Source organism: Alnus glutinosa, chromosome 7, assembly GCF_958979055.1.
Source record: "Alnus glutinosa chromosome 7, dhAlnGlut1.1, whole genome shotgun sequence".
Lineage (NCBI taxonomy): Eukaryota > Viridiplantae > Streptophyta > Magnoliopsida > Fagales > Betulaceae > Alnus > Alnus glutinosa.
Window position 1 is genome coordinate 3,317,577 of NC_084892.1, and position 60,948 is coordinate 3,378,524.

The following is a 60,948-nucleotide window of genomic DNA, read 5'->3' on the forward strand; positions in this document are numbered from 1 at the left end:
GTACCAGTAGTCGGCGACCCAAGGGTCGCCGACAACGCCACGAGCAGCGGCCAAAAGGCCGCTGCACCTCCAGTAATCGGCGACCTTTGGGTCGCCGTTTCGGCCGCTGCTACTCCAGCAATCGGCGACCCATCAGGGTCGCCGACAGCGCTAAAGGCCGCTGCTTCTCCAGAAGTCAGCGACCCATGGGTCGCCGACAGTGCTCCAGGCAGCGGACTTATGGCCGCTGCTTCTCCAGCAAACAGCAACCCATATGGGTCGCCGGACTCATCACAGCGGCGGCCTATCTTGGCCGCCGCATCAGGAGTGAAGGGTGGCGGCGGTAGGCTTGGCAGCAGCAAGGGTGGTGGCTAGGGTTTCTAGGGTTTCAACCCAAAAAGAACATGACGGGGCCGGGTCGGGTCGGGTTATTATTTGGGTAGGGTTTAAAACCCAACCCTACATCAAGTGGGCTGACCCGCAATCCAGAACCCAACCTGACATTAAGTGGGCTGACCCAATCCAGAATTGGGCCTGTTCAATAAAAAAAAAAAAGGGACTTTATGGGGTTTAGAGCTTGGGTTCACTTAGTGTAAAAGGGCCTAAAGCCACATTCTAAACCATTAGGCTATAAGCTTATTGTGTCCTCTTAATATCTTTTTATTAGGGTTGAGGTTTAAATTATTGTGTATTGAAATAATTATTTTATTGTATATTTACCTAAATTGATTGATGCCTAGACCTAAGGGATAATTAGCAAAACCTAATATGTTAGTGTGGGTTTATGGCGCTATCTAAGAATGCAATGTCGGGGAAAGTTCTGGCAAGGAAAGTCTTGGGATTTAAGTGTGTCCGGTGTGACCCCCCTCACTTTCCTGAGAGCTCATCTGCTTGCACCTTGGAGAATGCTATTTACCTCATTTACGTGTTGGTTTGTCTTATTCCTAGGGTCATTTGTGGGCATCTATAAAGTCATTAGATGTTAATGAAGTCGCAATTATTATGATAATTTTGGAGAGCCACAGCGTCCAAAATTTTGAATAATAATTGCATCAAGACCATACATATGAACTTCATATAGCAATATTAACATCGTGTTGTAATTAATTCATAAATTTAATTACTTATCCCCACAGGGAAGGTTTTTATTTTTATGACTTAATTAGAATAAGATAACAAATTTAATATTAGAAGAAAAATTTCTCTTAGGCCCACAGGTACGGAGGATTTTACTTACTAATATTCAAATTTGGATTAGTCTTATTAATAAAGAGTAAATTTCATGCGTGATGCAACCTTTGCCCACAGGTAGGTTGAAATTTACTATTTAAATTAGCATTGGCTGATTTAAATTAAAGTCACTTCATAGCAATTAAGTAGTTTTGTTTTTCCTTGGTTCTTGCAGCTATACCTGCTGGATTATTTGACGGTACTTTTCATGTTCCGAAACTCAATGGCAATAATTTTGCTGAATGGAAAGAGAACTTACTCTTTACATTAGGGTGTTTGGAATTAGACATGGCACTCCGGACGGATGAACCACCCGCTTTAACGGATACCAGTACTGCACTAGAGATGGCTAAACATGAAAGGTGGGAGCGATCCAATCGCCTCAGCTTAATGTTTATGCAGTCTCACATTGCCAAAGGCATTAGGGGTTCTATCCCCGAATGTTCTAAGGCTAAGGATTTTTTGAAAGCCGTTGAAGCACAGTTTGTGAGTTCAACTAAAGCCATGGCCAGCACTCTAATGAAGAGACTATCAAGTCAAGCCTTCGACAGTTCCAAAGGTGTGCGTGAGCACATCATGGAAATGAGGGATATAACAGCTCAATTAAAGTCCCTTGAGGTTGAGATTTCCGAATCCTTCTTGGTCCATTTGGTTCTCAACTCTCTTCCTCCTCAGTATGGTCCCTTTAAGATTTCATACAACACACATAAGGATAACTGGTCAATTAATGAACTCTTGACCATGTGTGTTCAAGAGGAAGAGAGATTGAAACACGAGAAACCAGAAAGTGTTCACTTGGTTGCTCATGCTAAAGCAAAGACTAAGAAAGGCAAGGCTGCCCACCACTCCAAGAAAGGAAACAAGGTGTCATTCAAAGGCAATAAGGATGCTTGTTTCTTTTGCAAGAAGGAGGGGCACATGAAGAAAGAATGCCAGAAATACATTAAATGGCTGGAAAAGAAAGGTAATCTCATCTCTTTTGTATGTCATGAATCTTTTTTTGTTGAGGCTCCTTGCAATACATGGTGGATTGATTCTGGTTCTACAATCCACATTGTGAATACATTGCAGGGATTTCTCAAAACAAGGAAGCCGATAAGAAGTGAGCAACGTGTTTACTCAGGAAATAAATTGTTCTCACCGGTCGTAGCAGTTGGGACTTATAGACTTATTTTGAAAACTGGATATGTACTAGACCTTGAGAATGTTTTTTATATTCCATCATTTTCTAGAAATTTAATTTCTATTTCAAAACTTGATGTATTTGGATACGGTTTTTGGTTTATTAACTCAATTTTCAGTATTTTTAGAAATAATAATTTTGTTGGTGGTGGAATAAAAATTGATGGTCTATACAAACTTTCTTTAGATCCCAACTTTGAGAACAATTATTTATCGTTGCATACTGATATTGGCATAAAGAGAAGCCTTGTAGATGAAAACTCCGCTTGGCTATGGCACAGGAGATTGGGACATATCTCCATCGAGAGAATCAAAAGATTAGTAAGTGATGGAGTTTTACAAACTCTTGACTTTACTAATTTTGGTACTTGTGTGGATTGCATAAAGGGAAAGCAAACCAACAAGACCACTAAAGGTGCCAGAAGGAGTTCTGAGATTCTAGAAATCATACACACAGACATCTGTGGACCTTTTTCTACTCCCTGCCTCAATGGTCAAAGATATTTCATATCTTTTATTGATGACCATACGCGATATATGTATCTCTACTTCCTAACTGACAAGGCTGAAGCGCTCAATGCCTTCAAAACCTATAAGGTGGAAGTGGAGAAGCAAAAGGAAAAGAAAATCAAGATCGTAAGATCTGATAGAGGCGGAGAGTACTACGGCAGGTACACAGAAAAGGGACAAATGATCGGTCCATTTGCGCAATTCCTTCAAGAAGAAGGTATTGTTGCTCAATACACAATGCCTGGCACACCACAACAAAATGGTGTAGCAGAAAGAAGGAATCGCACACTTATGGACATGGTCAGAAGCATGCTTAGTAATTCTGAATTACCTTTGTTTTTGTGGAGTGAAGCCTTAAAGACTGCCGTGTATTTATTAAACCGAGTTCCATCCATGGCTGTCCCCAAGACACCTTTTGAATTATGGAAGGGATGGAAACCAAGTTTAAATCACATACACATATGGGGTTGTCCTGCTGAAGTAAGGATTTACAATCCGAACATGAAGAAACTTGACCCAAGGACAACCAGCGGTTATTTTATTGGCTATGCAGAAAACTCAAAGGGATTCAGGTTTTACTGTCCTTCTCACAGTACTAGGATTGTTGAGTCTATAAATGCAAAGTTTCTAGAGGATGCTGAACCTAGTGGGAGTGCTCATCCACAAAGGATAGAATTAGTGGAAGCACGAGAGTTGGCCAAATCTCCTCCTCACAGAGGAAGATTGATTGTATTCAGGGAAAATCAGATTGATTATCCTGAGCTACAATCAGTTCTAGAACAACCGGCTCATGAAGAACAGGGAGATCAATTTGATCCTCCTGAGCCACAACCAGTTCTAGAACAACCAACTCATACAGAACAGGTTCAGAATGAATCTACTCTCCCATTGCAAAATGCAGAGGAAGTAGAATTAAGAAAGTCCTCTAGAATAAGGAGACCAGCAATCTCTACAGATTATGTTGTATACCTCCAAGAGTCTGACTTTGATGTTGGACCTAAGGATGATCCAAGTATGTTTTCACAAGCCATGAGTGGGGATAACTCCACACTATGGTACGATGCCATGAAGGAAGAGATGGAATCCATGGCTAAAAACCAAGTCTGGGATCTCGTTGACTTACCAAAGGGAGCTAAAGCCATAGGCTGCAAATGGGTTTACAAAACCAAAAGGGATGCTTCTGGTAATGTTGAACGATATAAGGCTAGACTTGTGGCCAAGGGTTTCACTCAAAAGGAAGGCATTGATTATCACGAAACCTTCTCTCCAGTATCAAAGAAGGATTCATTTAGGATAATCATGGCATTAGTAGCTCATTTTGACTTAGAGTTACACCAGATGGATGTGAAAACAGCATTTCTGAATGGGGATCTTGATGAAGAGGTTTATATGAAACAGCCCGAAGGCTTCGATGATGATAGCAAGAGAGCTTGCAAGTTGAAGAAATCTATATATGGACTAAAACAGACCTCCCGTCAATGGTATATTAAGTTTCACAAGGTTATTACCTCATTTGGATTTATTGAGAACCTTGTTGATCAATGCATATACCTTAAGGTCAGTGGGAGTAAAGTGATATTTCTAGTCCTGTATGTAGATGATATTTTACTTGCAAGCAATGATTTAGGTTTGCTACATGAAACTAAGCAGTTACTCTCTCAAAGCTTTGAAATGAAGGATTTGGGTGAAGCCTCTTATGTCATTGGCATAGAGATTCACAGAGACAGACAACATAAAATATTAAGACTGTCTCAGAGGGCCTACATTGAAAAGGTTTTAGAGAGATTCAAGATGAGTGACTGTAAGTCTAGTGTGGCACCTATTTCTAAAAGAGAAAGATTCAGTAAAGACCAGTGTCCCAAAAATGAGTTGGAACAACAGCAGATGAAAAGTATCCCATATGCATCTGCAGTGGGAAGCCTGATGTATGCTCAAGTCTGCACCAGACCTGATATTGCATTAGCAGTTGGAATACTGGGACGGTACCAAAGTAATCCGAGATTAGAGCATTGGAAAGCTGCCAAGAGGGTCATGAGATACTTGCAAGGAACCAAGGGTTACAGTTTGACTTTCAAACAAGCTGATAGTTTGGAGGTCTTTGGGTATACAGATTCAGACTTTGCTGGATGTGTAGATAGCAGAAAGTCTACTTCAGGATATATCTTTCTTCTAGCTAGAGGGGCTATATCTTGGAAAAGCAGCAAGCAAACTATAGTTGCTACATCTACCATGGAGGCAGAGTTCATTGCATGCTATGAAGCCACTACACAGGCACTGTGGTTGAGAAACTTCATTGGTGGACTAAAGGTTGTCGATTCAATAGCAAGACCCATTAAGATCTTTTGCGATAATTCTGCTGCAGTCTTCTTCTCTAAGAATAACAAAAGTGGAAGCAGAAGTAAGCACATCGACATCAAGTATCTTAGTGTTAGGGATAACATTAAGAGACGTGAAGTTTCTATTGAGCATATTAGTACAAAATCAATGGTTGCGGACCCCATGACAAAAGGTTTACCGGTAAAACAGTTTAAAGGTCATGTGGACCATATGGGACTTGTTGATTCACTTTGTACTCTTTTTTGATCTATAGACATAAAGTTAATGTAATAAAGTTTATTGTGCACATTTGTTATTTTTATCCATGAGGATAAATAAAGTTGGACCCGAATGACTTATAGGAAGTTCATTCATAAAGCTTGATTATCCATAAGGTACTCATGTAAGGAGTGGTTTACATTGTGATACATGGAAGGGACGACCTACTTTTATAATGATTTTACCGCCATGATTCGTGTGAAACATTTCTTAACTGAGTTGGAGGATTCCATAAAAGATTGGCCAAAACTAAAGAACCTAATACCATATGGTCATGTGTTATAAAGTCCAAGTGGGAGAATGTAATATATATTATTCCTTTTTGGTTGTGGCCTTTATATCACATTTACGGTGTTTAATATGTTTATTATTTTAATAATAAACATATACGGTATTATGGATATTTCTATTAATTTAGATTACCGTAAATATGGAATCGGTATTATGGTTATTTCTATTAATTTAGATTACCGTAAATATGGAATCGGTTAATTGATTTTAAAATCAATTAACGATATTGTTTCCTTGATGGAATCGGTGTTTACCATTTTGAGGGTCCCTAACCTAGCCTATAAATAAAGTGCCTGTGTACACCATCAGTACAGCCATCAAGCAATAGGCATAGGTTAGAAGACACTCATATTTTGTTCCTAGAAGTTCTGAAGAAGTGCTTGAGCAACAATGGCCGGAGGTATGCCTAAAAACTCTTCTACGTTTTTTTATTATTTCCGCTGCGCATGTTAGGTTAAAATAATTTCATGTCTAAATTATTTTTAACAGCCCAAGCTCGACTCGTATACATGCCTACCTGCCAGTGTGATTCAAACTTTATCGGCAAGTCAAGGAATAGACCAATTATTTTTTTGTTGATTCTTTTTTCCTTTTTTCTATTCAAATAGGGAAAAGTAGGGAAAGAGAATTACACAGTAGGGTTCTTGCCCCACCTGATGCAAATAGAAAAAATAAAAGGAGAAAATGTGAGTGGATGATTTGATGACTGATCGTGAGGGCAATGGCAAAGGGTTTATTGTTACGTTAACTACTTGGGATACTAAAATTAAACAGAAATACTAAATATTACGTGCACCTCCCTCTCGCTTTCATTTTGTTGGACTGATGTGACATGCAGTACCATCAATTCTTATTTGAAAATAAATAAATTTTTAAAGGCTTATGAGCACTGTCACATCAATCCAGAAAAATGTATTAGTAAATTCTTCATTTCTACAATTAAAAATTTATTTTGTTTAGGGTTGGCAATTCGGGTAAACGAGTCGGGTTCGAGTCAACCCGACTGATCCGATTACATAAACAGGTATAACATGAACCTGACCCGATTATTAATCAGGTTGAAACATATGACCCGAACACGACCCAATTGTAAATCGTGTTACCCGACACGAACCCGATTGACATGTTTATTTCCTCTTCCGAAGAAGAAGTTTCGTCCGAATAAGGATTGTCTTAGTTTGAAGCTGAATTTGTGTTCGTCTTTGTCTTCGTCTTGATGACCCGACAGAAACCCATGCCAAAATGACCACAAAACCCAGATCCAAGCCTGCCTCATTGCAGTCATCGGCCGCGAGATCGTCGGCGGCGACGAAGCACGGATTCGTCCATTTTCGAGGGTTTGTAAGGATCGTCAGCCAAATCACTTTTGTAAGGATCGTCGGCCGCGAGATCGTCGACGACGACAAAGCAAGGATTCGTCCATTTTCAGTGTGAAGGAGGTGTGAATATTGAAAAGAAAACTTAGAAAAGTGATATGGGTTGCCGGGCATGTGGGTGCTACTAGGGTTTGTAAGTTTGTTTCGATTTTTTTTTTTTTTTTAAAGAAACAGGTTATTATTGTGTTAGCGGGTCCAGACACATTTATAACCGGGTCATAATCGGGTTGACCAGATTATGACCCGAACCCGATTACCATAAACTCAAACCCTGTATTTTCGTGTCGTGTTCATGCCGAGTTCGCGGGTCGTGTCAAAAATTGCCAACACTAATTTTGTTGTATATACCGGTGCATATGGTGCCACATTATTTAAAATTTTAAATGATGTGTTAACCTATATACTATTAGATTCGTGAAATTTAATTTGAATCATGAAATGACTCTTTATTTCAGTTTGAAGGAAAATTCTTTATTTTTACATTCCTATAAAATTGTCATGTGTACTTTGGGTATGTGAGAAGTGGATTCTTTTTTAATAGCATTTAAAGAGTTGGAATAAATTCTATTAAAAATGTATATGTTTCTAACATGCTATTAAAAATTTAACCAATCCAATTTGGAGAAAACTCCACCAGTAAAATAGGAGCTTTTTTCTAGCATAATATATATGGAGGCAAAACCATTTCCAAAAAGGTCTCGTAGTTACTAGTTAGGCTCAATTAAATGAACTATTTCGATCGATTTTGTTTTCGAGAGAAGTCCAAAGAATTATTACATCATTCGACTACATATGGTCAAGGACTCTTTCAATTCCCACTTCACAAACCACCGACACAAGTTACAAGTACTATGAAACTAACATGAGAAACAACAAGAAAAACAACAAAACAACAACTAAAGGAGAAAACCAACTGTCAAACCCTCCATATTCTTCATCTGGATCATCTTCCCACTCCAGGGCTGCCTCTTTAGTGTACTTCCTTCCCGGAGCACCGATTGCATCATTTCCTCCTTCAGCTGATCTGATATGAGATAAAATGTGAGGAAAAACCTTCTTATCAGACTCTTCTCCAATCAAAAGGTCCGAATGCCCAAAACCCTCCACAACAACTCTCTCATGTCTAAAACCAGGCTGGTGTAACGTCATGTACTTGTTAGCAAGAAAAGAAGTCTTTGGAGTCACAAGGAGACTCCGTCCTCCGGAAATATAAAGCGTAGGGAGCGCCATTCTCTCAGGATGGATCAAATATGTGTTGTTGCCGTTGCTGTCTACAATGAAGCCGGCTTTGCATATTTTCCTGAGGTGGGGGAATGCTGCCATGGGAAGCCTTGTCAAACTCTCTTTGTTTAACCAGTAGTGTATTTTGGGGCTTACATTTGCATGCCAGAATGTGCTTCCAAATATACCAGAAAAAACCTCACACTCGTTGCAGGTGCATCTCTCATGCCGTGGTATCAAGCAGGCAATAAATTTCAAGAGCCGATGACGGAAACTGCACTTTGATGTGTCCAACAGAGGCAGGATTTTGTTCTTGCCTAGTATAACCATGGAAAGCTGCACGTCGAATTGAAACATGCACCTTCTTGAGCTCAAGGAGAAAGAGATCTTGAGAAATTGTGCTAAATTACATTATGTATTCATTAGACCTAGAGGTTTTGTTAAAATATCAATTTAAATAATTGAATTCATCATTACTTATTAGCTTAATTACTTACGGAGTCAGGAATAATTAAATTCATCATTTCCTTCCTTGTTCGTATGTTAGTAATTGCTTTGTAATTGTCATTCTTTATTATTATTGGCTGAGCATGTTTAGACAAAGGGACAGAAAAAATAATATCAACACAACTAAGCAAGCATCCAAAATATTAGCAATTTTGACATTATCATCATTCTTTGACATCCCCACCTCCTGTCTTTCTGAACTCAATACGGATTGCTTCTCTGAACGGTCCCAACATAGTGTAGCAACTTTATGTCGATCAAGTTCTGTATATATATATATATATAGAGAGAGAGAGAGAGAGAGAGAGAGATTACCGGGACCAGAGGAAGCCACATTTTGAACATTGATGAAGCGTTAAGCTTGAAGAACATTGAAGAATTGGTGCAAGACATGGAAGCTATATGGGTTGCAGATACATGGCCCCCCATGAGAGCTATATGTACGGCTAAGCCTCCAACACAATGTGCAACTACATGTATTACTGTATGCTGGCCATGCAATTCAAGGATCTTATTTATTGCTGCAAAAGAAAAATTAAGTGAGAACTGAATAGACATCGGATCAAGAAACTAAGAATTGATAAAATGAAGCATGTATGAATTTGCATTCTTTTACCAGCTGGGACATCAAATCTTCCAATATCTTCAATCGTGAATTCTTTTGAAGGATTCAAAGGATGCAACCTTGGTTGCAGTAGCCATGTTTCATGGCCTTCTTCCAGTAAAGTTCTGACTAAATCATTTGGTTCTGTTGGCAACCAGTAACTCTCAGTAGAATGACCATTAAGAAGGAGAACTGGATTTAGTTGTTTTGGTCCTTCAAGCCTCGATGGATTTTGGGTGCATTTCCATTGTCTGCAACTGATAAAACATCCATCTTCTGCATGACATACAAAGGACACGAGATTAGAAACTCGAGTAGAAAAGGAAATAGAAAGAATATTTGAAGGGGAGAAGTTTTTGGAATGTAAAACTCCCTCAAGACTGCTCTTGGAATTGGAGGAAACTACTTCGTATCCGAAATCTTGCTCGAGGCTTTCTTAAGTTTGAAGTGGGAGATGGGCATGGTATTCATTTATGGCATGATGACTGGCATCCCTGTGGTCCTCTCCTTGAGAGCATCGGCTTCAAAGTTATTTATGACTCTCAGAGTAGCATTGATGGCAAGGTAGCTTCTGTTTTAAAGAATGGAGAATGGCATTGGAAACCTGCCCGGTCTGAAGAGTTAGTCACTATTCAGAGTAGGTTGCCGGAAATTAATTTAGGAGATTCTGATAATCCGGTTTGGACTGTGGCTCGTAAAAGAATTTATGTGAGTTTAGAAACTTGGAATGCTTTGAGGAAGAAGAAACCGGAGGTTATTTGGTGGTCTCTCATTTGGTTCCCTTATGCAATCCCTAAGCAAACTTTCTTGTTATGGTTGGCTGTGAGAAACCGCCTTACTACTGGAGATAGGCTTTTGGTTTGGGGATACAAAGGGGACACTCAGTGTGGTTTCTGTAGACATGGGTTGGAAAGCTGGGACCATTTGTTCTTTCGATGTAGCTTTAGTTCCAGAATCTGGAAAAATTGTATGTGGAGATGTAATATTGAAAATCCTGATATTGACTGGCTGAATGTGATGGGTACAGGCTGTAGGCAGTGGAAAACTAAGAGAATGTGGAGTGCTCTTTGCAGATTAGTCCTACAATTTGCTGTTTATCATCTGTGGAGAGCAAGAAATGAAATTAAGCACAATGGATGTCCCAAAACTGAAGAGCAGGTGCTTCGATCGATCTATTGGGATGTTCGTTCCCGATTTTCTGGAAATGGTAATTCTCAAAGACTAGGGAGAGTGTTAATCTCTGTTTAAACTGGAACATATCATTTTCTGTTCTGGTTTAGTTCTTCTTGCAGTCTTGCTGTTCTATTTTGTTTTGGTGGGTGTGAGCTTTGGTTTGCTTTGGTTTTGTCCTCTGTTTTGGTTGGACAGGTTCTGGTTGTAATGTTTGGTTGTTGGTAATAAAAGTCCTCACTTATTCATCAAAAAAAAAAAAAAGACAAAAGAAAAAGAAAAAAAAGAAATAGAAAGAACAAAGAAATATGTGCTAGCTCCATATATGTCACATTTTGGTCATTAAGTCAGATCACAAGTTGAGTGCATGTATAACTTGATGGTGTTGGGTATTCCTTCTTCCAGTCATCTTCTCTATTTTAAGCTAAGTGCATTTACCAAGTTTTGAATTAATTATATACTGGTATAATTTCAATGAATATGCCGTATCTCAATGTAGTTTTCGTTTCTGATGTTTATAAGCATCGACTCTAGCTCTCAAGACTGCATTGAATGCAATCACACTAATTCCAAGCAGATTCGATTTTGACACTCTTAAACAAAGGATTTAATTAGATTCTCGATACCTGTTTTTATTTCATGGAGGGTGCTGCTTGGATAAGGACCATAAGGTTTAACATACGAATTGGATAGGGTGAAGTCCTTGTGACTCCCTCGAGGAATCTGTAAAAGATACGTGCTTAGGAGAGTGTGTAATAGAAGACGTATGAACCTCCCTCTCTTGTTTCCTTCAAGACTTAAGATGCTCTTCAAAAGCTGTACCATAGATATACAAAGCTCGCCTTTTAAATTCACCATGCCTTCCCTTGAATTGTTCTCAACAACTTTTTTAAATGTCACATGCAGTGTTGTTGTCTCCCTCCAAGCATATAATCCAAAGAGATAAGGATTCATTATCTTCCTTCCCTCAAGAATATATCTGCATGAAATTGAAATTTCTTAGTTCCGTAATATCATAAAAGAAATTGATGAGGAAATTTATCTTAAACCTTCTCATGATACCTTGAACCAGAGGAAGCTGCAAGGAGAAGATGATAATGCATACACTGTGTGTAAGGAGTTTTGCATTCTACTTCACACAAATTTATTTTCCCATCTATAACATGTAATTTATCCTTCTCAATGGCTCTAAATTCCACATATCCACCAACTTTGCCTCTTAAAAGAGGATGACATTCTCTGATACCCCATTTCCACTCACCCGAGCTCTTCTGATCTTGAGAGTTTATCTTCACTTTTAGATAAGCTGTGCATGGCATACCCCCTACATAACCCTCCATGGTTTCATTAAAAGTGACCATTGATGTCCAGTCAGTCTTCATATTCTTATCAATGATGGAATGTGGGTCTTGATGAACAATTTTAACAGGAATTTCAATACCGTTATTGCTCTTGTACTTGAGAACATCCCTCACAAGGTGTCTACTTACGTACTCGGCCACAGTGGCAATAGTAAGAGATGGGTTTATGCCAACAGAACAAGGGATTAAAGAAGCATCACAGACATAGAGGCCGGCGTGAACAGTGGCGGTACCTTCTGCGTCAAAAACCTGACCACTCGGATTACAAACACCACATAAACGATCGGACGATGCATTGCACCCACCTAAAAGATGAACTGATGTGCTTCGGTACCTTGACATGAAGAGTATTCCTCCTAATTTCTTAGTGAGCTTCTGAAAGGCATTAATTTTCCTTGGGAGTAAAGGATCGTGAGGTGGACTAAAGCAGATTCTATTCATGTCCTTATCAAATGTTATTTTCCCATCACTGTCATCATATCCCATTGCATTAAGAATCATTGCTTGGCTTGCTTTAAAACCTGTAATGTGTTTTACCTTGTCAATTATCCCATGAAAGAACCAGGATCCAGTTGGCCAACCGTAAGTTGTGATCCCTTTGAACATCAGGTAAGGATAAGCCGTTGGAAGTACAGCACTCTGAGCCAACAGAAAAAGGGTAAATTATTGTTGGATGGATCCTTAATGACACATTTTTTATCCTTAATTAATGTACTCAAATGTATGTCTATCTATGCATGCAAATTTAGGTTTTAGATCAATAAAGAAGTTCAAGACCTGGATTGTGAATCCTAATGAAGATGTATAAGATGAAGAGATGGATGGCCCTGGCCGTTCTTGAAAAGGTATGTTTGAGAGTTGCTTTCGGTTTAATCCGTAAGCAGTCAAGGGTGCTGGGCTTCCAGCAAGATAAGCCACAGTATTCCCATTACAGCTGAATCCAGACCCAAGTGCATCTGAAAGTTTCAATCCTCTCATTTTTGACTGGAAAAGTATCTCAGTTGTGCCCAAAACTCCCGCTATGAAAACAAAGAAAGATGTTTCGAACTTGTTAGACTGTGTTTTTTTTTAGAACAAAAAGTTCTAACGTGTACATACAATTTGCATGCTACTGCTTCGTACCTGAGAGGACTACAAAATCAGCAGTTATAAAGTCAATCTCATTCAAGTAAACATGCCATCTTCTTCTCTTTCTGCCAATTATGCTTTTTTCTTGGCAAATTTCAAATGGGTTTTTAACCACATATTGAACTTGACATTCTGTTATAACATGACATCCAGTCTGCATCACAAAGAAACTCTGATTATAACAGAAAAAAGTAGGATCTAGTTAATATGAATAAGAAACTGTTTGGACAACCGGTGGGTGGTAGCAGCCACCAATGGGGACAATTTATTTTATTTTTTGCCTAGAAAAAGAAATTAAAAAAAAAATGAATTTTTGAGAAAATAATTTTAACACTCAGGGTATTTAAAAATTTTGGGTAAAATATGTTCATTTTCAATTAAAATAATTTGGTTATTTCTATATTATCATGAAAGAATATGAACATTCATTCTATTCCATCTTCTTCTATTTCCAATAATCATTCATATTCCTAGATAACATCATTCCAATGTACCAAACATAGCCTTACTATTCCCTATGGCATTTGAAAATAAAAAATAATAACCAAAAATGGACCCCATACAGAATATTACTGCAACTCCCAATTTTTAAGTGACGGAATAGGATCAATTTCTGGTTTTAACAGAATGACACTGTTCTTATAATCATTAACAAAAACTTGGTTTTGACCTTTCAGTCACAAAATCCGAAAATGAGCATATAAAAATAAATTAGATGATAGAAAATATGCCTGGATTGCCGAAAGTATATAGTTTTTGTCAGTAGAGCTTTTGGCATTATAAGGGCATCCAGCAAGACAGTTCCCACAGGCTAAGCAGGGATCAATATTTCTTTGAGGCTCTTCAAGACCAAAATTCATGCTTAGCTGCAATGAAGAAGTCTCAAAACTTTTTTCAGTCTGTCCATCGGCTAATATTTCTCCCAAGACTTTGGAAACAGGAAACTTGACAGGAACACTCTGTATTCTCAGCATAACTGAGGCAGAAGCTTCACAATTATCCCAATCTCTTTCCCATTCCTTTGGCCACTTCGGATTCCTTCTCGCGCGAACTGGGGTTGGCAGCATTACTCCTGCATTCACAAGTGAACCTCCACCAAGCCCACATGCCACTGCTGCTAGAGAATCATTTTGTTCATATACCTATATTTTCATCAAACAGATTCATATATATATATTATCTTTGACAACGGATTAATTAATTCATGATATTTTTCTTCATGTTTATGTTTAAGAGAAAGTGACCTGGAATAAAGCATCTTTTGGGCCAAAGCTGACACCTAAGTTCTGGTTCTCCATCCTCACAGCAGACATGATCTTCAAGCTGTCAGTTGGAAAATCCTGAGCTTCCCATCTCCGGCCTTTCTCAATCAAACATACCTTTATTCCCGCCATTGACATCCGACAAGCAGCAACAGAACCACCATATCCAGACCCCACGACAACAGCATCATAACCACCTTCTTCTCCATCTCCAAGCAGCCTTCTCATTAACTCTGCTTGTTTCTTCATGATTTTCTTTGAAATAATCCCAACCAAGTTCTTGTGTATGGTCAATTATAGTATCCCATTACAAAGAGTGCAACGGTACAAGTTAAAAAGAACAGTATACTGCATGGGAGAATTTCAGTTTCAGATTCCAGAATATTTATAGCTGAATATATAGGCTAGCTGTCGTCGCGGAACTTACAGGAGATTCTATTTTAATTTGTCTCTTATAAGTATGCTTTGTTAAGGGAGTGGCTATAACTTCATTTCTTTTCTTCAATGACAGGCCATCCCATCACACATTTTTAAATATAAAAAGGACCAATGCTTGAAGATGAGACAAATAACCTCCTAGTTTTATAACTTTTATGCTCACTGAAAACATAACTCTAATGTTCCATTGCTGATTTGCATAAATTCCAAAAGCAGCCGCCATGTTTTCCGAGCGATATAGAATCACACGAATCGTTACAAAATTTTTTTTATTAAAAAAAAAAGAAAAAAAAGAAGAAGAAGAAGAAGAAGGATGTTGATTCCATAGTTCATGTCCAGCAATGCAAATCACCTTGTTATATGCTCCATTTACAACAGATACCTACAAAGTCTCCATTAACAAATGCATAAATCCAAAAGGCAACAGATGTACTTTGTCCATCAACATAGAATCGTCCACGCAAACATAATCTTGGCTTCCCTTGAAATAAACCAACGCATGCATATCGCATCATCCCAGTTTTCCTCTCGGATTTTTTAATTCGGTCTATAAAAATATCATGTATAATTTAGCATGTGTGAAGTACATGATTTTTTAATTAGCATGTGATAAACACACATGCTTAAAGAACACATAACGGTTTATTGGCTGAATTAAAGGAAATTCTTCCAACCCAATAAAAAATTTATGTCCCTTTCTTTCCCAATCTTGTTCTTTCCTATCCAAAATAGGAAACCATAACAAGAAAAACAATCCACCACTACTAGTTTCATGTCTAGCTAATAACACGGTCGATCAGTTATGTTAGCACGTAACACCTTGTTAATTTCCAAACATAGCCTAACGTAATATGTTTAGACTTCAAACCCAGGTAATTGATTTGATCCATTATATTGGTCGGCGGGCATATACATGAGACAAGGGCTAGGATCTCTCCACAGAAACCAAGCTTCATTGCAGTATAAAACAAGCATGGACACATTAAAATAATTCAACATATATAACCTAAATTTTGTTTCATTTGAAATAGAATATAATAGTCATTCACAATCTAGCGATTTCAACTGACTTCTTGAGGGCTTCCTGTAGACTTCTCATGATTCTCGGCTCACCAGGAGGTGATCGATCTTTTAAGCGTCCATTTCTTGTAGCTCGGAAAATGGGACCAGAACCAGCAGTTGCTGGAAAAACCAAGCAATCTATGTACACGAGTACCTCAGTCTTCCCATCATCATCGATTGTAATAAAACCCAGTCTTGCTCCACCAGCTACTTTGTCTACCTGCTTGATTAAAATGCAAATTGCCCCCATTGAGGCCAAATAGGAGAGTTATTCGACTGGCCCTATCTTACATGTTCAGACTTCACACGTTATTCTAGTTACAACCGGATTGAGATCCTTGTTATTAGGTTGCCCGAATAACAAAAAATCCGAACCGTTTAAGAGAGAGGAGTTGCAGTACCTACTTATCCCGGACAAGTGAGTCTCACATCTTAGAGCCTATTTGGGATTGTATTGGGAAATAGAGTTTTTAAAGACAGCAATAACTTTTTAGAAAAATCAATCTATTTTTGCATTTTTTAGAGAAAAAAAAGTCAAATAAGTATTTTTTTTTTAGTCTTTTACCAAACAGACCAACTTCTTGTTTGGGTTTTTTATGTACTAAAAATACTTTTTAAGCTCTTTAACGCAATCCCAAATAAGCTCTTATTCTGCTTGAAGTAGAGTTCCTTCTCTTAGGTGGCCAAATTTCACAAAGACCGCCCAATTGCTATAGATATGAAAGCATGATGAATAACTGTTGAGTCTAATATATATCATAGGTCAATTTGGATTTATAGTTTCAAAAGGTGCAATTTGAAAACACGATTTTAAAAAACAAAATTAAGCGTCTGATTAAAATTGCAATATAATCTTTAAAAATGTGCATTTTTTAAAACACATCTCCTTACCTGTGATTTAAAAACGCTGATTTTTCTACACCTTCAAATCGCCTTTAAACAAAGAAAAAAAAAAAGACTCCCAAACTGTTGGGGGTTTTTCCAAATTTTATATAGGCACAGAATGTTTCGGAGATTAATCAACAGAATTTAATCACATAATTCAGCGTTGATCAAGATGCACATGTACATTGGCCATTAATGGCCAAGGGCCTATCGCTTTAATTTCATGTGTGTGAAAGGAAAGACATAGGCAACCGACCTTTAGAGGTTCAGGAAGTGGCAGATTAGCTCCTTGGGAAAGACTATTAGCCCACTGAAAAATTAAAATTAAATAACAAATCCTTAATATATTCGTTAAAAAAAAAACTGTTGAAAAAATTATAACTTGGATTATTCTAATTATGAATGAGCCCGTCTCAGAGCGCAAAAGGCAAAGAAATTGAGTGTGTGAGAGCATACCTGAAAGAGCAAGGTCTCGAATCTCTGAAGATCGGTATTCGGAGGCAATTTCATGGTCCCCAAGGAGACTCCGTCATCAGCTGGTACAATGCCGTCACTTTTCGGCGAAGACTTTGCCACTGAAATCAGATTCCGTTGGCCGGATAATTGTCCGATCTTGGTAAGCAGGCGGTTGTTGTCTTTGTTCCAACCGCCGGTGAGTACTGGTGACCGGGAAACAACGGCCGGAGGGGAAGGGGAGGAGAGTTGCACGTGCCAGTTGACACGTGCTGGATGGAGAAGTAGCCTCGCAGCATAGGCCATGGCTTGAGAGAGAGAGAAGAGAGAGAGAGAGTTGCAGTGTGTTAAGACTACTGAAGATAGCTTTTCGTGTTGGTTTGGATAAGAAGCTGAAAAAGTGTGGCGGTTCATCAGGTTTCAAATATCTTCGTGCCACATCAGCAATTTGTTAATGACTATTCATGACTCTTGAGACTACCGTATTTTTATTCTATAATTATTTTATAATATTAATATAATAGTTTTAATTAATTTTTATTAATAATTGATTTAAAGGTCGGTTATAACAATCTTATCAATATTATAAAATAATTTTGAGATAAAAATATAATTTGTAAACTGTAGCTTCAACTAGTTATTAGTGAGACCAATTTGTCAATTTCAACGCTATACTTCAACCTTCGCCACATGAACTTCTTCGGCGGGTAACTTTTGTCATGGGTGAAAAACGTTGCTACTAACTCCAACCTTTCAATTTAATTATTACATTTTAAAAATTTGCGGATTCAAAATTGAAAATTTTAATTTTGAATAATATAGTGACTCTATACATAAAACTAATAATATTGCTACCAAATATGATATGAAAAACATTGAAGCGAACACTTCAATTCAAGTATTTGGTTTTTATAATAATATGATCCATTAACGGCTCGTGACCGAATTGCTGTCCAATTACCTCCTAAATTTCACCCACCGAGGAGGGCATCAAAATCCTTTCTAGTTGATTTTCAACTGAAAATGAGTCGATCCTTTATACGGTTATATCCAATAGCATTTTCATAATTTTACATCTCCAGTCCGATCCTAGTTCGGTAGTTCCCGAGCATGTTCTTAAAAGGTTGTTGGTGGTGTCTGCCACGATTGGACCCAATTTATTTCTTCAAAATACGATCAACAGGGAACAGGCACTACGCTTCAAACAATTATCATTAATAAAGAAACAATTTGAATAGAAGTCAGAGACAAAAAGAGAGTGTATTCAACATATGGACAAAAAAGGCTCCGGCAGTGTGAGATAAACACGATAATTTATCTAGTTTTTTCTCTGTAATTGATGCTTTCACAAGATTAACCTGCTCTTCTACGTAGCTTTGGATTTGTACAGGTAATAAAATGGAGAATCAACACAATCTCGTACAACACCAAAACAGCAGAATCAACTCTTGAAATCTGAAATTTGTAGTGTATTGAGTTGTCCCTGCCACTCCTAAAAACCACCGCACTTGACAAGTATTTTTGTTCTGTTTCCTAAGAAGCACCTTGGGATGATTGATTTTGCTCTGCTTTTGGAATTCTTTCATTAAGATGAGGAACAGGATTCGAGCTTAGGAAGAAGACTTCTCCAAGCATCTGCTATACCATTTGCGAGACGCGCCTGTCCTTTCGCGAATTCATGGAAAGCAACCCCCATATCTAAAGTTTTTTGTTCCTGAAAACACACTATCTCTTCGTTCATCAATCGCACAATCGTCTCAAATGTTTGTGTTGCTTCGTCGCTCTCTTCCTTCAACTGCATCACCAAACCAGTTTAGTCAAATAACAAAAACCCTAAAGATGTAAACTGGAGAATGCCCATGTAAGCCGACTTGCCTCATTATATTCCATCTCAGCTTCTCCCACCCTATCTGAGCGTATTAGTGAGAGCTTGTTACTGTAAAGTAAAATACAACTAATTAGGAAGGCCACTTAAATACAGACACACAAGCAAAGCAAACTAGAATGTGCACAAAACCATACAGATTAATCTCTTTCAACTTTATTGTTTCAGCCAGTTCACAGTGCCGCCTAAAGGCATTGGCCCTCTCTGCTATAGTCGCCTGTTTCAAGAAACAGAACAAAGAGAATTAGCTTGACAGATGGGTAACAAAAAAAAAAACTAATGATCCCCTCACTATTACTAATTTTTCCCATATTATCACTTGCTATCAGCAATTCAACTAGTTAAGATAGATCTATCTAACAGGTGCGTGGGAAGGTCTACAGTTTTCAGTTGGATGATAATGACAAACCAAATCCACCTTAATTGATTGCACAGCACGCACGTAATCTTTCAGGGGTTCTTCAAAGTTCATCAAGAGTTGGTGCGCCTACAAATTAATACAAAGGCAATAAAATTCATATTGCATAACAATCTTTTCAAAACTAGGTTATATAAAAAGGACAAGTTTTCAATTAAAGACTACCTCTTTTTGCAGCTTAACTGACAATGTCTCTGCTTTTGCCCCGAGCTCAGTAAATGCCTTCCCTAGAGAATTTCCTTCACAAGCACCAAGAAGCTTGACAGCCTTCCCAAAATCTGACAGAGATTGCCCCAACTCTAAGGAAACAAATATAAACAATCAGATGTTATTTACTTGAACCCACTCTACAATGAGACTGAAGGAAGTGAAACGCCTGAAAGAAGGAATAATACCAACAGGTACAGCATATAAAAATCATAAAAAGCCTTCGAAATCCTCAGTACCTCTGTGCCTCTTTACAAGACGATATGCATGCTTCTGAGCTTCAGCCAAGTGGTTCTCAAGCTCAAAGATGTAGTGCTTTAGCTTCTCATATTCAGGATTCGACTCCTCCACAGGCTTTTCCTTCCCTAGAACAACGTCACTCACTTTAGATTGTACATCCTGTCAGACAGACACAAAGGCGAATTATTGCTAGATCAGATCATCTTCCAAATTAATAACCATAGTAGTTCATGTAGCTCATTTAATCGATGGCATTTAAGATAAATACACAACCAATGTATTGCATAGTGGAAGAAAAGGCTGCCTCTTGCACTCGCAATTCATAACTTCGATTAAAGCAGAAATAAATTCTACTAAATTATGCAGATTGAATCAAGACCTGAGGAATAGACTTTTAATAGAATATTACTCTTGTTGCTAAAACTCTGTCCAAATATTATGCATAGCAGCTAGACTAGGAGGTGGGTTAGTGCAAGTTGTGGTCAATCATAGATCTAAAATCCGATGGTTAGAAAAAACTAGATCAGAGACAACTTTGTTTTTTGATCAGAGACAACTTTGTCTGATCAATATGGCAACAATTTATGCCGTGCATATTATATGCCAGGTAGAGGTCGTTGACAATTTCAACAGCTATCCAGCACTCACTTTTCATTCTTCAACTACAGTCAAGCAAATTATCTACTATAGGGGGGGAAAAAAAAACGTAGAAGCTATGTTCAAATCTAAAAGTTGGGGAAAGCCACTTGGCATTGTAATACCATTTACATTAGCGTTGAATTCTACTAACATTGTTAATCATCTTAAGATCATGAAGAATTTATCTAACCTTGAAGATCTGCATCAAATCAGCGGGCTTCTTCTTAAAAATACCAGTCTCTTGTGCCCTTAACCTCTCCATTGTCTGACCAAGATGTAAAACAAATGAATTAAAATTTTCAATAGCAGATATGAAAAGAAGAGTAGGAACCTAAAGTAATCCTGAATAACTTCGCAAACATAAAAAATTTCCATCAATAATAAGGTCACAATCATCACCGAGTATGAAAACATTTTCTAACAGGTAATCGAGCAATGTTTAAGTAACCAAAAACAAAATGATTTCTCATCATTTGCTAAAGAGTTCCATCGGACTCCATAGACCATAGTATAACATTGCCAGAGATGCACAGTATTGGTGCCTCTTACCAAAAAAGTGCCAGCAGTCAGACTCCTCCATCAGAAACATCATCTACGGCTTATTAGAGAAGTTAAATCCTTTGATGACCGCTCAGATAATAATAATAATAATAATAATCCTTTGATGACCTATTGTTTTTTTATTTGGACTCCTCTAACGAAGAACTTTAAGCCTTCCTGAGAGAATTAAGGCTTAGGGTTGAATAGCACACATCCGAATTAAAAATACAATATGCATTCTCAAGGCTCAGGAAGATATTTCCGTTTGATAATTAAAATTTTCAAACTGGCACTGCCATTGACTTTCCTTTCAGGTCAGATCCTAGAACAACAAACAACCAGGCAATTTATTTTTGAAAACTGTAAAAAGTAAACAAAAAAAGAAAAGAAAAAAATCACTAAAGACAACATAGCCATCTAGCTCTTCTTGTTTTCCCCTCTCATAGGAAACTTAGAAATTTAAATTACAGCCATTCCCTGTTTTTTTTTTCCTCTCTTGTTATTTATTTTTTCTTCTTTCATTGTGTTTGTGGAGATAGCTTTTCCACAATTGACAAAAAAAAAAATTGCACATAGATCTTGTTCCCTGTATAATTAATCATGTTAATGAATTGAATTATATTAATTGATATGGAGAAATTATTACTTTCAATCAAAGTCTCTACAGCATCACATGGGACAATTTTCAGAAAAAAACTTCAAAAGTGATGTCAACACCAGAGTACCAACAGTACTAATGTTCTTGGATTTCATCAGAAAAAGCTTGTGCAGCCATGCTAATTATAAGTTACATAAATATGTTTGTTTACCATGTGTGTGCGTATGTGTGTCTGCTAAGCGTGCAGGTGCAATCAGTCCAACCATCTTCAACACAGTCAGAAAGATCGCAAAATTATTAACTAATTCATCACATAGTGAAGGACAGAAATGTACAACTCAGAGCATTAGACCCAAGAAACATCACCTCTTCATCTGCCTGCAAGAAGGTTCTCAGATCCTCACTTTGCTGAAGCTCATGATGTGAAGCTACACGATTAACAAACATATCCAACGCTTGACGCCTCATCTCGATGAATTCAGCACTGAAACGAAACTTCTCTGCAATAGAGAAACTGATGTTAGTCACAATCAAACTTCAAATGCCTCACAAACAATCATACTGCAACATGTCTCATTTCAAGAGTAAACCTATGACGATAAGCATGAAACCAAAGATAGAAGCTACATCAGCAAAGACAGTAACATTATCAACGCAAAATACTGCACTTGCCACAAACATATATAAGCTAAATCCATATTTGGACATGCCATGCATATTAAGTAAGCCCATTGGGATATGAAGCTCATTTACAAAAAGAAGACTGATCAAAACATGGTTCTAAGTAGAAGCAATGTAACTTCGGGAAAGCTATTAAACTTTGCTTGCAACGTGTCAGCACCTAGGTCAAAGTTCTTAAAATAAGTGAAAAACAATGCAAAGCCAGAGAAGAGACATCCACAATTGACTTTGACAAAGAAGGCAATCAAGAGGAATTTCAACCACGCGAACAAGTATATCAATGTGCTAGAACTCTTAATCCTTCCACTCATTACAAATGCCTTCAATCTATAAAGGTAATATATGTTTACAGAAAAATGTCATTCTACAAGACGTCTTACATGGCCGCAACTACGTTTTTGATGAATTCCATCGCTGCAACTACTTTTTTGATGAATTGCATGGCCGCAACTACTCCCCAGTAAAAACAAACTTCCCCAAATATTTGGCAATCACGGTGACACATTAGATATAGTTTAGCTATTCAGAAGTTATTCATAACAGATCTTAGCCAAGCCTTTTTTTGATAAGTAATCGAGATATTATTAAAAGCGTAAAGCGCCCCAAGTACATAAGAAGTATACATGAGAAAAAAAACCTAGCTAGAATGAGAAAAGTGAACAAGGAAATCATGATAACTAATCACCAAAAGAAAAACAAAAGCAATTGTCCAAAGATACCTAGAATAGAAAAATAAACCCTTACTCTCCTCCAACGTCCTCTAATGATCCTCAAAACTTCTGCCATTTCTTTCTCTCCATAGACACCACAACATACACGAATGCATCATCTTCCACACAGCAACACTCTGAGTGCTACCAGCAGTCCACCAACACGCATAAGTCGACTCCTTGTCTAGGCATAACTCAACACAACCCAAATCAACTAAAGAAAACATCCCATAAGGTCCCGACAACCTTACATTGGAGAAGAAGATGGTCCACGGACTCCCCATTCCTTTTACGCATACAGCACCTATCAACCACGATGACATGTTTCCTCAAATTGTCTATGATAAGGATCTTACCTAGGACCGCCGACAAAGCAGTAAAGACCACCCTCAAAGGAACCGTAGTCTACCAAACACTCTTCCAAAGGAAGAGAGAGCCATCATTGCGAACCAAAACACTGTAGAAGGATCTAATAGCGAACAACCCTCTTTTGGAGGAAACCCACCAGAGCTTGTCTTCACCTTCCCGTCTTACTCTAACTGAAAACAACACCCTAAAGAAATAAGCAAAGACATCCACCTTCAATCATGAGCCACTCTAGCAAAACCTACATTCCATTTATTGGAGCCACTTGAAATTTCCAAGTGAGCCTCAACAGAAGCATCCTTTGCACAAGCAATGCCACATCAAGCCAGAAACTAACCGTTGAGCCATCTCTTACCTCAAATCTGGTATGACTAAAGAACTTCCCCCAACCCCTCCTAAAATTTTTCTATAACCCCACCCTAAATCTCAGCCAAGCTGATGGCAAAAACTTAAGTTTGAAATGCATGAATGGAGCATAATAGCCTCTTCAGACAACAAATAACAGATTCGGACACCATCTTCGAATGGGCCACATAGCCTCATATGTATTTTACTGCCCATGCCAGCTCTCCTAGAAAATTATTTAGAGCTATTTCTAAACAAATTAAAACATTTTAAAACAAAAAAGCAGAGGGGGTGGTAAACCCCTTGAATACATTACAGTTGGAATAATTTCCTTTCAACTTTTTATCCCTTTCTTTCTTTCTATTTTTAGGTGGGGGGTGGGGACAAAGTTTACTGCTCAAAACAGTGGGCACACACAAACACACACAAAGCTAATATTTCAGTCATTTATATCACCCTAAAGGTATGCAATGCAATGATAAAGACAGAAATTGAAATAAGGAGGCCTAATTTTCCTAGGTCGCTTCAATGCTTGATTGGTAGTTTTAACAAATGACCAAGATATCTTCAACCAGGTATTTACATATGAAGGATGTAAACAGGTTTTCTAGGCCCTGAAAAGTAAATATAATCGTGGCAATATAGACAGCATTTTCTAGTTTTCGAGGATGATGAAGTGTTAAAGGAAAAAAGGGTTAGCTTATTACCTACAGCACTTTTCTCGGGAAGAGGAGGGATAAAAATGCCTTTGAACTTCTCAAAAAGACGATCACGTAACCAAATAAAATCACTGTAACGTCGAATAACAATCTTCTCTGGGCCTTGGTATTCAGGTAAATTTGTCTGCCAAAAAAAAATGTCATCCGCCATTCGAATAGAAACATGCATATCTTGTTCAATTTACTCACATCTTCACCGTGTTCAAAGCCAGATGATGAAACTCAAAGAGCAATGGTTAAATCATAAAGAATGCAATGGTAATGGCCATGAAATTGCAACAGAAATGGCCATGAAAACAAAAATCTGCTGTACATAAGTATACTACTAACAAGCTCAGTTGTCAATACAGCACCAAGTACCATTCAAAACGTGCCCATGCTTAAAAATTGTATCCAAAGAGGAAAGCACACTGAAAAATTCTATAAAAGACATGAAAAAGGTGTGTGAGCGCCATCCAGCATTAACTGAACAGAAGTCACCCCATGCAAATAACAGTCGATCTTCATAAATGTATCCACCACTTTTTTCCCTCCAAAATGTGCACAAAAGGTGAGTTACGCATGTTTCAGTAAGACCCCATAAATTAAGTTTAATACTTTAAACTTCACCATTCAATGTGCATGGTGCCTTTTGAGCCATCGATGATAACAATTTCTCATCAATAACCCATTGTTAAAGCCCTGATTTTTTTAAGGGAGCATAAGCTTAACAATCTGAATACCTTGATCTTCCAATTTAAACATTCTATGAGAATACAAGGTTGCTATACCGTACTCAAAAAAAAACCCACGGCAACTTCAAGACCTAAATCCCCACTCAGAAATCCTCATTTTATAGGGCACTTTGTATGCTTAATGCCAGTCTCGAAGCGTGCATAAGTTGCTTATTGTTTTTCAAAATTGTATTCAATTTCGCAATCTTGAAGTATTTGGAAACTTTACTATGTCTAATAAATAATTTCCTTTTTTGTTACAAATACAGAATATAGATTCTCTTCCCACAAGAAACACAAAGAATCCAAAAATAAAAATCAATAATAATCATATAACATCTCTTTAATTATCCTAGATTCGAAATTAACATGAAAAACCAAGCACCATAAATAGCTCATACACATTAAACTAACTCACTCGCTTAGGTATAAAACCCTAAGCCGATTCCAATATATCCTTCCCAAAAAAAAAAGAGCATAAATAGCTCAAATTTAGGCAATCACCCTGGTGATGACTCGGTAGGAGACGTAGGCTTGGACGCCATTGCCCAATTTCACAGGATCAGTCACCGAGACCGATAGGTAAGGTTGCGAAGACGGAGATCTAGGGCTCTGCGAGGACGCCGTTACACTTCTCTGCTGCTCCATGAGCTTTTGCAATTTCCGAAACAAAATCAAAAATCAAAAGATTTAAAACGTTAAAAACTGGTGGTGGTATATTTGTAAATTACCGTGGCAATCATGACCGATTTGCGGAGTGGGGATTGATAGACGGACACGAAGCACAGCGAACTTTCAACCCGGAAAAGTCAAGGACGAGGCCTGGGCTGGTGCTAGCTTTGAGTGGTCTCTGGGCTGTTACTACTCTGCGCCCGTGTGCGCAGTGCGCCACTTTCAGTTAATTAACCCGCGAAGTTGACGCCAAGGAAATGAGAGGAAGCCTGAGGCGGACACCTGGGTCCCTTCGCCAACACGACCGCTTTCGCTTTGGGTTTCGATGCGTGCACTCAAAGTCTCAAAGTGATGGAAAGAAAACTTGTGCCCGAGTACTTACACTTTTGTTTTTAGTTTTTTTTAAAAAAATTTTGTTTCGCCTTGAAAAATTTATTGGAAATTTTTGTGCAAAAATTAATTTGTAGAAAACTCATGCAAACTAATAATTTTGTACCAACTCGAACCGTTACAATTATGAGTACGTTATGATAATAAAATGCATGGGATTACATTGTTATAGTATCTACACTTATCTTTTATTATATGTTAGTGTTATAGTCAGATTACATATGGTAGTCATGTAGTTGATTACATATTGTAGTCTTGTAGTTTGTTTTATCTTTATTATTAGTGTCAGTGTAGTATTATAATTAAATGTTAGATTCAGTTAGGTTGTAGCACTACGATGCAGTTATTTGTGTGTGAGGGTTAAAACTCTAAGTCTTGTAGGAGTTATCTCCTACACAAGTGTGAGTTATCTCCAAGTAGGTATCATTAAGAAGTTTTACTCCAAATCTAAGTATTGTATTCCTTCTATTTTAATGATGTCATTTAATGAATAAAGAAACAGAAAATTAATCTCAAGCTCTGTATTTAAAAAATGTCTAGGTTCCCTCAAAATCTAAAATGTTTAAGTTCTATCAAAATCTAAGGTTTATGTTCCCTCGCAACCTATCAATTTATCCCGTTATATGTTTGAGAAATCATTCACGTAACATAATAAGATTAATGTTATATACCACATCTTGATTGCATACTTATCTCATAATACTGACGTAACAATCACACTCAAACTTTTATTTATTTATTTTTACAATTGCTAATTCAAGGGTTGGTTGTCTCCTCCTTCCCAAATTATCAAAAATTTTCAATTTCTCCCAAATGACACTAGAAAAAAAACAAAAAGTTGGTGACATACCCATGGCATGTCGGGAGTCAGTAGTCCCATTGCTTTTTTCTTTTCTTTTTTCCTATTTTCCTTTTTCAGATTTCTATAGAAAATTTTGTCTTTTCACGATACGAAAGGAAAATATTGATATTTTTTTAATAGTTTACGAAGACATTAATGTAATTTTTAATTGAAATGACATTACAAATTGAGTATTAGTCTTAAAAAAAAAAAAAAAGTATTTTTTTTTATCATTTTCTTTTATTTTAACAATAGATGATCCACGAGCTACTACACCCTGCCACATAAGGATAAAAGTGTGGTATATATCATTTATCTACAATTATTTATCGAGACTACAAAATCTCAACAAGATTATTACACCAGTGGGATATCGAAATCTCAACTTATACCATATGAGGTGTTATTGGGGGACAAGTTTTTTTTTTCAAATTAAATTAAAAATCAAAATCAAAATCAATCGTATTTATTAAAAATGCATATAAAAATTATATATAATTAGTGATTTAGCCCATATGTCGCAATCAATGTTCTCCGTTTGTTTTAGGTAATGACTGATTTTCCAGGGTTGTCGATGTTTTAGTCAAGTGTATTTGGGTTTTGTTGTGCTGAGGTAAATTAATAGAGTAATGTAACATTCAATTCTTTTATAACTTTTGTCATGTGTTAGTATATGATTCGAATTTTGAGTAAAACTTTATTATTTTCCAAAGATAATCCTCTGTTTACTCGAGAGATTAGGGTTTGTTTTCAACTCTATTCAACTTTATCTCTTTCTTTCGGCTTTTAAACTGCACCTTATGTTTGCTAACCTACATTGTGAAAGCAATCCTAATTCGGCAACAACCCCACACGTGTCTAGGGCTCACCATCATGTGAAGGGTTGTTGTGTAGTTTTTGTGTTGGTGTTGTAAATCTAATATTTTATTTTTATTATTTTTCAAAAACATGGTTTGGTTGTTTTTTAGAATTCAAATTATACTCAGATTTTATCCATTTTTTTTTTATAATTTTGTTACAAATTTTCTAAACCATCAAAACATAATTTCAAAAAAAAAAAATTTATCAGTATTCAAAATTTTAAATATAGTAGAATATAATATAAAAAAAACGAACACCTAAACATACCCTCAAATTATGGAAGAAACACTTTAGATTTATAATTTCTCCAAACTTAATTAATCCAATATAACGCATTAATGATGATTATAAAACTTGCCCTCATTTTGGTCCCAAAGCAGCATGGGGAACGACAAGTTCAGGAACGAACAAAAAAGTAAGGGCAAACCACCAAGGTGGTAGCTGAGTTGCTAAAGCAGCTAGGACCCGGTTCAATCCCCCCATCTCTTTTGCTTAGTTGTTGCGTGTTCGAATCTGCTTGTATTAGTAGTTGCATGAACCAGATACTACTTAGCAAATGGCTTTACCAATTTGCACATTGGTGTGGTTGTGGTTCAGGCAACAACTATGGCTCAAACAGAACATTCTACAACGGGTGGGAAGCTCTATAGTAATGCCCAAGGACAGTAGTTTTGGTTACTCATTTCCATCCTTTTGAATAAAATAAATAATAATTTTTTTTTAAAAAAAAATAAAGAAGGGAGGAAGAAGAAGAATAAAGTAAGAGCAAGTTTGGGTGAGAAATTTTTTTCAAATATTGTCAATTTTTCACCTCTAGCACAATAGCTTGTGGCTAGCTAAAATACATCTCGGACTATTGTCAATGAGAAATAATTGGTGTACAACTCTTGACATAACTTTTGTACAGTTTCACTACCTATTTGATCTGTCTTTCTACATATAAATCCTACATATCCAATTGTTGGTTTTAAAAAAAGTTGTTATGTACAAGAATTGTAAAGAACTTGTAAACTTAATATATCTCATATCTATAAAGACAAAGAAGAAAAATACAAATGAAATATTTTTTGGTCAATGTAATACGTTATTTGACCAAAACAAATTTGTTGTCCAGCATGATCCCTCTCATTTCTTACAGTTTTACTAACTTGGGAAAAAAATTAGTTCTTATATTTTCACGTGACTTCAATTTAATTAATGAGTTTCTAACTTTAACAATTACGTTCTTAATTTTAATTTTATTTTGGTTTGAAATAGATATCTTCACTAATCTTATCATTCAATTAATTAACAACAAGTTACATTAAACTAACTAATTAATACTGCGTGATTCTCGTAATTGACACAATTTACATAGAATTTGTAAAAAACTTCTGTTCATTTATAAATATATTATAATTTAAAAATAAAAAAAAAATTAAAAAAAAAGAAAAGAAAAGAAAAGAAAAAGTGACCGACTAACATAGCCAGGGGTGACCCTTTGTGAGGGGGCCACCACTTAAGGACTAAAGAAATTGTACGACCCGTGACTAAAGAATTTGAATTCCATGGGGTCAATGGCTGAACTGCTTATCAAATTACCAATTCTCTGCCCCTCAACCCCTCTCTCTCTCTCTCTTACAGGAGGGGCATATAGGTCTATTAATACGCTCGTGTACTTTTTATCTTCTCAAATCATGTCATAAAAGAATTTTTCATCCAACATCGACGCATCATCCAATCCAATACAACCCAATCCTATGAACAGAAATTTCTCTGTCCTTTTCTCAATAATTTAAAAAGAAAATCATTTCCACCACTTTGTAACCAAAAGTAAGAATGCCGAGTCTCAAAAACAATTTTTTTTTTTTTTTAATAAAGTATTCTGTACTACCAAACAAAAAGTTATAAATAATTTGAGTAAGGTTAGACTTACAATCATTTTAAGGTAAAGTATAGGCACCTTCCAAACTACTATTTAATTAATAATATTTTTTAAAAATTATTAATTTGGGCAATGTCCTCCGATGACGAAAATACTCTTAATAGAATAAAAAAAAAAAACAAGAAACTAAAACTAAAATATAAAATAAATACATAAAAACTAAGGGTAGCCAAGTTTAAAAATTAAAATTAAAATTTTTTTGTTATTTTTAAAAAAAATTAAGAATTTTTTTTTTCGAATTTATACAAGTATTTCTGCTTTTTTGAAAAAATTATAAGGTTATTTTTCCATTTTTCTTGGCTTTGGAAAGAGGTTGACAAATTTTTAATAGTTTTGAGGTGACATTGTCTCAATTGAAAGTTTGAATGAGGTGACATTGTCTCAATTGAAAGTTTGAAGAGGGAGGACATTGTCAATTAAATGGTAGTTTGCAAAGGGTATGTAAACTTTTTTCATCATTTTATAAGTATTTTATAATTTGTTAATATGTGTTAACATGTAATTAAAGCCGCATCAATCATTAAAAATATTTTTGATACTCTTTAATTATATCAATAATGAATTACTAAAAAGTTGTAAAAAAAAAAAATTGTAGGTTTAATATTTTTCTAATAGTTTGAAATTTAAAATAATAATTTTAAATTACAAAATCATATCTCAATAAATATCTCACATAATCTTAAAACCTACTTTTACAATAACAAAAATTAGCTACAAATTGATTTATAAGTAATTCATATAAAGTAGTTTAATAAAATTACACGTATTCCTAATTCTCATATGCTTTCTTATTAATACTATTAAAAAAAATATGAGAAACACATACTATTAAAAAAAAAAAGTGTTTCGCACATGCTAAGTAACACATATCACTTTATTAGACTGATTTGTAAAAATTACCTATAAACTAGTTTCTAACTAATTTCTATCCTAATTTTTTTACAATAATTCCCTTAAAATCATCCAAACTTTCAATATAATTCACAATTGCCCCATATATATATATATATATATATCTTACTATAGGATGAATAGATTTTCACATCATTTAAAATTATTGAATAACACAACACCATATAAATATTTTATAATGCATAAAAAAATAAAAAAAATTAGAAGAACAATATTAACGTTGTGGTGGGATAAAAATATATAATTGCTAGTATTTCTGTTAGGAAATAATTTGTAACTATTTTCTAAAAGAAATTAGAGCATAGACCTAACCATAGATAAACCTGCCCAGAGATAAGGATTTGACGTGACATCTACCTCTCCTTTTAATTTGCCACGGGACCCAGCAACGAAAAACTGAAGGCCCAAAGCATCGGCCACGTCACAACGAATGCGACCCCGGGTCCCACGCCCCAAAAATTTTCAACCTCAAAGCCCCCTCTTACCTTTTTCTTCATTCCGCGTCTCCTCGCCACATCAGTTCCCCCACACTCTCCATTACCTCTTTTTCAATTCTCAAACCCCGTGTCAGAATGGAATCCACCGGCTACCGCCACCGACGGTCACCCTCCTCCGACCGTTTCCTCGGCGTATTTTCCTTCTCACCGCCCTCCTCCTCTGCCGTGGCTGGAGTAGACGAGCTCAACGAAGCCGAAATCTTCTGGAACACCGATTTCGCCGAACCCAGCCACTCCGATGAGCACCGCCACCACCATAGGCGGTTGGATTTCCAGCAGGAAACGGCCTCCGGTATCCTCGCCGTACTTTCCGAGGCCGATGGCCGCGGGCCGTTTCTGTACCAAAAACCTTCGATATCGTTCCCGTCATCGTCTTCGAAAGCGGTCCCGATGATTCCGAGGCTGCCGGAGAGGGAGTGCTCGCAGCCCGCCGCACAGTTCCGGAACCAGTCGGCGCCGATGAAGGTTCCGGTGCTGTCAGAGGCCATGGCGAAGAGGAGGAGCGGGATGCTCGCTGACTTGTACGACGACGATGACGACGGAGGCGACGATCGGATGTTGCCGCCTCACGAGCTCGTCTCCAGAGGCTCCGGCGTGTCGCCGAAGACGACGTTTTCTGTTCTCGAAGGAGTTGGTAGGACTCTTAAAGGAAGGGATCTCCGCCAGGTCAGAAACGCCATCTGGCGCAAAACTGGGTTTCTTGATTAATCTTCTGGTTTCGAAGAAGACATAATTTTACTAAATTTAAATTTAAATTAAATTATTCAAATTTTATCACTCATCTTGATAATAAGTTATATTTATATCTGCGATAAGATTTGAATAATTTAATTGAAAATAATAGATAGAAATTGATCTCACTTCTGGTTTTGATGTGGAAAATATAGTGGGTGCGTGTTATGAGAGATTGCTAGTTTGAGGCTTTGAGTGGATGGGATATGTGTTTCTTTATGCGATCTATAGATTTTGGACAAGGAAGACTATAGAGCATGAAATTTAAGTATTTTTTTTATTTATTTATTTTTGATAATTCATCTCCTTTGTTAATCTTGTAATCTACGCCCACGAGACACTTGCTACATAATATAATCCCAAATAATTTTTTAAATTTATTTTCAAATTTTATTATTTAATTTGTGAGGAAATTATAATAAAAACTGGTGCGCAAGCATTTTCCTTAACTTTTGCGGGGCAACATTTGAAGAAATGTGTGCCACGAAACAGGGTTTTATGAGAGACCGAGGAAATGGAAGACTGAATCTTTTTTCTTTTTTTTTTTTTTTTTTGAGTAAAAGATAATGAATATTATTGCTCAAACAGTAAAGCTTCACTCTACTGCTACAACACTTTGGATGAAAGAAGGGTACCCCCACTCAAATATGAGTAATGCTACGTATCATCCATTTGTCCTCTCAAAATTGACGTGGCTCTTAAAATCACCATTAAATTTATGATAGATCATTATTGGATTTTGATTCAATGGTGTTTTAAGAGTCACATCAATTTTGAAGGGACAAAATGAGGACAAATGAATGATATGTAGCATTACTCCTCAAATATTGTCCAACAGTTGAGAAATTGCACATTTAGCCAACACATAAGCAGCGTTATTTGACTCTCTACAGACATGCATCACCTCCATTGAGGAGAAACGAGAAAAGGATTATTTGATATCATCTATTAATTGACCATAGTCTCGATCGCAGGAACCTGTCGCATGCAAAGCATCCACCACCACCATTGAATCGCCCTCCAAAATGACCCGACCTACCCCTCTTGCACGACCAAACTCCACGGCACATCACGCTGCCGTTGTTTCGGCAGCCGTTGGCTCCACAATGTAGGGGATAGTCGTCGCCTTTGCTGCAACAACACAACCTGCTGCATCACGGATAACTACTCCAACCCCTATCATCATTGCTTCCTTAGCAGTAGCCGCATCCAAGTTGATCTTCCAACTGCCTTTCGGGGGTTTTATCCATCCTAGATGTTGCAGTGGCCGAGCTATGGGGGGATTGCACCAATGCTTGTCGCTTGGGAAAAACCTTCCAAGGAAGACTTGACAGCAACCATAATTTGGGCAAGGGAGGTAAAACCCCTATTGAAAATAAAACTATTCCTTCTTCAACATATCATGCGGGCCACAGTCAATGCCTCCACTAGCTCCTCAGGATCAAAACGCTCTATAAGTACATAATCAATCCCTTCCCATCAGTTGGTGCACAAGACATCTTGTGAAGCTTCTGACCCCTCTCCTACCATACTGCTACAGCTGCTGGACACCCCCATCGACAATGGTAGATAGTTTCTAGCTCTATATGGCAGAAAGGACACCAGGGATCCGCCACTATCTTCTTTCAAAATAATTTCTCCTTAAAGGGAAGAATATTATTGCAGACTTTCCAACTAAAGTTCTTATGGTGTGTTTGACAACATGGTTGAATCTGGATTCTTCTCTATTCTTCTCTACCTGAAGGTGCATTCAATCCCTGTATTGTTTTCCAAAAGTCACCCGAGTTATCTACCCCCGAGCACTCACCTCTTTCTTGAGCCAATCTGCGCATCTCCATATGGTGGGCACTTCTCACCGAGAAGATACCTGCTGTAGAGCCTCGCCAGATATATTTGTCCTCCTGTTTTAGAGGACTAAGCATAACACTTCCAATGCGAGCTTCATCTCCTGGATTAAAGAGCCTCTGAACCAAGTCAAGGTTCCACCAGCCGGTTGCTTGATCAATCAACATACTCACCTTGGAGTTCACTAGCAAAACAAGAAGGGAGGGAATGGTCAGCCGAACCTGAGGGGGCGGGAGCTAAGCATCACCCCCAATCTTGATATTTTCTCGGTTGCCTACTCTCCATTCTACTCCATTCTGCAGAAAGTGCTTGGCCTTTAAAATACTACTCCACACAAAAGATGGTCTTCTACCTAGTTTAGCCTCCAAAAAGCCCTCCCGCAGGTGATACTTCTCTTTCAAAATTCGTGCCACTAAAGAGTTTGAATTGGTGAGAAGTCGCCATCCGTGTTTGGCTAGTAGCATCAGATTAAACACCTCCAAATCTCTGAATCCCATACTGCCCGTATTTTTTGGCGCACCCAACCTTACCCAGCTCATCCACGGAACATGCCCTTGGTTAGATTTATGTCCCCACCGGAATTGGCTCATAAGAGAGTTTAGGGAATAGTATAATAGTAAGCAGTTTGTGCTTATTCTCCTAAATGAAATTGGGAATAATGACTTTGTTTGCTAAATTTTTTTCTTTTTCTTTTTTTCTTTTCAAAACAAAAATATTATCAAATAACTCAAAACAAAAAATACCAATAAAATATTTAAACAGCTTTTATTTTTATGTCACCTCATTTGAAATTTTTTTTTTTTTTAAAAAAAGCCTAAACGAAACGAGCCTTACCCTCTTAGGATTTAATTGAAAAATAATATGATACGTGTCTAGGATTCTTAATTTTACTTATCTAATAACCTTCTTACCATTGTTGGGAGCCTACCCTTATTGTTGTTTATATATATATATATATATATATATATATATATATATATATATATATATATATATATATTTTCGTTGTAGCCCATCTTTTTCGTTAATAGAATGTAGTTACAAAAATAAAAAAATAAATAACCTCTCGGGTGCAACCGAGGGTTCAATATGCCGTAATAATTATCCAATCTCCTTCTATTAACAATCTATTTTCTTTTTCTTTTTTTTTTTTTCTTTTTCTTTTTTCCGTTGGCTGGATCCGTAATATTTATTATGGATAATTATACCGTTGGTCCATGTGGTATGCCATAATTATTTTTCACTCCTTATGGTTTAAAAAATTTCGTTAAAAATTTTAACAGATTCCGTAAAATGCCACGTGTCGCCAATAAATTATTAATAAAAAAACTTATAAAAAAACTTATTTTTAAAATTTATTAAAAAATAAATAAATATACTTATTTTTTTAAAAACAAAAAATAAGAAAAATAAGAAAAAAGGGAAGCCAAGGGGTGGCCCAGCTACCCCCAGCCATGGGGGTGGCGCGCAGCCACTGCCACCCCTAGATGCGCGCCACCCCCAATTGCCCGGGGTGGCCCGATGGCCACCCCCGGCCACTGGGGGTGGCCTAGCTACCCCTTGGCTTCCCTTTTTTTTTTCTTTAAAAAAATAAGTATATTTATTTATTAAGATGGACACATGTCGCCAATAAGACGTGACATTTGACGGAATCTGTTAAAATTTTTAACGGAATTTGACTCAATGGATCGATTTGTAATTATTGCTAACCACAATGACCTCCCATGAACTTTTTAAACCATAGGGAGTGAAAAATAATTATGGCATACCATAGGGACCAACGGTACAATTATTCATATTTATTAATTTTTTAAAGATTTCATTATTTCTATGTTTTCTTTGTTTTAACAATGGTATAGAGATATGACACAATCGTCGAGCCTTAGTCCTAGAAAGGTCCCTACTTAGTCTCTGTAGACCAAACGATATCGGCTCTGCTTGACAATCACTCATATCAGCAATAGACACATCTCTAGAAGCACATTTTGTTGGTTCAATTTTTCCCCTTTTTCTCTTTTTTTTTTTTGGGTTGTCCCATGCATTAAAGGTGGTGCAAGCTAAATCTTATCAGTAGAAACCAGCTTAAGAGCCACTTATAATTCCATTTTATTATAATGGACCAGGATGAATTTGGGCCCTCTAACCAACCCAACCTTAGAATTTGGGCTTTCTATGTAAATAGAATAACTTCTAGAGGGACATGACATGCATCAGGTCCTTTTTACCTTCCAATAATAACATGCAACATCATCTTGGAACACCAAAACAATTTAGGTGTGTTAGTTTGGTGCCAAAAATGAACTAGGGTGTAGCGAAGGTGAAGCTAGTCCTTAGTTCTTTGAATTTAGGTGTGTTAGTTTAGACTGTTATTTGGAAAGGCTTGGGCACGTACGATTTCAATACATGAAATTGAATGTGTTTCTAGTTTCTACCTCTATGGGTGATTGTTTCCCAAGAAAAATTATTAATATATGAGCATTGTTAATTTTCCTCGAGGTTGCTCGAGGAAGTGAAAATGAACTTTTTATGGGCTGAGATGCGTGGGGCAAAGGATTCAAAGGTGATGGGCCGATTCTCTTGAAGATGGGTTTCAAGTAATTTTTGAGGCCAAGTCCCACTAGGTTATTTTGATAACAAATTTTCGAAAGCAAAAGTAAGTAACTATTCAACAAAAGCAACAGGCTTCAATAATGCAGAAAAGCAGTTAAAACAAAACTCAAACGAAAGGTCACCATACTAACATTTTTTATTAATATTATTTCAAAAAGTATGGTCGCATTCACAACAGCTTCCCTATAAAGATTCTATAAGGATTCTCTTCCCTAAATTTTAAGAAAAATTTCAAGAAAGTTACAAAAAGCCACCCACAGCAACTTCCCTATAAGGATTTTGTTTCCTAAATTTTAAGAAAAATTTCAAGAAAGTTACAAGAAGCCACACACAGCAGACACCCAACCATTTTCCTTAAAATAAGGAAAATTTAGGAAATCAAACCATATTTTTTTTCCCTATATAAAAATACCCCACAATAGTTTCCCTTTATACTTCTTTATATATTAAAATAATAATTTTTACCTTATATTTTTTATTATTTTAAGAACTTAATCTCAGCCTCTCTTTCATACGTCACTTTCTCAATCTCACTCTGCTCTGTCGCCAACCTATCAAACCCAACCTCAATTTCAACCATCTGGGTCTCCCAAAAAGCACCACGCTCTTCTCCAGCTTCTCTAAAGGCTCATCCATGGGTTTGGATTGGTGGGTTTGGCTTTGGTCTTGGGGTTGAGCGGCTTCTTCTTTGTGGTCTTCAGCTTGACGGGTCACTTTCTTTTTCGCCATTTTTTTCTTTTTCTGAGGCTGTTTTATGAAAGGAAAATTGGATTTGGTATATGGATTTCAGGCTATTGGAATCGTGCAAGGTCCGGCGGCAAACATAGGAGGATCTGCTCAACGAAGGGATCAACGTCAATAGCATCGACTTGGACGGGAGAACCGCGCTGCACATCGCGAAGGAGAGAGGAGAGAGACGTTTGTTTTTTTACATAAAATAATGTATTGGGTAGCTACAGTGCTACCCAATGTATTGGGAAGCACTGTAGCTTCCCAAGGAAGGACATCTAAAATAAGGTAACTGTTGTGGCTTGTTTTTTTGTGACTTTTTTCAAATTTTTCCTATTTTAGAGAATAGAACTACTTATAGGGCATCTGCTACTAGTGCTCTTATATCTTTCTGTTCCCTAGGAATGCTATAGTGAGAGTATTCCTAACAGTTTCCATTCCCTTCCCATCCATTTTCCCTATGTGTAGGGAACAAAAACACTTTTTTGCTTCTCAATAATAATAAAAAAAACTCCACAACAACTTTCCTTCATTTTTTTCTATATCATTAAAATATTAATTTGTACTTTTTCTTTTTCTATTAATTTCTTTTCTTCTCTCTCTTCTTCTCCCGTCTTCTCAACTCACTCAATCTTCTCCGGTGGCCATGGCTACGATGAAACTCAAGGATATTTGCCAGAGGATTTCTTAGATAGGACAAAAGGGGTGAGCTTGGTGGTGCCGTCGTGGGCGTATCGTCATCTTCTCACTCTCTCAAACATATTTTTGAGTTTAGCATCAGGAATGGAAATGGTACCATTTTCATAAATAAGACCTTTGAAAGCAGAGCAACCATGGCCGCTACTTTACCAGAGCAAAACAAGGTCGTCTATGGAGTCTCCCTCTGACTCGATGAAATAGTAAAATAGTGGGGTACGAGTCGTGTGTAGCTCGTATTTCAATTTAGGCGACACAGAGAGAACTCCTGATTCGTTTTCCAACAATTGAGCTTCCTCATTCATCAATCTCACGGAGAAGAAGAAAAAACGGTCATGTGGGTTTGGAGGAAGAAAAACAAACGAAGAAGAAGAAAGGAGATGAAGGCAGTTGGAAGGATGTGAGAGGAGAGAGATGATTTTTTTTATGATTATAATAATGGTTGGGAAATGAACAGTGCTTCCCAATACAGAAACATAAATTTTTAAGGAATCTGCTATGTGATGGTTTTTATGACTTTCTTAAAATTTTTTCTAAAGTTCAGGGAACAGAACTCCTATAGGATGGAGCTGTGAATCCTCTCTCGTTCTAAAAACTCTTCCTCTCTCACATCTCTTCTCTCCCCTCTCAGCCGACACTTGTTCCACGAAACCAAATCATCCTATCCGACCAACACTCTACCAGCATTGGAGTACTCCGAGCTCTTCTTGGCGTTACGTTTGGCGCTTTTCTGAGGCTGGTAGGGAGAAACAATCGAGAGTAAAATGTGAATACTTTTCTTGGTTTCCCGCAGATTTAGTGTTGTGGGTTGTTCTCATTTTGGTCTCTAAGCCATAATTTGGGTTCAAAGCTAGGTTTTTTCAATTGGTTTTTTCAAATTTTTTATTTTTTTTTCCCGGTGGCTATTTGACGGGTTCTAAACTGTAAATTAGGAGTGTGCACGGGGCGGGGCGGGGCGAATTTCCGCCCTTTTTGCCCCAGCCCCGCACCCCTGCGAGTGGCCACTTTTGCACCCGTGAGCCGCACAAATAAGGGAGAGTCCGTGCGGTGCGGGGTGATGCGGGGCGGGGGGTGCGGGGCAGGGCATGTTCAATACCTAGATCTTGAATCATGAGAAACCAAAGCCAAATTTTCTCAGATACCAAACAAATAATAGAGAACTAACAAACAAATCGACAATTTTCACAGCATCCAAACACTAAACCAAATAAAAACGAACAATTTTTTTTAAAAACTCAGCTTAATCACCATCGTGCCGCTCGTGCCCACCCCTAAGCTTCGCAACTCATTGGAATGCCCAAGTCTGTGGGTTACCTAGGGGAAAACGAAGAAGATGAAGCGCGGGGGAATTTTCTCCCTGCATCTTGATTATGGACATCGTGGCATCGTGCGGCGCTAAGTTTGACAAAGAGAACTAGAGAAGAGAAATGAAGAGAAGAAGACTTTGGAAGACAGAAGAGAAGAAGACTGTGCGGCGCTAGGGTTAGGGCGATTGAAGTCTCTGGAAGATAGAAGAGAAGAAGACTAAAAAAAGAAAAGAAAAGAATTGGGGGAGGCGGCGCTAGGTTAAGTTCAGGTTAGGTTTTTTTTTTTTTTTTTAATATTCATGCAGTGCGGAGCGGGGCGGGGCAGGTCTCCAAGATTTTTCAAAATCCAAACCCATGAACTGCACCGCACCGCACAGTTTTAATAAAACAAAAACAGAATCCAGCTCAAAACACGCAGGTTTGCTTGATCGCGAGACGGGGCGAGTCAGATTAGCCAGGTCAGTGCGGTTTGATCGGTTCTTGCACAACCCTACTGTGAATGGTTCTATTGTGAGAGAAAGTTAAGAGTGAGTGCGTTTGAGAGGAAGAGATGAAGGACAAGCCAAAAGTCTTGGAGGCCTTGTTGAAGGCCATGTTGAAGGAAGCCGTGGAGCCATGTTTACTGTTGCTAGGTTCTACTTTGCACTTTGGTTCCAAACGAAGACAATGACAAGGAAAGAGAAGAAATTAAATGAATAAGAAAAGAAAAAGTAAAAATTAATATTTTAATGATATTAAAAAAAAAATAAAGAAAAACAGTTGTAAAGTGTTTTTTTTAAAGGGAGTAAAAAGTGATTTTATTCTTTATATTTAAAAAAAATGGTTAGAAAGTTGCGAAGGCTCTTATTATGCAAACTTGGTAAAATTATGCCAATTTTTATGCAAGATTTAAGCTTTTAAAAGGTTTGAATAATGCGACTCTTTGACTCAAAAAATTTAAATAATGCTACTCTTTAGACTCATTTTACGCTTTAACTTGTTTCACCTCCATTTAAAATTACAATCAAACCGAGTATTAAATGTTCAAACTCCGTCGAATCTTTTTCACATACAAGATAAGCTTGAACTTATTACCAAGTTAGATAAATTGTTCAAACTATATTCATTTATTTTTCAGACAAGTTAACAAGTTTCGCAGTTAACTTATTTATTCCAACAAATGCCATGATTATTATTATTTTGTAAATTCAAACTAATTTTTAATTATTTAATATAATTACAATTTATTATTGAAATAAATAAACAATCTATTCTTGAGTTTATACGTTTTTTTTTATCTTATAGCATGCAGAGATGCACATACATACATTACACAATCATAAATATCGGTACAGACCCGCTACACAAATAAACATCTATGTCCAAATTCACAGTTACAATAACTGAAGTCATATCTATTACTTTAAAAAGAAAATTTATTTTTATCTTTAAAAATACTTAATATGTACTCCTTACAAAGTTAAAAATAATAAAAATCAAGTTATTCAAACTTATACAATCATATATAAGTGTAACCGAGCTTATGAGTTCAGCTTGTCTTAACCTAAATTTTTTGTTCAACTCTATTCATTTTAGCTCAAGCAAGTCGTTCGTGACTGGCTATGTGCAGTTACAACCCTAGCCATGGAGAAAAATCAAGTACCACAAGGTCAATTGGTTCCTTTAGGCAAGTAATATCAATTGATTTCCCCAAAAGAGAAAAATGGACGTTCATTAACAATTGCAATACAGAACCTAAACATTATTGTCTCATTCAATTAAACCAATCACTGGATTATACATTCTTCAAACCATCATCACGAAGATGACTAAAAATTCCAAAAATTTACTCTTATCGACTATCAAATTTTAAAGATTAATGGGATGTTTGGGTGATTATATTTTTTCTAATATTTTTCAAAAACTGTTTTTCAGAATTCAAATACTACCAAGACTTTATCTAATTTTGGGTCAGATTTTCTAAACCATCCAAACATAATTTCAAAAAACAAATTCTCATGATATTCACAATTTTGAAAAATTGCACAACCAAAAGAGCAAAACAAGCATGTATTTGTATAAGGATTTAAGGATAAGAGAGGAAGCAAGTCAGACAAATAAATATGCCTCAAAAAAGTGAGTTCAAAAAGGAATTTTCCTTTCACACATCTAATTGAATCATCATTCTTGCCAACCCATTCAACACTCTTTTCTTAAGAGTGAAAATGGGAGTCGGAAAACGAAGAAAAACTCAAGAAAAAGCGTCATTATAACCACCAAAAGGAATTTAACCAAATGTTTAATTTCAATTTTAAAGATTGCGATTCGGTATTGAGCTGAGATTTGTATAAGGATTCAAGGATAAAAGAGCATTAACAAGTCAGACAAATAAATATGCCTCAAAAAAGTGAGTTCAAAAAGGAATTTTCCTTTCACACATCTAATTGAATCATCATTCTTGCCAACCCATTCAACACTCTTTTCTTAAGAGTGAAAATGGGAGTCGGAAAACGAAGAAAAACTCAAGAAAAAGCGTCATTATAACCACCAAAAGGAATTTAACCAAATGTTTAATTTCAATTTTAAAGATTGCGATTCGGTATTGAGCTGAGATTTGTATAAGGATTCAAGGATAAAAGAGCATTAACAAGTCAGACAAATAAATATGCCTCAAAAAAGTGAGTTCAAAAAGGAATTTTCCTTTCACACATCTAATTGAATCATCATTCTTGCCAACCCATTCAACACTCTTTTCTTAAGAGTGAAAATGGGAGTCGGAAAACGAAGAAAAACTCAAGAAAAAGCGTCATTATAACCACCAAAAGGAATTTAACCAAATGTTTAATTTCAATTTTAAAGATTGCGATTCGGTATTGAGCTGAGATTTGTATAAGGATTCAAGGATAAAAGAGCATTAACAAGTCAGACAAATAAATATGCCTCAAAAAAGTGAGTTCAAAAAGGAATTTTCCTTTCACACATCTAATTGAATCATCATTCTTGCCAACCCATTCAACCTCTCTTTTCTTAAGAGTGATAATGGGAGCCGGAAAACGAGGAACAATTCAGGAAAAAACGCCATTATAACGACCAAAAGGAATTTAACCAAATGTTTAACTTCAATTTTAAAAACCTCGATTTGGTATTATTTTTTTAAAAAAAATGAGCTGAGATTTATATAAGGATTTAATGATAAGAAAGGAAGCAAGTCAGACAAATAAATATGCCTCAAAAAAGTGAGTTCAAAAAGGATTTTTCCTTTCACACATCTAATTGATTCATCATTCTTGCAAACCAATTCTACCTCTCTTTACTTGGAGTGCGCTTGTCCCAGCGTTCAAACGGTTTTGATTTTAAATAAATTCGGAAAAAAAATGTCGTATGTTTGGAAATTAACAAAGACGGCAGTCTGAAAACGAGGAAAATTTAGGAGTTCAGCAGCTTTTAATAAAAAAGCGCGATTTTAACTGCATTTTTATAAATTCGTATTTTCAAATCTCTATTTCTTCAAACGGCAGATTTTGAAACTCTGAAATCCAAACGACAAAATCTAACTCTAAAATCAAAACTCAAATCATAATCCAAAAAACACATGCTAATGAAAGAAAAATTAAAATGTTCCCCACCTAAAAGTGAGACACTGAGAACGTACCGATGGAGCTGAAATCCCATTAATTTGAAACCGCCAGGGATGAAATAGCGCGGAGACCATCCACCATGAGGTTCCAAAGGCTAATGAGGAAGTGACAGATCCAAAGGATATGAGACATGCCTCACGGAAAATATAGGCCAGGTGGGTGAAGAGAAGGACTCAAAAGGAAAACCCTAGAGAGAACTCTACGTTTCGATTTTGCGCAGCTATGACTCGACACGCTTCCATGGATTAGCTTTGGAAGGCGATCTTAAGGGCCGCGCTAGTAGAATTTCAAAAACAAATAGAAGGAAAGAGGCCAACAAGACTGAGAAAGAAACCCTAGCGACTCAGATGGATGATCCAAAAGAGAATAGAGCAAATATATAGCCCTACTTTTTTCAGAATGACATATCTACCCCTTTTCTCTGACGATTTTGGGCTAGTGTGGGCTCTAATGACTTTCGATTTGGGCTTTTAAACTGGGCCAGGCGGGTTGGTGTTCTGGGATGATAGGGTGATAGGGTGGTATTGGATTATAGTTGAGAATGGGCTGTGAATTAAGGCCTCCTGCGAACGCTAAACCCAGAAAGGCCACGGTGACTGGTAGAGAAGATTGTATGTGAGTTGTAGTGGATTTGAAAGAAAATTGAGTAGAGAAATGCATCTTCCGCGTCGACCTTTATCCGGTTGTTGTTGCTGATTTTAAGTGACGGTTCAGATAGATTCGACTTAATTTATATTTCTTTTCTTTTTGTAATTGTCTTGTGCGGCCTATTAAGAGGACCAGGTCACTTGTTTGACCCATTTACTAACCTTTGTTTATATTTTTATATTTTTATATTTTGTTTTAGATTTATTGTTGGAGAGTTCACCCCCTTTTTTTTTTTTTTATAGGATTTCTCATTCACTCTTCCTTTCGGATCATGAGTGGGAATGATCCTCCCCTACAGTAATTTTTCTTATTAAATTAGAAGGAAAAAAAAAAACATTTCCTAACTAATTTTCTTTGGGCTGTGACTAAATTGAGGTAGTAGTCCATGTGAATTAAGTGCACTACGTAAGCCGTTAAAAAAGAAAAAGAAAAAAAAATAGGTAACTAAAGGGTTATCCAACCACTTCCATGAATGGCTGACCATCCCCTTAGAGGTAAGGGAGTCATTGGTTACTCCCAACGATCTTTCAAGAGTGGTCGCTTAACCCCCCAAATCATCATATGTGGTTGCAACCAACCCCAATGAGTCACTGGGAGTGGTTGCGACTTACAAGTTTATAGGTGTTAATCGAATTTGTTTGGGTCCAATATATTCCAGCCCTATGTGACGTCTCAGTGCTCTTAAAATAATTACATGCCCAAATAAAATAAAAAGGGGCAGGGGTTGGTATCGGTTCGATAGGCTGCTAATTCGGTCGGTTAACCGACTTTTGTCGGAATGTAGTCGGTGAATTTATTTCGGTTAAGCGGTTAATAAGCAGTCGGTTAAGTCGATTAACATGAGTAATAAAATGACGTCGTTTTGATTTTTTTTAAAGGAAAAAAAAAATGAAAGAAATAAGAGGATCAAACGTTTCGTTCTTACTAAAATGACGTCATTTCATTTTATGTCGATTCGGTTGATCGGACGGAATAAAAGGCGGTTCGGTTACTGATTAAAAGTTGGTTTGGTTACCGAACTAGCTTTCGGAACAAAATTTTATACTGATTACCGAACCGAAATTAGTCGGTAGGCGATCAATAGTAGTTCAGTTTAGTTCAATAAGCATTCAGTAGGTGAATAATTCGCCCACCCCTAAAAAGGGGTGTATAGACATATAATAAAGAAATATAGGTAACAAAAATAATAGTATATGGGTCAGGATGTTGTAAAGGAAAAAATAAAAACAGCAAAACAATCCATCCTTGTCGTTTGCGCCATGAACTAAGAAGAAAAATTTTGTCATGGGTGGCGGACAACCTCCAACCAAAACTCTAAAGGGCTTTGAGGACGATGCAACCACTCCATACGTGTAAGACAAATTTGCTTATCATATATATAGTCAGGGGCGGAGCCAGCCCCCCCAAGTTGGGGGGGCCAAATTGAAAAAAAAAGTTTTGGGAGGGCCAAAATTAAAAAAAAAAATAAAATTTGGGGTAAAATTTAAATTTTTTTTTTTTTTTGGGAGAACCTTGGGGCTTGGGGGGGCCGGTGGCTCCGCCCCTGTATATAGTATATCGAGATGGCTAACTTCAGTATTAACCTGGGTTTTATAATAAAGGTTTGAAAATGATGTCTCGATCAAATCATCTATTTAACTAGAGAAAGTTATATACGCAAAGAAAACACCCAGGAATGAAATAGCTTTAAAAACATTATTTTTGAAAAAACATTCGTCATTTTTGTTCTAGTTGATCTTTTCATGGGTGGTGGACAACCTCCAACCAAAACTCTTAAGGGTTTTGGAGATGGTGCAACCACTCTCGACGTGCCAACTAGTGGCCACGAGTCCACGACAGGAGATATAAGGCTACGCTGACTAAGAGAAAATTTATACTATTTCTGTGTTATTTTGTAAGTAAGGATATGTTAATAAATTTGATAATTCTTATTCCCAAATAATCACCATTTCAGTATACCCTTAATTTTCTTTGTTAATTATTCTTAATTTCATGTTGCTCTTGTACAATGAAATAAAAGTTGAACTTAATTTTCAGAGTCAAGTCGTTCGATTGTGATGATGAGAACGTACAGTTTACCCGACAACATGAATTGATTTTCAACCTTATCGATCTAATTAACGCAATAAATATCTTGCACAAATAGACAATTCATCTATGCCCGTACATTGTTATAGAATTACGAAACAATTGAGATCGATGGATTTAATTATGATGGGTAACCCAAAAGTCCTGATCTCGATCAATTGCCATCCGCTCGCATATGTACGATGCTCACATGGTCACCTTCAAGAGAGATCGAGAGAGAGACTTTTTATGGTCGATGGATCGGGACCAGATAGACCAAAAGGCTCTAGATCTTTTAATTTGTTACCCACCGCCGCGTGCAGAGCTTTCACGGTGAGCCAAATTAAAGATCGAGCAACAGTAAGTCCTTGTCCCCTTGGCCCTTGACGTTAATTTGGTGCTTGGGAAGGTCGTATAGGATTGGAGAAGTGATTGGTGCGCACAACAGAATTGCACAATTTGTACACAACACAAGACATATAAGGTGAGACTCATAATTCTTAATTAATTAAATATTAATTCCCATTTCACAGGAACCATGCACAGAGTTTGGAATAGCTAGGATTCCTTGTGAATTAAGCTACCAACCAAGCGAATCATATTACGTACGTTGTTTCCCACCTTTCCGGTTCATGGCGCAAAGGACAAGGACAAGGACGGGCTGTTTTGCTGTTTTCAATTTTTCCTTTACAACATCCTAACTCATATACTGGCCTTGTTTAAAAAACTCTCACCCCATTTCGGTATTTTCTGACATGCTCAGTTTGCCCTAGGCTCTTGTCATTTTGGCATTGGAAAAAACCAACGCCCAGCGTGTGAAACAAGGTAGGACAGATTTATTTTTCCCATATTACCCCTAACATGACAAAAAAGCCCCATTGGAATGGTCAAAAAAGCCCTCCCTTTGAAATGGTCAACTCAACTTGAAAGAGGGCTTTTTTGTCATGCCAAAAGTAATATGAAAAAAATGACTTTGAAACGGTCAACACACACCCAATCTACAAAGACATTTTGGTTAAGAAACTACTCATTGACTAAAGTTTGCTGATGGGCGTTAACCTTTCTTGCCAAAAGTTATGGCTATGTTGAGGGTGGAGGAAAGAGAAAAGGAGTTGAGAGTTTTCCAAACAGGACCACTATTATTTTTGTTATCTATTCTTTATTATATCTCTATACGATTATACCCCCTTTTTATTTTATTTTGACATGTAATTATTTTAAGAGCACTGGGACGTCACATAGGGCTGGAATAATTTTAAAGCGGAAATGAATATCCTAACCTAATTAACCACCTATAAAATTCATAACTGGAGTACATGGTACAGGAGTAATCACCATCCTTTCAGAACAATTTGATGGAACTATGTAATGTTAATAGGGGGGCAACAATTGAATGGATACTCTAAGTAATCCCCAACAAAAGTGGAAAGCTAGCTGCTTTCGTTCTTTTCCTTTCTTAGCTTTCCATATAATATTATCAATTTTTATTTCAAATAAAATAAATATTATTTATTTTATAGTTAAAATTTAAAGTTGATATATCTAACGATATATATAATCTCATATATACTATTTAAATTTTTAAAAGACATACTAACATTAACTTTATATAAACCGTTTGTTTAGAATAAAAAAAAAAAACCTTAATATAAACCGTACGCTAAACGCACCAACTTCATATAGACCTGTCATTGTTGAATGTTGTAAGCAATTACGTACGTTAGTAAAGTACTATTTGAGAATTAAATATTTTCTAGAATATCCTAGAGTGTCTTTTTCCTCCAAAGCCTTTGCAAATACGGGGTGATTCTGATTTCAATCCGACTATCATAGCCTAATTAATTAGTCAGCGTAAGGTCCTGGACTTCCAATCTTGCAATTAGTCAAGTTCTTCAATTAAGTAAGCCCCAAGTAATTAATATTCAAATATATATATATATATACATAGTTGACGCCTTGGCGATCATTATTACGTCCACCTATCGCGAATAATTTTTTTTTTTTTAAATAATCGGAAAACGGCATTTTAAAAAAGTAGATGATTGTCCCAAACGTGGTCTTTCTGTCCAAACGCCAAACCCCTAAAAGATGTTTAGACCAAGTCAAGCAAAAAGAAATGAGGACAAAATAAAATAGAAGGAAAAGATAAACAACAAGGTGGATTCTATCAAAATTTAATTTAGAGGGGTCGGGCTGCAATGATTTTTTTTTTTTTTTGGAGATAATTGTTAATAAAGTTGTTATTATTATTATTATAAAAAAAATTAAAATTAAAATTAAAACCTTAGGAGTACTGATAAACCTAATATATATATATATACATATACTCGGCTAGCCTAGGTTAGAAAAATGCATTAGGGAGCCTATGATTTGGGTCGGGTAAGAAATATGCATTAAGGAGCACAGATAATGAGGTCTGACTACTTAGAAGGAGTCCTGATAATTCGATCAGTCGTATCAACATAATGATCGCACGAAGAACGTCAAATTGTGGCACAAAGAAAAACATGTCCATGATTTCATCGCAAATGTCTTGTTATTCCAAAACGAGGAATCTAACTATGTCCATAAGTTGTCAATGACAATTGAATTCAGCACACGGCACTTGGTACCTTATTGCAGCCATAAACTACCAAGAAGTGAAGAGAATTTGGCACCATGCTTGGCCAGAGTCTTACTCCATCAGCGAACGACGTATCGACACTTGGACAAAGTCGCCCCCTATAATGTTCCAATTAATTAAGAAGAGGATACATAACCATGATTCAAAGTAGATCATCTTAACCATTCTCATACGCAACCTAAACTCTCTTTCTTAGAGCCATACACTATTTGCTTAATTTTGTTAACTTAGCCATCGATCAAAGAGTTTTTTCATCGGCAACTCCTAGCAAGTTTCCGATTGTTTCTACCCCTTTTCACAAGCATCAATTGACTGAATGTGACTGTGCCGCGATCAAATGCATTCTCAAAGAATTTTAGGGGGTATGACATATATCCATAACTTTCGTAGCAGCTAGCCCAGCCTGGCTTGTGGGGAATTGAAGGAGACCGTCTCTTTCTCCATAGACTTTCTTCAACTCACTCGTGTAAAATGTATCCATGCCATTGTCTAGAAAATGGCCCACCCACCACGTCTTATTACCAATTTCCAACGGAAGCACATGGGCTGAGATTTTACTGTGTGCATGTGTCCGAACCCGAGTAATTTCTAAGCAATTTAGACAGTAAAAGTAATCGTATTCTTATGGAATTCAAAAACTTTGAACCCGAGTAGTTTGTAAGCAATTCAGACAGTAAAAGTAACCGAATTCTTATGGAAACTCAAAAACTTACGTGGACGTATGAGCTCCATATTAGTTCTTTTAAATTTGCTCAAGGAATTACTAGTAATTAGGACCGTAAAATTGTTGAAAGATCTCAATCCAATTAGGATCGGGATCGAGCTTGTCGTTGGGGCTCCTTGTGACATTATTTTTGTTTTCGATTTTCTTTTTCACAAGTGAAATTTCACACTAGTTCTGTTAGAAAATTAGGAATTGGCTTAGGTGCATGCTGTAAAAAAAAAAATTGCAGCATGTATTTTGTAGTTTTTTCAACGGCTCAAATTTAATTTCAAGTTTTTCATAAGAAAGATGGAGAAATAAATTGATTCTAATTAGTTTTAGAACACTTAAGCCAAATCCAAAAAAATTGATAGAAAGATAGATGACAAGATTTTCTTAGGATTTGGACAAATCTCATGGAGCTTATTGAAAAAAGAGTAATGCTTCATACTACACATTCATTTCACTGGAATGATATGGCAGTGTTCATCAGCTTTTGAATATTTTTTGTTTAACAATGGTTAATTCAAGGCCTGATGAACACTGTCACATTAGCCTAATGAAACAAGGGTGCATGAGATGGAAGTGAAGTATGTAACATTAATCTTGAAAAAAATAGATCATAATAAACACAATTTGACACCGATTGAAAATTCAAGGTGGTTGGCATGATAATTTTTCTTAATTTTATTTGTATCAAATTGGCCATTCTCCCAAAGTGGGGCTGGGAGGGCCTTCCTAGCTCCCAAACAAATTTGTTAAAACAAAATAGTATATTTAGGGTTTTTTGTTTTTTTTTTTGTTTTAAAAAAGAACTTAATTATATATGATGGCCCTCTTAATTTTTTTTTTTAAAAAATAAAAAATAAAAAAATTGATGCAGTACTCCGACCCTTCTAGAATTAAATAATATGCATGTGATTCATATGAAACTTATGAATGTGACTCGCATGTGGATTAATACAAATATATACAAATCACGTTCAAAAGTACCAAAAAATTAAAAATAAAAATAAAAATCTAAAACTAAAACTAAAAGTCTACGTCGATAAAAAAAAAAAAAAAAAAAAAAAAAAAAAAGAACAATTGTAAAGTCGTTGTTTCTAGATCGAGGATTTTAGCTCAAACTCAAGTATGGAAAAATTAACTCATATAAAAAATAAAAAAAAATGGAAAAATTAATCATATGAAAAAATATGTACATATCACTTCAAATTAAAGTTCAAAAGTTCAAAATAAATAAAATTAAAACTAAAAGTATGCGTCGATAAATGGTGAAAAGGAAAAATTGTTTCTAGAGGATTTTAGGTCAAACTCAAGTATGGAAAAATTACTCATGAAAAGATATATACATTGTAAAAGTTGTTTCTAGAGGATTTTAGGTCAAACTCAAGCATGGAAAAATGACTCATATGGAAAAGGGACATTATTGATGGAGATGCATGTTACATACGTTTAAAATTTAAATTGTGCCTCGTTTACTCATCTGGAAAAATTAATCTTGTAGGTCCATGGCACCCACTCCCCAACTACGAATGACCTGTTTACCTTTATATTTGGACGAGTGATTATTTATTAATGTGCAGCAATATTTTATATATATATATATATATATGAAAAATGTTTGGGTATTATAATTTCTACTAAAATTTTCTTATAAATTAATGTGATAATGCGTAATTAGTGAAATGAGTAAGAATGTATGATTGACAAAACAAATATCGATCACAAATTAATGAAATTGACAAGTCAGATTTTTTGCTTTGATTTTCACAAATTATGAATTGTCATGTTAGTTTGTAACGATAAATCTTATAAGTATATATGAAATTTAAGATAAGGCGTATAATGAGCAATTCTAAATGTTATTCTTGTATTCCTCTAAAAATAATATGTGGCTTTTAAAGTATCTATTAGATCAAAATTCACCAGTGATCTATCATAAATCCAATGGTGATTTTAAAAGCCACATCATTTTTGGAGGGACACAAGATGGACAAAAGAATAACATGTAGCATTACTCGCATATCATTTATATGGAACGAAAAAAAAGACTAATGCGATAAACTACATTTTTTATCCCATAATGCTTATGTGATAATCCCAACAAATCGTTAGATTTTTTTTTTTTTTTTTTAACAATGACTGATCCAAGGGTGTTGTAATTGCCACGTCAATATTGTGGAATAAAAATGTAGTTTCAAGCAACACTCCGAAAAGAAATGAACAAAAAAACGAGTAATGCGATTCTTCATACTCATTTCATAATGGTTCATGTGGCGTGTTTTAAGTGACTTTTTTTTTTTTTTTTAAGTGGTTGACATGGGAAGTCACTTAAAAAACTTCAAGTCATTCGGTGTAAAATTAATGTTATAAATAAATGCGAAGAGTAACATTACTCAAAAAAAATATTGCTTTTGAAGTATTAATGGAATAATTTTTCTTCTCTTTTAAGTGCATAGAAAGATGAAAAAATGGGGGCAAATATTAGCTCGATTTAATTTCTTAAGATTAACTCATTAGTTTCACTTACCGATTTTTCTTTTCTCTAAATGCTACACTTGTTTTTTTATTTTTCCTCATAAGTATTTTAGTCCAAGAATTAATTTATAATCGTGTATATTTGGGAATGGCAGAAGAGAAAATGTTTACGTTGATACCTCACTAAGCTCACAGCTGCCTATGTGTTTGACTTGTGGAAACTGCACCGGATAGACGAATCACCAACTTAACACTCACGTCAATATATATATATTTTACATACTTGGATTTTTAATTAATTCTTTGAAGCATTAATAAAACTTTTTCATTTTCATCTTAAAAAATGAGCCTTGCTGATTGGACATTGCAACGTAACATGGGGTGGGATCACCTGTATTAGGGTTTCTTAAAAATAAGTATATATTTTCGTGACCATGGTCAAGGAACATTCTTGCGCCATGTAGCTTATAAATTTAGGCCACGTTTTGTTAAAAATATTGTTTTATGTTTTTTGTTTTCCTCAAAACATAAATATTAATAAACAAATAATTAAATAATTAAAACACTTATTTTGAACAGTTCTTGATAGATACTTATCTTGAACAGTTTGATCGATATTACATATTTGATTATAAGTAGAGTGTTGTATGTGTTGTAAGGGGGATAATTTATGCTATTTTTTAATCACATTATTAGCCTTGTGTTTTCATATGATAATTAATTTTAATTTTGTTTGCTTCCTGTGTGTGTAGTCGTTGTCTTTACTATATTATTGATTTGTCAATAATATTACTTATTTATTCCATTTATTTATATTTTATTGATCAAGTACGTACAACCCCTTTAATTTATATATTGTGTTGATCACCATTGATCAGTTGAAAGCAAGACTTGACCAATTAATTTATATGTATATAGATAATCGCGTACGAAGTAAATAACAATTCAATTCTTCACGCGTTTCACCAGTAGTTGTGCTCAGGCTCGTGAAGCCAACTCTCAGAGACTAGCTTTAAGCGGTGCGTGGATGCGCATCTGATGTTAATTACTTGGCGGAGATCTTGGTGGATTTGAAATCTGCGATGCTGGATCTACCGATTGGAATGGCCATGGATGCAATTCGCAGAACACGGTGACGCGTGGGCCAGAAGGCTTGAAGATGTGCTCGGCGCGTGAGGCAGAGAACAGTTGAGTTTCTTTCACGGGAGGAAAGTCCCGTACCTTGCGAATCTGTTTCTAGACTTATTGTTCCAGGTTGAACTGCAAAAAGGCTGAAAATAACTCCAAACATAGGCTACCGTTACAAGAAAGAGTGCCCGAAAAATCATCGGAATAGTTCCTACAGACCACAAGTCTATAGCTTTGATACCATGTTGAAATTTGTGTATGAATCTAAAAAGAGAGAATAGTGGAAGCATGAGAGAGAAAATAAACAGATTTTACATGGTTCGATCTATAATCTACATCCACAAAATAAAGTTCAAAGGACTACATTATGCTCTTATTAACTTGATTGTCTACAATACAAAGGTCCCTATTTATAGGGTTTAGAGTAAACACTAATATGGTAATCAAATCATGGTGATTTGATTACAATTCACTGTAAATAGAAAATATTACAATATCAACCAAATATAAAATATACGGAAAATATAATCCGTATATTCTAACCGATACAATAAACTGAAATTATTTTACATTCCCTAAACTAAAAAACTGAAAGTTTATTATGTCTCTAGGTAATTAACGAGAATTACAAAGACAGCAAACAAAGAATTTGGCCCGAGCCAAAATTAAATAGAGTTAAACCCTACTTTCCTTTACTGGGTTATGCTCTTTAATTACATTCTCTTAGTAGTACTGCAGATATTTGAATACCTGAAGATTCAGCTAGCGTAGTACTGCAGATATTTGAATACCGGCCTGAAAATTCAGCTAGCTGATGAGATCCTGTCCATTGATATCTATTCCATCCCAGGGAACCAATTCACTTGCTCCCATGGCCACAAAGGATCATTATGATCAACAGCCATTTCCATGTTCTCACTTTCCCCAGCAGGCTGGGATGGATGGCCTTGGTGATCTCCTGAGGATGAACTCTCTGGCGAGCTTGTTCTTTCTACTATCGAACGGTTGGGATGACCAGATGTTGATGCCACATCACCATGACGAACTTGTTGAACAGGTGGCTGACCACCTATTACTACTCCAGACGGCCGTCTGTCAAATGCCCTTAAGCATTTCGATTTCTTGTAAATTCGACACAAACTAAATTCCTGTCGTAACTGCAAATGAACAAGAATAAATTAAATTGTTATTCAAGTTAAGAACAAGACTTTTTCAAGATTTTTTTTTATTATTATTACACAAAACCTCTTTGAAGGCACGCACTTCCGATAAACCCCAGATACACGACCATGTCCTCAAAAACTATACGTTTATCAGTTGAATGAGGACTCAAATAACTAATTTTGTGGTATTAACCAAACGAAGCGACGCTGGCTGCCAAGTTTTAATTCTAGCCCTATATATGTTGTTGCTAAAAATTCTTGTGCAATTTGAGGCCAAGTACTTGTGATTCATAGTAGACTATATATATATATATATATTGCATGCATGAGAGAGAACGACATAATTTTTCAGACCGGCCATTGTATACATACTAGGGTTAATTTCACATACAAGATTTGGTAACCATATATATCCGAATCAAAATCATTCTAACAGACTATATATATATATATATATATGGGTTAGATGAATTAATTAATAGTTTTAATTAAACTTCATATGTTGATCATCGATCACGTGGTTCTTTGTCATATATTAGTGAATATTAATTCCAACAAAAACAATAAATTAACACGCAGAGCCAGAGATTTGAAATCTAGTACTTCATAGTTCATACCATGGGAGTTTCACTACTAGATACGGAGGCCTCTCCTTCAATAGCTTTATATTCGTTCATCTTCCACTCCGTTTTTTTCCCGTTTGGAGCTCGTCCGTTGTAGAAAACCATGGTCCGTTTCAATCCAATCATGCGATTGTTGGAAGAGTAGACAGAACTCGGAGACCCGGTGGCTTTCCAGTACCCGGTTGTTGTGAGTCGCCTCGGTCTTCCCCCACGGGCTTCACTCTCTTGTCTAGGAATGAAGAAGAACCACTGCTCAGGGTCTCCATAACACAGCACTCCGGAAAACTCTGATTAATTCCAACCGAAAAAGAAGAAATAATGAGAACAAGAGGTTAAAGTATTATTCATCCAAAGTACAAGAAAATAACGAAACACAAAATTAAGGTTAGCTCCATGATTTTGTATGCATCAAACTACCTAGTAGTAGGAAAGAAATATGAGGAAACTAAGATTTAACCTGCTTTGTTTCATTAATTGATGCTACTTTTGGGGTAAGATTTTGGATCATTTTACCCTTTTTAATCTTCAAAAACATCAGCCAGAGAGGTTCAAATAATAGAGATGTTTTATCCATACTGGAAAGGAGCTCCAGTACTGTATATAAGAACTTTCAAAACAATCAGCTTCAGTGCAATTAAGACCCGAAGATATTCAATATTTTTATCCTTAAAGGCTAAATCATTGAAAAAAGTTAATTACATCAAACTTGTAAGAAAGACTATCTACTCGATTGGACCATTTATACAACTACGTACCCGTTTCATTTCAGAAAACAGAAAGTTTCTAATGATCGAAAAACAAAAAATAACGAGAAAGGATATCAAAGAAGAAGATTTTTACGTGGGAGATCCCATGGATTGGACTCATATATGTCCACAACCGGTATAACCCGGTTCATAACTCGGTTCAAATCCTCTCTCGTCCCTTCCAGCTTGTTATGCAGATAGAATGAAACCAACTCTTCCTCTGTCGGGTAGAATCGAAACCCAGGTGGCAAATCGTCCATTACTCCTCCTCCCTTCTCCCTGTCGATCTCTCTCTCTCTCTCTCTCTCTGAAACAATTAAACTATTCTTCAGAGAGAGATATATATTCCAAACGGGACTTAACTGGCCGGGTTCTTGTGGATTGTAATTATGTTTTCATATCAATATATATATCTATATATATATATATATATATATATATATTAGGAAGCGTTGGAGAATTGATGGATGAAAGTTAGGCGAGGGTGCAAAAAGGCGACACGTACAGCTAACCGAGTGAAATAAGAAATACAAAGCGAGAGAGCGACACTTCGGAGTTGCTTGGCAACTTCCACGAGCATGTGTGGAAAAAATTTCTGTCCCCTGCTACTCCGTACAATATTTTTGAATTGGTCAAATTAACTTTTATTCTCTGTCTGTTAGCCCAGACTTAATTTTCTGCAACCCCACATCAACCTTGATTTCTCTTACACGTGGTAATTACTATTAAGATCTCCACGACAGTTGTCAATGTGTCCTCATCGATGTGCGACATTGATGAAAGACTTGTATCAAATTCCCTGCACTTGTTTTGAAATGCTACGCGGATTTCTTGACTTGAAAATAAAAATGAGAGAAATTAAATTTCATAAAACTCCATATCCAACTTTTGTTTTGAAATTATCTCTCTAAAATTTAAAAACTCTTAATTTTAATCATCGAACTTCTAATTTGTCGTAATAATTGAGACCGCAAAACTCGGTCTCGTATTTGACCAACTTATTCAGATAAGTGAGTTCTGTGTCTAAATTAATAATAATCTTTTATTTAGACAAGAGACCCTTTCTCATTGTGCGAATAATAACAGATATAAATAATTACATAAATTCATTGTAAGGAATTTGATCCACTAATTAATATAAGCCTTCGGTGCATGATGACTATTTGTGCCTGCCGTCAGAGTCGAATAAATGAAGACCGAAGGACCATTAGATTCTGAAAGGGGCATCACCAAAGGCCATGATAAATAAAGGTAATTGGATAGTCTTAATAGCTAGACAACACTTGCGTTGAGAGTTTTCGTTGAATTGCCGAGGAGCTGTCGATGTATATAATATTGAAAAATGATACACTTGCTATACTTTTCTTATATATATATATATTTAATCAAATTTTAAATTTACCATTGAATTTGTGGGACCCAATATAAATTCCATATATCTAAAGGTAAATTTAAAAATGAGATGTATAAGAAATGTAAAAATACATTTCTCTTAATATATGCACCATCTTTAGAAATAAAGCATGCACCCATAAGCATGTACAACCTTACCTCTAGTACTGGAAAATTTTCACTTAATTACTCTTGAATTTTCATCATATTTGTAATTATCTTTCTAAATTTTAAAAACTCTTAATTTAACGTATTCATCTTTTAATTGTTTTTAATTTCACCACTCCGTTAAGAATTTACGTTAAATCTTATCAAAATTCTTAAAATGCTCGCATTTTATATATATATATATATATATATATATATATATGTATATATATATATATATATATGCATACATTTTTTTTTTTCAAAGATTCATGCGTGTATTTTTCCAAATTCACTTATATCCAAACTAACGCCTGAATCCTTGTAATGAATTTGATAAAGCTTTAGGTTACTAGAAATAGAGGGCAAGAGTTCTCAAATTGACAAAATGTACAGATTCAAAATTCATATATTATATGAAGATTTTCCTAAGAGATGTGCTTAAAATGACTAAATGTATAATTAAGTTCAAAATTCTAGGTCAACTTGGAAAATTCTCAACAGCTTCACAAGTCGTCAGTTGACAATTAATTAATATTAATTCACTAGTCTTTCATTTACCCAAGGGTTAAACATGTTTCTTAAAGCTGTCAGGGTTAAACAAGCTAGTTATAATGTTGTCGATCGATCATGAAAATTCCTCGTAAAAGTTGATGAACTAGCTACCATTGATCATCGAAAAAGGAGAGAAAATAGAGTGGTTACGTACGGGATTCGATATGGCCATTGGATCCCAAATTATGATTGCCATCTACATGCTGCTTTAATTAAAGAAAAATACAACGAAGGGACGACAGAACTTAGTTTTCAAATTTTTCTTTTCAAATTTTTCTTCAAAAAGTTGTGTGTGCGCGCGCGTTTAAAATACGTTCCTCTATCAAAATTAGTCATGGCTCCTCGCATTTTTTTCTTGTCTGAGTTGGGTCGTTTTCATTTGTTGCCGTAAAAGCTATTACGTGAAATATTTAAATAAAATAAGAGTTAGAATATTTATAAAGACATGGTTTGAACTTAAGCTTTGGCATTTTGGGTCATAGCTAAACCCTAGCTTGGGGGCTTGTGTTCTCGAGACCCAAGGTTTTCTAAAAATAAATTCTTTAAAAAAAATTAAAATTTTATACCTATTTTTTTTTTTAGTTTTGTCCTCTTTATTTTTTATTTTTTAATTTTGCCCTTCCAAATTTCAAATGTTAGCTCCGCCTTACTGGCATTGATTGTCCCAAAATTTTAAGTTGGTAAAAAATTGTGATTTCGATACTTTTAACAAGCATTATCACTTGCATTTATGGATTTTAAAAAAAATTATTTTATTTATTTTTTTGTTGGGTACCCTCCCAAAGTAGAAAATTATCTTGACGGCCACATGCATGTATCTCAGCCCCAAATACAACATGCATTGGATTGACAAAGAATGACAAGAAATTTCTCTCTATATATATATATATATATCATTGAATTTAGAACATCTTTATTAATTGAGTAGGCTGCTTGCTGCGCACATGAGACTTCTTTAATTTCATAGGCTTTCAAAAGAGAATGTCAAATCCAACTTCTTTAAATTTCCAGGAATTTCTATCCCGAAAGGCATTAATTAATTAAACATACACTTCTGAAATTTCTTAACTAGCTTCTATTTTGTTGAAAATTCTTTTTTCCTATTACAGGCTGTACTCTTATATATATATATATATATATATTGGGTGTCTCATAGTAGAGACTCGGTTGGTGTATGTCATTTTTTTTCACATCTCTTTTGTAAATTTATCATTGAATTTATGAAACCCACATGTAATCAATCCCATATATTTCATAGTAGATTTGGGCATCTTTTTTATACGGAGACAAATAAGATATGTGCAGGAGAATTAAATCAGACATTTCTCCTCATGATAAGTTGGATTATGATCCTCTCAAATTATTTGCTCAAATTTGAGAGAATTCAGGCAAATAATTTTGAGAAACCACTTATGAAAACCATTTAACCAGATAATGATCTATTTTTTAAAAAAATAATAATAATAATTAAAAAAAATTCAGTCTTGCAATCTTTCATTAAAAATAACCTATAAACTTAAATATTGCGTTTAGCAGCTACAATTAATGTCAATAATACACAGAAAAACTGTCCAAATAAACTAATTCTTCCGCAAGAGAAAGCGCTTTATTAGCTAGTATATCAGCTATCCAAATCTACTTCTTATAAGAGAAAGAGAAGAAAAACCAGATGCATACACTTCAAAATCAATCGGAACATTTAGGATCGCAACAAGCGCCGTTAATGATCGATATTGATGTTGTTGACTACACTTTTCTTAGAACGACTAGAACAAAAAAATCAATAGGTCAAGATGGATGCAATTTTGTTAAATGGAACCATCATTAATATGAACACATGTGAATTCCCTTCTTTTTTTATCTTCTTCTTCTTTTTGTTCGTTATTCGTATGGTCAAGTTCATACGTACAGAATGACGTGGAAAATGAAGAATATATATATATATATATATATATATGCTCCGGCTTGACTAATTCCACTTTGAATATAATCACATATATACATATAGTCAAGAATTACACGTTCATTTTAGTAAATTCCAGTAAATTCTTTATTTTGCTAATAGTCAAAGGAACCTATAGCGATTATTTTTAAAGAAAAATTGTATTATTAGTAACTGTGGTTGGCCTAAATTATAAATTATTTTCTGTGGTATAAAAAATAATTGTAAGGTCATTGTGGTACGCGAAAATTACAAATTACTACCTGAAGTCGTTTTTCGTCTATAAACTTGATAGAAATTGTTAAGTTGCCATGTCAGTTCAATAAAAACGCGACGCATGTCACTTTTAATAAATAAATATATATATATATATATATTAAAAAAAAATTTGGAATTTGGGGGGATGGTTGCGGAAGATTGTGAGTGTTTCCCATTTTTCTCATAGATAGCCACCATCGGCCCATTAGGGTGGAGGCAAGCCACCCCATGGGTGGCTCGCCAACTCCATGCTCTGGAGTGGCTCACGAGCCACCCCAAATGGGACTAGGGATGGTGCACAGCCACTCCTGGCCCATGGGGGAGGCAACAAGCCACCTCTCAAATCCTCATTTTTTCATTTTTTTTTTTTATAAAAAAATTAGAAGTTTTTAAATTTTTAAATTTTTTTTTTTTATTTAAAGTGACGCGCGTCTCGTTTTTATTAAATTGGTGTGGCAACTTAATGATTTGTGTTAAGTTTGTAGATGAAAAACGACTTCATAAAGAAATTTATAATTTTCATCTACCACAACAATAATCTTACAATTATTTTTTATACCACATAAAATAATTTAGAATTTAGAATTGATGATAAAATTTATTGTATTGATAATTTGATACAATTTTCTTCCGGTTCCAAGGTTGGTAAAAAGGAAATAACAAAGTCAGAAAAGATCCTTTTAGGTTTGAGCCGAAAGAATGATTTTGACAGGTAGGTTACAAAGTAAGGACTCGTACGTAGGAGGTGTGAAATTGATAACGATCAAGTGGAAAACTCCATCCATTATCTTTATTTATATATATATATATATATATATATATATATATATATATATATATATATATATATATATGCACACGGATTCTTTTGAAGTCAATTCAGCCTGCGTCTTTCACTCTTTTGGGACACGGGATTGAAACCCGTTCTTGTCTAATTGCGCGTGAAGCTTGCATGACTTTCCTCATCATAACGCTTCGGCTTTCGGGGGGGTCAAGTTTCTGTTGACTTTGTTTTGACTCCGTTTCTCTTAACCTTTTCTTACGAATACACAAACACAATTAATAATTTATATATAATATATGGGAAAAGCTTTTTGGTAGAGCCGCCAATCAATTGGCTGCATCGATCCTATCTATTTTCTTTCCTTTTTATATAATACAGGAACCCCACCTTGTGACGTGGCTTGGCTTGGCTGGTGAATGGTGAGGATGCTCGAATTATTTTATGCCCTAATTAATTAAACTAATTAATTATAAAATTAGTCCATGATATGAGTTTTATATTTAGTTGCGTACCTTTGATTTGTGTCTTGTGTCTGTGAGCATAGAACACAAACAAGAAGTGTCATACATCTTAATTATTGATGTGATACTCCTAATTTGCATCTTGTATGCCATATATATATATATATGATAGTCCAAATTTTATATTTTAGTAACCGATATGATAAGTGTCACTATATTTTAGTGGCTGATGTAGTAAGTGTACATCACGTGAATTACCGTGAAGTTAAGGAATTTAAC

At 35.9% G+C, this 60,948-nt stretch overlaps 6 protein-coding genes and 5 non-coding genes across 11 annotated transcripts; 1 reads left to right on the top strand and 10 right to left on the bottom strand.

The window, feature by feature from the left end:
- Positions 1–7,982: 7,982 nt before the first annotated feature.
- LOC133874163 (uncharacterized) lies at positions 7,983–11,658 on the bottom strand. The gene is made up of 4 exons (XM_062312011.1): positions 11,292–11,658; positions 9,508–9,771; positions 9,207–9,412; positions 7,983–8,720 (listed from the first exon to the last, which is right to left on the bottom strand). The coding sequence occupies exons 1-4, from the start codon at positions 11,617–11,619 to the stop codon at positions 8,013–8,015; spliced, it is 1,506 nt and encodes a 501-aa protein (XP_062167995.1). The 5' UTR covers positions 11,620–11,658; the 3' UTR covers positions 7,983–8,012.
- Positions 11,659–11,708: 50 nt separating this feature from the next.
- LOC133872657 (uncharacterized) lies at positions 11,709–13,300 on the bottom strand. The gene is made up of 3 exons (XM_062310235.1): positions 13,149–13,300; positions 12,804–13,045; positions 11,709–12,665 (listed from the first exon to the last, which is right to left on the bottom strand). Exons 2-3 carry the CDS (start codon positions 13,002–13,004, stop codon positions 11,709–11,711), a joined length of 1,158 nt encoding a protein of 385 aa, XP_062166219.1. The 5' UTR covers positions 13,005–13,045; positions 13,149–13,300.
- A 2,487-nt stretch (positions 13,301–15,787) lies between these two features.
- Positions 15,788–17,641, bottom strand: LOC133873555 (uncharacterized). Its single transcript, XM_062311277.1, has 3 exons — positions 17,258–17,641; positions 17,058–17,111; positions 15,788–16,136 (listed from the first exon to the last, which is right to left on the bottom strand). Exons 1-3 carry the CDS (start codon positions 17,558–17,560, stop codon positions 15,900–15,902), a joined length of 594 nt encoding a protein of 197 aa, XP_062167261.1. The 5' UTR covers positions 17,561–17,641; the 3' UTR covers positions 15,788–15,899.
- Positions 17,642–18,448: 807 nt separating this feature from the next.
- LOC133873554 (sorting nexin 1) lies at positions 18,449–26,205 on the bottom strand. The gene is made up of 11 exons (XM_062311276.1): positions 26,047–26,205; positions 25,820–25,966; positions 24,591–24,726; positions 22,148–22,281; positions 20,834–20,908; positions 20,004–20,163; positions 19,723–19,856; positions 19,558–19,626; positions 19,277–19,356; positions 19,130–19,190; positions 18,449–19,049 (listed from the first exon to the last, which is right to left on the bottom strand). Exons 1-11 carry the CDS (start codon positions 26,056–26,058, stop codon positions 18,840–18,842), a joined length of 1,218 nt encoding a protein of 405 aa, XP_062167260.1. The 5' UTR covers positions 26,059–26,205; the 3' UTR covers positions 18,449–18,839.
- Positions 26,206–31,397: 5,192 nt separating this feature from the next.
- On the top strand, positions 31,398–33,823 carry LOC133874215 (protein S40-7-like). The gene is made up of 2 exons (XM_062312084.1): positions 31,398–32,078; positions 33,119–33,823. Exons 1-2 carry the CDS (start codon positions 31,488–31,490, stop codon positions 33,254–33,256), a joined length of 729 nt encoding a protein of 242 aa, XP_062168068.1. The 5' UTR covers positions 31,398–31,487; the 3' UTR covers positions 33,257–33,823.
- A 7,586-nt stretch (positions 33,824–41,409) lies between these two features.
- LOC133874421 (small nucleolar RNA Z266) lies at positions 41,410–41,506 on the bottom strand. Its single transcript, XR_009901282.1, has one exon. It is a non-coding gene; the product is annotated as a small nucleolar RNA Z266 (small nucleolar RNA).
- A 174-nt stretch (positions 41,507–41,680) lies between these two features.
- On the bottom strand, positions 41,681–41,777 carry LOC133874422 (small nucleolar RNA Z266). The gene has a single exon (XR_009901283.1). It is a non-coding gene; the product is annotated as a small nucleolar RNA Z266 (small nucleolar RNA).
- Positions 41,778–41,951: 174 nt separating this feature from the next.
- Positions 41,952–42,048, bottom strand: LOC133874423 (small nucleolar RNA Z266). The gene has a single exon (XR_009901284.1). It is a non-coding gene; the product is annotated as a small nucleolar RNA Z266 (small nucleolar RNA).
- Positions 42,049–42,222: 174 nt separating this feature from the next.
- On the bottom strand, positions 42,223–42,319 carry LOC133874425 (small nucleolar RNA Z266). Its single transcript, XR_009901285.1, has one exon. It is a non-coding gene; the product is annotated as a small nucleolar RNA Z266 (small nucleolar RNA).
- A 190-nt stretch (positions 42,320–42,509) lies between these two features.
- Positions 42,510–42,606, bottom strand: LOC133874426 (small nucleolar RNA Z266). Its single transcript, XR_009901286.1, has one exon. It is a non-coding gene; the product is annotated as a small nucleolar RNA Z266 (small nucleolar RNA).
- A 10,340-nt stretch (positions 42,607–52,946) lies between these two features.
- On the bottom strand, positions 52,947–55,529 carry LOC133874374 (NAC domain-containing protein 90-like). Its single transcript, XM_062312276.1, has 3 exons — positions 55,225–55,529; positions 54,379–54,671; positions 52,947–53,755 (listed from the first exon to the last, which is right to left on the bottom strand). The coding sequence occupies exons 1-3, from the start codon at positions 55,388–55,390 to the stop codon at positions 53,435–53,437; spliced, it is 780 nt and encodes a 259-aa protein (XP_062168260.1). The 5' UTR covers positions 55,391–55,529; the 3' UTR covers positions 52,947–53,434.
- Positions 55,530–60,948: the final 5,419 nt, after the last annotated feature.

What these genes read in the sequence shown, in the direction of transcription:
- LOC133872657 (XM_062310235.1), bottom strand. Translation starts at nt 13,004, where the DNA reads ATGAGAGGATTGAAACTTTCAGATGCACTTGGGTCTGGATTCAGCTGT. An exon ending in CATTAGGATTCACAATCCAG is followed by an intron (nt 12,666 to 12,803) that starts GTCTTGAACTTC and finishes CTGTTGGCTCAG; the next exon opens with AGTGCTGTACTTCCAACGGC.
- LOC133873554 (XM_062311276.1), bottom strand. An exon ending in TCCCGAGAAAAGTGCTGTAG is followed by an intron (nt 22,282 to 24,590) that starts GTAATAAGCTAA and finishes TCTCTATTGCAG; the next exon opens with AGAAGTTTCGTTTCAGTGCT. An exon ending in AAGTTGAAAGAGATTAATCT is followed by an intron (nt 19,191 to 19,276) that starts GTATGGTTTTGT and finishes TTTACTTTACAG; the next exon opens with TAACAAGCTCTCACTAATAC.
- LOC133873555 (XM_062311277.1), bottom strand. Translation starts at nt 17,560, where the DNA reads ATGGCCTATGCTGCGAGGCTACTTCTCCATCCAGCACGTGTCAACTGG. An exon ending in TCGAGACCTTGCTCTTTCAG is followed by an intron (nt 17,112 to 17,257) that starts GTATGCTCTCAC and finishes TTAATTTTTCAG; the next exon opens with TGGGCTAATAGTCTTTCCCA. An exon ending in CACTTCCTGAACCTCTAAAG is followed by an intron (nt 16,137 to 17,057) that starts GTCGGTTGCCTA and finishes TTAATCAAGCAG; the next exon opens with GTAGACAAAGTAGCTGGTGG.
- LOC133874374 (XM_062312276.1), bottom strand. Translation starts at nt 55,390, where the DNA reads ATGGACGATTTGCCACCTGGGTTTCGATTCTACCCGACAGAGGAAGAG. An exon ending in CAATCCATGGGATCTCCCAC is followed by an intron (nt 54,672 to 55,224) that starts GTAAAAATCTTC and finishes GGAATTAATCAG; the next exon opens with AGTTTTCCGGAGTGCTGTGT. An exon ending in CTAGTAGTGAAACTCCCATG is followed by an intron (nt 53,756 to 54,378) that starts GTATGAACTATG and finishes GTTCATTTGCAG; the next exon opens with TTACGACAGGAATTTAGTTT.
- LOC133874215 (XM_062312084.1), top strand. Translation starts at nt 31,488, where the DNA reads ATGGAATCCACCGGCTACCGCCACCGACGGTCACCCTCCTCCGACCGT. An exon ending in AAGGAAGGGATCTCCGCCAG is followed by an intron (nt 32,079 to 33,118) that starts GTCAGAAACGCC and finishes TCTCGATCGCAG; the next exon opens with GAACCTGTCGCATGCAAAGC.
- LOC133874163 (XM_062312011.1), bottom strand. Translation starts at nt 11,619, where the DNA reads ATGAATCCTTATCTCTTTGGATTATATGCTTGGAGGGAGACAACAACA. An exon ending in AAGATTTGATGTCCCAGCTG is followed by an intron (nt 9,413 to 9,507) that starts GTAAAAGAATGC and finishes TTTCTTTTGCAG; the next exon opens with CAATAAATAAGATCCTTGAA. An exon ending in TGTGGCTTCCTCTGGTCCCG is followed by an intron (nt 8,721 to 9,206) that starts GTAATCTCTCTC and finishes TTCGACGTGCAG; the next exon opens with CTTTCCATGGTTATACTAGG.